The sequence below is a fragment of the Pithys albifrons genome, chromosome Z, assembly GCF_047495875.1.
Source record: "Pithys albifrons albifrons isolate INPA30051 chromosome Z, PitAlb_v1, whole genome shotgun sequence".
In the NCBI taxonomy this organism is placed as follows: domain Eukaryota; kingdom Metazoa; phylum Chordata; class Aves; order Passeriformes; family Thamnophilidae; genus Pithys; species Pithys albifrons.
Window position 1 is genome coordinate 44,103,662 of NC_092497.1, and position 72,089 is coordinate 44,175,750.

The 72,089-nt window shown below is 41.2% G+C and overlaps 1 protein-coding gene across 2 annotated transcripts; it reads right to left on the reverse strand.

The window, feature by feature from the left end:
• Positions 1 to 20,450: 20,450 nt before the first annotated feature.
• Positions 20,451 to 36,292, reverse strand: C9orf72 (C9orf72-SMCR8 complex subunit). Of its 2 annotated transcripts, none has more exons than XM_071580934.1 (11): positions 36,002 to 36,292; positions 34,333 to 34,818; positions 31,378 to 31,437; positions 30,385 to 30,480; positions 29,710 to 29,774; positions 29,053 to 29,125; positions 25,177 to 25,293; positions 24,223 to 24,458; positions 23,655 to 23,712; positions 23,027 to 23,136; positions 20,451 to 22,943 (listed from the first exon to the last, which is right to left on the reverse strand). In XM_071580934.1, exons 2-11 carry the CDS (start codon positions 34,774 to 34,776, stop codon positions 22,757 to 22,759), a joined length of 1,446 nt encoding a protein of 481 aa, XP_071437035.1. In that variant the 5' UTR covers positions 34,777 to 34,818; positions 36,002 to 36,292; the 3' UTR covers positions 20,451 to 22,756. The 2 variants fall into 2 exon arrangements, with proteins under 2 accessions (XP_071437035.1, XP_071437037.1); XM_071580936.1 differs by lacking the exon at positions 36,002 to 36,292 and having other exon boundaries at positions 34,333 to 34,511; positions 34,624 to 34,674.
• Between the last annotated feature and the right edge of the window lie 35,797 nt (positions 36,293 to 72,089).

Below are 72,089 nucleotides of genomic sequence, written 5' to 3' on the forward strand. Positions count from 1 at the left end.
TGATGTTTGCTAAGCAGTATGAATTATGTTAAAATTAAGAAAGAAAACACAGTACCTAGAGGGAAAAGGCAACATATGACCAAATTATTAGTCTTGCTTTTGCATTAAGAAAACTTTTCTAGAATTCTCCAAAGCAAAATACAACCCCTCTGCTGGTAATAAGTATTGGCTTCCCAATTTTATCTTGAAGTGCAAGGAAACAAGCTTTACCCAATATTTGCAGCATAAATCAAGAAAATCTTTTCCTTCTAGCAATGAAAAGATTATATGTTTATATGAAGATGACCAAGAATAGAACTTGGTATCCTTTGTCCCTCTGAGATTAGAGTCTTATTTGCCATTCCTATGTAGCAAACAGTAAACAGCAAATCCAATAACTGTTTCCTCTAACTCAAACACTGCTCAAGGCTTCTCTCAGGACAATGGTTATATTCCAGGTGCTCTCTGAACCTACTTCTGCATTTATACTGGCAATATCTCTTTAGGATTTTTTTCCCCCCCAGAAATATGTGGATCAGAAATTGCTATAATCTTACTGCATTTTGACAAACAGAAGTCCCCTCCTTTGCTTTTCTGGAACTAGTGACAAAATCATATCTCCTCCTGGGAAGGCTGTAACATTAATGTAACATGAAGGGACTCAAGACTCTGTCAGGTCCACAAAGCACACACTGGATCACTTTCTGTCTCCACTAAGAGCTATTTAATGGATGATTTTGTTTTGAACCACTCAAGTTGCATTACAGAAAAGGCACAGCCAAACCCAACTTTTCTCAATGGTCCCACATAGTTGAAGAATGACTCTTCAACAAGTGAAAACTCTTAAGATCACCAGACAGAACTGCCTGGATGCTTGGTTAACCTGAGGACATCAGCTGAACTGATGAGCCCTGTTCAGTGGAGCCCTTCTCCTTCAGCCCTTGATGCCAATGTTTTGCAAGAGGACACTGCCAAACAACCTTGTCATGGGAGGAAGAAAAGAGATCTCCAGGTCTTATCAACCAACAGACAAGATTATATTCTCAGTTGGGCGCAACCTACCTATTAGCATTTGCTACGGTAGGAAATGAGAAATGCCTGCAACTTATGGGGAAAATATCTTAGGAAAGGAAGAAAAATATGGGAATGGTGCATAATATCACTACTCTTTAAATATTCCAACCACATTTTGAAGGGAGACCCACCATGAACCAATGTCTGCCATGTTTGTCCCTAAATCCTTGACAACATATATGGGAACAGAAAAGTTTATGGTGTCTCTTGGATACCATGTGTTAGAAATGACACATCAGAACAATTTGGGTATAAACACACACTTTTAAAGATTCCCATAAACACAGTGTTAAACATTTTTGCTTAGTACTTAGCCTTACCTCATGAGACTTGACATGGCATTTTGACACTTTTCAGAAACATGTATATGCAACTGGAAAAGCTGTGGATTATTGTTGTTTCAGATACAGGCTGGCCTATTCCCTACCTAGACCTAATCTTTCCTTCTATTTAACAACATCATTTGAACATCCAAAACTAATTTGGATCCTGGCAGCTCACTTAGGACTTTATGAAAGGAGAGCATTACACTGTTGCTCAGACAGCTGCACTGTTTGCCTAGAAGTCCCCCGGGAAAATTCAAAGCTTTCAAGGCCCTAATTGTTTTGGATATGTTTATTTTATCATCAGAAGAGGCACTCAACCTTGAGAAGCCTTGATATAAAAAAGAAGTGGATGGCAAGGGCACTTGGATATTCAGGTCTGTTCATACCCAGATTGAACTCCCACATGCATAATTCAAGCCTATTTTCCAGTCTGACAACTGGGAGAGGGAAGGCTTGGAGAAGCTTTTTGCAGCATATAATTAGTTTAGGAGCTCAGTGCAATAGCACCAGCTGGTGAATGATGAAATTCTGTAATTTTGAACATTATTATTAATTAGGAAGACTATACAGTCCTTGAAAAGGCACTTCGTGTTTATGTCTTGTAAAACATACCCAAATAAAATATACTCTTAGAAATTAGTCTTTGAAGTCTCAACAAATCCAGAATGCTACATAACTTGAATTTGAATTCAAACTAGTATGACAAGACAGGCCATGGAGCCCAGTGTCATGTATTTCCCTTAAAAAAAAGTTATATACCCTTGATTCACTCTCTTATCTAAAGATAACCCTGCTGTTTTCCATACAAGGAAGGTTGCCTTACAGGCATGGACAAAGTATCAATTCAGTGAAAGAGATGCACTTGCTTGCACTTGAGGTGCAAATATCAAGATGAGTGGACTGATACCCCCGAGGGCTCAGACTCATTCATATGCTGCAGTGGGAGCAGAAAATAATGAAATTCTTTACCTGCCAGTGGTTCTTTCTTTCATCCTGAAGGCTGCAGCTACAGTGCATTTCAGTTTTCAGCAGAGGTGTGCTGACTAACCTTAAATGCACTGGCTAATAGGGAAGAGTAATTTTTCTCTCTCTGCACTCTGTTTCACTGAGTGGATTTATAGGAACACCCAGAAGAACACAGTAATTCTTCGTTCACATACAGCAGCATCACCTGGGCCCTACATGCTTTGCAGTGTTATTCCTGCCACAGCAGTTGAAGGAAAAGCAAGGACTCTGTACTGGCTTGAAAATACACAAGATAGTCTTCATAAACTAAAGGAATCAAGCAAATACAATTTCAAAACATAGTTAAACCATAAGGCTTACGTTTTTCAAGGTGACTATCTCTTTCAAACAAGTCACTTGATAATAAAGGCACATTCACAGTCTAAAATCTTATCTTAAAGCACATGACTTCCTTCCTTTTGTTTTAATTAATACACTAGGTTTAATAATAGTCCCATCTCTCAGAGCACCAATTTCATGACCATAGGTAAAATATGATGTACTCATTCATTAAAGAACAGGTATCAGCACATCTTGTCATTTCCCTGAGCCATGGAAATGTGATCTACTTCATCACAATATGATACTCTGTATTATGACTGGTGAAAAAGACTAATGGAAGGGAGTGGGGAATGCATTTCAAAATACAGAGCTAGTCTAAACATCCCTGTGGATTATCTGCAGTGGTACAATTTGCCTAGTAAATGTCATTCTCTAATGAAAAGCAGAGGGTTGAAATAAATGAAATAAAATGCATAAGTGGATGTTGCTACATGCAGAAATCCTCTTGGTATAACTCCAGTGGAATTCTACAGACCTGAGTGTGAAGCTCTGTGCAGACACTTTAATTTCTTTTCAGGGTGACTATGTTAGCAATATTTATGTAAATTCATTCCCAAACTACATGAATAATCATGGTTTGATATCCACATGGCCAGAAAACCTTTTACAACAGTGTAATGGGAAAGACTTCAAATCACACTGAATACAAAAGGAAAGTGAAGAACAAAACAAAAGTTTTGGTTCTCAGTGCCTTTTTGCACCTCAGCTGAGAAACCTCTGTCCACACTTTTCTATCCTTGCAGACAGTGCAAAAGATATACAGGATAGTAGAGATTGCGGTAATGCTTTATTTTCTTTTATCCATAGGTAGATGACACAAAAAGACAGTTCCTTCTGGCACTGGAACTCTCAGTGGCCACTGAATTGGAGACTTTATACTCTAGAAAAAAGATTTGGAACTGAAGAGAGAAAAGATCTGTGTTGGCCCCAAAGTATTCTTTTGTTTAAATTCCCTATGTGTTTTTAATCACAAATACTTGTATTGTCAGTTTTTGCTAAACTAGTGTAAAACATTTCTGTCATCATGGATCACAGTCTTACAGTGTCAGATTCTAGGAAGTCAGCGTGGAGCCACTGATTTTGGTCCCCAGTTTTCACATTTATGTGTGGTCACCTGAGCCTTTCAGAATCCGCTAGATCCAAAAGGATGTGTAATTTTAATCCAATCAAACCATTCATTCAGAGAGGTTCTCATTGATCTATGAAGATTGTGATGTGAGCTAGCTCATGGCAAAACATTCTTTACAAGTATTTCCAAAGTCAAGGGACAGAAGAGATATCTGAGCCAATCTGAAAGTGATATTGATGCCGTGAATGACCCTTCCCCCAAAAAACAGGACTTCGAGCCACGTTAGTGTAGGGTAAGATAAAAAGTAAAGGTCCTTTAATATCACAGGGCCTACAGCCCACAGGAATACAGGATGACATGCATGTGTCTCAGTTCTTGTTTCCATGGCTTTTATAATAAGATCCCTCCAATCATTGCTTTACACATTTCTCAGTCCAGCCCCAGTCCCACCCCTGGTCCAACCTCCTGGAATTGGGTCTGGGGTCGTCAGGACCCTCTGTCTTCATCAGCTCTTCTTCCTCAGGCACACAAAGGTCTCTTGGAGCTCATCCAATTTTGGCTTTTGGGTCACTCTGACCTGTGTTTATGTTTCATTCTGTGGGCCTTCTGATATCCTTCAGCTCTTTACCTTGGAAAGGAGTCTAAACAAGATTAATTAACTAAAGGAATCTGAGCTCCCTGTTCTGGGACAGGGGTAGTGATAGAAAGGCATTAAACTTAAACTGTTAGAAATATTAACCCTCTAAAAATCTACAACTACTGTGTTCCTAAAATCTACAAAATGTGAAAATCAGAACAAAAACCCTTTCGGCATCAAGTCCCCCCTTTAGAAACAGACAAAACTCAAAAATTTTGTCTGGATTCTACTACTTAAACTTAGCATTACACTAAAAAGATAAACAAAAACTATAGTATTAAATCTTACAGCTAGTTATTATGCAAAACACTAATGATAAACATAACTAAAGAGTTGGTTAGGTTCAGTAACCATGAAGTTGGTTTGTGGAAGCTTTCCAAGAGTTACTTGATTTGTACTACCTGAGACAAACTCTGGACTTTTCTGAAGTTGCAATAGCATCTGAGATCTGATTTTGGATAATTTCAATGACAGTGTTTTTTCAATTGACTTACTTTTAGAGATGGAATCTCCAGGTCTTTGGAATTTCATAGGACTTTCCAAAGTTTGTTTCACTCATCAAAATGCCAATTAGGGCTAATTGCTTTCTATCTTCAATTGCTGGTATTTGAATACAAATACAGCAGTCAATTTTTGAAGGATTTTGGATATGTGACAAGGGTCACATGCAAGTTTTGATTTTAAATTTCAGCTAAATTCATAATGCAAATTTAGCAATTTTTTGGTGTTTTGGCTAAAGCCAAATGCAATTACAAATTTTAGTTCTTAACCTAATTCATGGTTAGTAGCAATGCATACAATACATACAAAAAGTAATTTAAAAAAGTAATAGTCTTTGTTGCCCTTGTTCTAGGGGCAGAGGACTTCTGTCCTGCAGTAAGTCCAGGAAACCTGCTATGCAAAGAAAGTAGTCTATTTTGTCTTTTAGGATGACATCAGGTTGTTAATCTTTGAAGTGGTCCTGGAGTCTGTATCACAGGGGTACAGTTCTGTCTTTCACTGTGGTGTAATTAGTTGACAGTACTTGAGATGACTCTAGTCAGCATGCAGATGTCAGTGTCCCATCTTTCAACAGTTCTCAGTCTGGAACAGGAATGTCCAATTTCATGGGCTTCTGGAGTTTCTGCAAAGTAAAAGGAAATCTAGACCATTTAATAATTTTGCAAACTACATTTTCTTATGTGAATATGAAGAATCAATGAAACAGTTGTTTCTCTGCCTTAGCTATAGGCAAGGCTTGGGTATGTAAGATGTCTTATGTCTCTCGTATCTCTTCACAAATTTTGCTAATTTGAGTTTTAGGAGTGTGCAATTTTGCAAATCTCAGGCAATTTTCAAAGGAATCTCGAATTTCAGAATTCTCGCATTTTGACAATACAAAAAGCAGATTCAGCTTTTATAACAAGAAGGGGTTGACTGCTAGCCACAAATGCATGGGCCCATCAGGAGCTTTCCACCAGCAAGGTGTGTCTGGAGTTTCTGCAACACCAAACATCATCTTGGCACTACTAATTGCTCCTCACAGCGTGCTTGCATTCTCTGAGTGTATTTCAGGCCCTATCGAGGTCAGACCATCCTGCCACAGCCTGCCTTGACCACGGTCAGTCCTCCACTTCACGGAGTAGCTGTGCAGGAGCTTCTTGCCTCTGTGTATAAAAGCATTTTCACTGCTAAATTGTATATGTTTATGTTAGCATGTTAAATAACAATGGCATCTTCACATATTGTGAGCCATAATGCAGGTTTCTAAAAGATCATTTTGCTGAAAGAAATCCAAGAGACATAAGAGCATGAAAAAGTTTTCAGGACAAGACTGAAATTCACTTAATTAGGCTAAAATAGGGTACAAGCATCACTTAGATGGCTTAAACAAGCTATTCAGCTAGGATGTTACCAGTTCATTTCAAAAATTGCAGGCTTAGATGTAACTCAATGTTCATGAGACAGTCTACTAAATCAGTTCTTTTAATCTTTCAGCTGCACCGTTGTGACTAGCTGCTTGCTTTCTTGTCTTGTAACACAGGACACACAGAACTTGTTTCGCTTTTCTTTTGCGAGGCTCAGTGCTTCACACACTGTAACAGACACTAGATGATAAGACGTTAGAGACAAACTCAAAATAAACAAATTTGAAGTTACAATCATACAACTCTTGTGTAGAACTTTCAAATCAGGTTTAGAGAAATTTTTCTTACATGTAACAGCAATTAAAGAGAAGACACAGTTGTTCTACACAAAGCTTGCACAATGATGTTTTCATCAACTTTGCTCTCAGATGGATTCTTGAGAGGCATGTCCTTCAGGTCTGGTGGTGACAGACTTTGGTTGTCTGCAAATAATGATATTCTCACAGCAGATGGTTAGTTCATATTAAAGGCAAAAATACATAGGTGGCAACTATTGATTGATTTTGCACCAGTGTGATACTGGTCCTAGTTTTCAGCAGCCTCAGAGCTATGCTGAGACAGACATGCTACAAGCTGGAGCAGCTCAGAGCAAACTTAGAACACAGAGACTACCACAGAAAGCTTTGGTTTTGCTTTGCCAATCTGTCTCGGTGTATCAGGTGTTGAGGCTTCTCTAAAACTGGAAATGAGAAAATTGCAAACACAGACAGAATCTTTAAGCTTAAGATAGAGATTCCTTAAACTTAAATTGGTGCTTTAACATTGATCTCAGTTGGAAAGAACTGAGTTTATTCAGGCAGCTTGTAACACAGTGACACTATCACTCTTTTGCTCCCCCCTTTTCGGTCTTGGTGGCAGGGGTAGAGAGAAAATGCTGGAAATGCTCTCGGGGGTAGAGGAACTCGCCCCCCCCTTTTCCTGCAATTAGAAATTTTGCACACTTGGGCAAGGCAGTTGAGATGATCAGGCTGCTTGCCTGCTTGCTGGGGAGTCCTGTATTCCAGGACAAGGTGTTTAAATTCTCTGCTTGCTCGCCGAGGCAGGTAGGGATTGTTAGCGACAGGGATAGAAAGGAAAGGGTCGCCCACGGCCCTCCCGCTGTCGGTCTGGGCAAGGTCTCAGCTGTAGGTATTGACCCTGGGTCTTTGCTGGCCTCTGCTATTGCTGTAGCACTGGCTTTGAGCACAGCTTCTTTGGTCCTTTTTGTCGGGGCCATGCTGGCTCTTAAGGGAACGGTCCCGTCCCTGATGGCCCTTGGGCTGGCCTCTGTTGCTTTAGAAACCATGGCGTCCGGAGCCGCTGCCGGTGTTGCCCCTGGCTCTGGGCCTGCCGTGCAGTGCCGCCCACCCGGCTCTTTGCCGGCTTCACTCGCTGCTCCAAGGGAAGCAACGCTGACAGGAGTTAGTTCTACGGTCCCAGGGGTGGAACTCCCCGGGATCGGGGGTCCTGGACAGTGTTCTAGTCCTTTTCTTCTCCAAAAGCTACTCATGCTTTGTTTACAAGGAGTTTCAATAGCAACATTCTCTGCTCTATCTCTAGTGAGGGAGCACAAGGAAAACTTTCCTTTCCTTGCTTTCCCAGGAGGAGGCAAAGATGAAGATGCCTTCCTCCCTCTGGGTCTACTTTGGCCCAGCTTTGCTCTTAACTCTCCATTATAAAGATGACACAAAGCCTCCTTTCCAACCACAGACAAAAGGCAAACTAGCACTGATTTTTCTCTCTCTCCACCACGAACAAGGGAAGGGAAAGCAGGAAGGAGACCATGTCTCTCTGCTCCTGTGCCTTTTGCAATCTTGGTGTCAGAAGCGGCTCTCTCCACCCTGCCTCTCTGCACAGCACACACTGGCTGCCGGGCAGGGGCAGAGCTGGGCAAGTCGCCTGTCCCTGCCTTTGCATGGTCACGAACGGCATCGGCAAGAGGTGGAGGAAGGGACGGTGCTGGCTCCCCCTTCCCGCTTTTCCCTGCGGTCTCTGCTAAAGCCCCCTTCGCCCTCCTTTCTGCCACCGCAGCTGCTGAAGGGTCAGCAAAGCCAGTGCCCGCTCTGTTCTCAGCAGCGGGAGAGCCCAGCACGTAGTTGCAGCCAATGGCCGAGCGAGACTGATCCTGCTCTTGCTGCAGCTGACTCTCAGTTACAAGCACCTTTTTTCCGCTGGTACCCTCAGGACCTTTTGCTGCTCTAGCTGCCCAAGGAAAGGCTGCGTTTGCCTGGCCAGCAAGCCCTGCTTGTTCATCTCCCGGTCCCGGGAATGTGTGTGCTGCCTCCCCCGCACTCGCTCTATCTGCGTGCTTGGCTACTGCCCTTCTGCAGGCACTCTCACAGCTGCTGGCTCTGCTCGCCACTCCAGGTGGAGCGATGCTGGCAGAGGTCAATTTCACGGCTCTGGTGGAACCTGCTCCTGGCTGTCCTGGGACAGCTATTATGCCAAGCTTTGCTTCTCCAGCGGGTTCTGCTTGCGCTGCATGTGCGCTTGTCTCAGCGTCCCCGGGAGCAGACTCAGTGTATCCCCGCACCTGCGGGACAACCTCAGTGCATCCCTGTATCCGCCGGGACAGCCTCCTGGGGGGGGGGCTCTGGGGGTCCCGGCCCGTTTCCGGAGTTTTCTCCTTCCCAGGAGGTGCTGGGCTTCTGGTTACTCATTTGTTTACAGGAGGTCTCTATGGCAACTTTCCCTGCTCCCTCTCCGTTAGGGGAACCCAGAGAAAACACCTTCCTCTTTGCCTCCTCAGGAGGTGGCAAAGGTACTTTCTTTCTCAAGGGAACGGAAACACTCCTTCTCTCTCCCTTTGGGAACACAGACCTTTCATGGTCTTTAAAAGAAAAGTAAGTTAGAAAGTTGAGATTATTGTTTTTGTTAATCTCCCAGGCTAAGACTAGCCTTGAATCCATGCAGCTGTGCTACAGCCACGCTTGTCTTGGCTTCTCCCAGCCCAGCTCCCTGAGCTCAGAGACAGCCACTCCATCCCAGAAACTCAGCTTTGCCTTAGCCTTTTCACCAGGCTGGCTCCAGCTTATCTTTGCTTTTCTTTCTTCACTACAGAGGTGCTGATACAAATTCTCTTTTTCAACAACAGACAAGATGCAAACCACTGCTTCATTAAAATACGAAACTGACTGCTCTCCCACACAGCTATGAATGGGGGAAGGAAAGGCAGGAAGGAGACTGTTCTCTACAATCCTGGTGTTATCCACTGCTTTGGTCTCCCTGTTATTCTGTACTGGACAAGCTGGCTGCGGAGCAACGGCAGTGCCTGCCGCTCTTCCCTCGCTTGTCTCTGCCTCTGCATAGCTGGAAACGCCAGAGGTGGGGAAAAGGGGAAGGGAGGGTGCTGCCTCCCTTTGTACAGCTCGGGCCGACTGATGGGAAGAGGGAAATGAGCCTGCTGCTTCCCGCCTCACGCTTCTCTCTGCAGTCCCTGCAACATTCCTTTTGGCCACCCTTTCCAGGGCTGCCTTATCAGTGACTGTGCTTGCCAGAGCAACCCCGGGAAAGCCACCGGTGCCTCCCTGCTCTGTATATTTGATCTTTTCCCACTGTTTCTCTTTTCGTAACACTTGCCTTCTCAAAGATGTTTCAGGGCTTGTTAGATGCTTCCATTTCTGCAAAACCAAAGCTAGAGGGGACTCCACTGGAGTCTCCTCTTCCATAGATTGCGTACAACCCATGCTGACAAGTTACAGGCAAGGGAAAAAACTTTTCAGCACCCAGATTTGAACTGCTGGCCTAAGGAATACCAAGCAAGCTCACTCCTCCAAGTGCTATGTTACCGCTTCAGGCTAAGACAGAGTGATGTAATCCCAGAGAGATATTCCTCTCCTTTCCAGCTGCATTCAGCCAACATGAAACCCCTGAGCACTCTGCTTTGCCCTTCCCGAAGCAACAAGGGACCAAACCGTCCCTCACCCAGGCAAAACACCCTTTTGCCCACCAGGCTGAGAAACTGACTGGCCAGATCAGCTATACCTCCCAGCCCAACGTATTCCCAGTTCCAGGGAAAAACCTTCCCTTAGTTTGCTAGCAAAAATACCCAAAGGAACTGCTCCTTTTATCTTACCAGGTTGTTAGGAGTTTCAAAGGTCACTGAAGGAACCCTCCAAAATGTGCCGGCAGTAGAGAATTCCGGCAGGATGAAACTTCTTGCTCTGGAGTCCCTCGTGGTTCCAGGGTGCTGGATTCTCTGATTCCACCTTTCGCTCACCAAACTGATGCCGTGAATGACCCTTCCCCCAAAAAACAGGACTTCGAGCCACGTTAGTGTAGGGTAAGATAAAAAGTAAAGGTCCTTTAATATCACAGGGCCTACAGCCCACAGGAATACAGGATGACATGCATGTGTCTCAGTTCTTGTTTCTATGGCTTTTATAATAAGATCCCTCCAATCATTGCTTTACACATTTCTCAGTCCAGCCCCAGTCCCACCCCTGGTCCAACCCCCTGGAATTGGGTCTGGGGTCGTCAGGACCCTCTGTCTTCATCAGCTCTTCTTCCTCAGGCACACAAAGGTCTCTTGGAGCTCATCCAATTTTGGCTTTTGGGTCACTCTGACCTGTGTTTATGTTTCATTCTGTGGGCCTTCTGATATCCTTCAGCTCTTTACCTTGGAAAGGAGTCTAAACAAGATTAATTAACTAAAGGAATCTGAGCTCCCTGTTCTGGGACAGGGGTAGTGATAGAAAGGCATTAAACTTAAACTGTTAGAAATATTAACCCTCTAAAAATCTACAACTACTGTGTTCCTAAAATCTACAAAATGTGAAAATCAGAACAAAAACCCTTTCGGCATCAATATCCATTCACAAACCAATCCCAATTCCAACTCTTACAGAGAATGAGGAACCACCCAAAAGGCTGAATCCTTGCCTGAAAATATTTGAATTACTCTTGTATTACATGAGAGAGAATGTTTTTGTGGTATACTTTTGCAGGTGTATGTAGTTAGAGATGTTTCCTATTTTTAAGTCAATTCATGGCTTCTATGAATTACTTGAACTGGAAAATGGTTTCATCAGGACTGCTCCAGTCCAACTAGTTCTGTGATAATTTTTTCCTAATGGAATCTAAGGGTATAGTAAACTGCATGCAGAAACATAAAGTACTCAGAATGCCTGAGATTAAAGAACTGAGAAATTTTAGTTTGTTGGTTTGGCTCTTTAGCAGGTGAGACTGCCATTTCTGTGGGACATAAAACTTATTTATAAAGCAAATAATAGAGTGTGAAAAATGTCCTTGCAAGTTTTGAAGTGCAAGAGTAAAAAGCCTAAGAGAAGTTAATTCTGTTATAATTTTCACAGTTCAGCAGTTTATACACAGTGAGGGGCAAACAAAATATTCTCAACTAAACTAGCATTTATGCAACTGAATCACACAAAAAAAATCAGAATTCTGTTCTATAATCTCAACTAAACCAGCATTTATGCAACTGAATCACTCAATTTCAGAATTCTGTCATATTTGGATTGTGGTTTGGGTTTTTTGTTTGTTCTCATGATGATTTTTTCTTCCTTATGATTCTTATACAAACACTGTTACAATGATTTACAGTCCTCATCTCACTAAGTGCCTTAATGAAACCTAGTCATATGGCAGATTTCCAGGAAGATAATTACTAAGAGCCCTTCTTACTTTCTCCTTTACCTTCTGCTTATACTTCTGCTTCCATTTCCCTTTCAATTCTTCCTGAAAACCACTGTGTCCTGAAAAGGGAACAGAGAAGCTAGTCATCATAAATATACATGTCACCTCCCATCAGGAAGTGTGAACTCTTGTGCTCCACAGCCAGCAGGGAAGACTCTGTGCTCAACAGAGAGACTTAACTGCAAGGACAGGGGAAGATTTAAGCTTGTCTGTTTTGCCTTCACTAACTGAATGACCACCACATTTCATTGTTGGTTTTGGCTGTCCAAATGAGCAATCCTGTCAGATGCTGATCGTGAGTGACATGTCTGCTGTGGGATACCATGCTGCAGATACACATTATAGAGAAAGCCTAGTGTTCTTACTGACAAGAAGTGAGTTGGCTCAAAATAACTTTGGGACATGTCTGTGCTTGGGGCAAACCCAAGCTGTTTGGTTAAGTAAAATTTTCTACTTCCATGAGTTTTTTCTGCCACCTTTTAACCCAGAACAGCTATCATATAGTCCCAAGAAAACAGCAAATCAAACGTCTCCTTCAGAGAAATCACTTAATAAAGCAAACTGGTACTAAAACCTAACAGACCTTGAATAATTCCTGTTCTGGACCATTTTTAGCTGGTTACAAGTGACTCACCACAATCACTTAGCACTGATTAATGAGGTATAAACCTCATCACCTTTAATTTCTGCATCCACCTGCCTGTAGAGCCATTTATACTCATCAGAGCGCTCTCTTTACAAGAAAAGTAAGGCTAACAATCCAGAGCATCAAAAAGCTGTCTAAGCTCCATACTATCTAGATGACTTCAGTCACTGGAGCTGTTTTTTCCAGATATGTTCAGCAGACCAAGCTGAAACCCTGAGATGCTGCCATGATACATCCTTCCAGCTTGTTGTGGTGGATGGCATTTAGCTTTCTTCTGCCTTAGAAATCACAGAAACACATAGATCTTGCCCTCAGTTCTCTTTCCTTACCTCACCTGCATCTGCTTGGAGCTGAGCAGATTTCAAACAAGGAACACTAAAAACATGCTGGTTCTGAAATCTGTCCTTAAGTCATCAAAATCTGCATTGCTTAATAGGGTTTCAAACAGTATAAGAACCAGATGGGTCTTGGATTTTTTTGGAAAAAAATAACAAAGCTGTTTTAAATAATGGCCTTATTTTTCTCTAGCCATTGGCAAGATCTGACATGCAGAACAGTCAGCATTCCACAATTTCTGCCCACAAGCAAGTGTGAGATGGCTCCAAGATGCCTGGCTTCTTTATACTGTAGGAGTTTTAATGAGAAGCCAAACTTCTAATAATTGGAGGTGCTGCAGCACAAAAAGCCTTTAGAGAGGAATCCCATGAAATTAAGTAGAAGGGAAATTAAATCTAGCTACATTGGAAACACAGGAACCTTAAGCAATTAACATAGTAATAATTTTTGTTCTGTATAATGTTTCAAACAAATAGTGAAAAACTTAAACAGCAAATTTTTCCACAACCTCATTCTATGGCTGAGAAAAAAGATGTATTTCAGTCCACATCAATTGCCTCTGAACAAGTTATATGTCTTTACAAGCATTTAGATATAGTATAATAGTTTTTAAAAATCATCTTATAATAAAGAAATAGTGAAATATTTGCTGAGGCAAGTTCCTGCCTTCTCTTTCTGATGCATGCTGCATGATTTTTCTTCTAGAAATAAAAATGTTGCCTACATTCAGTGATTAGCTGGAAGAGAGGAGAAACAAGGAAGGAATTGGATCCTTGCATTTCAACAGACTTCTACAACAAGAAAGAAAAATCAAATGAGCAACTAAGACCAAATGTGGTGAAAAAATTAGAAGTACATAAATATGATCATTCTAATATCTATTTATTTACCACCATTGAGATATTTTTAAATGCACTTATGATAAAAACAGAGCATTTTTCTAACTGAGACATAGACCTCAAAGCAGATTAATTTCTGCCCCCATGCCATGCTACCTTTGAAGATAAAAATGGATTGGTAGTCCTTTTTCCTCTTCTTTTGGAACTTCCTGGATAATTAACCCTTTCACATTTCCCTTTTCCTTTACCCCTTGTCTCCTTTCTGTTATCCTTCTTCCCTCTAGTTTCATTTGTGCACTCATACCCATTATTTGTTATCAGTCACCTGGTCAGAGGGTACATGTGTAGCAGTGTTTCAGTAATACTTTTCTAAAATCATTCACCTGACCATCATTTTTAATTCACTGTTGTTTGCCTCACCTAATGGTATAAAATGGATTGGATTCCACTAAACAGGATGGGAAAAGGTACTCCAGCTAGCTAGCAGTCAGGATATGGGATGAAACTAAAGCTTGTCTGAAGTACCATACTGCTGAAACCTGCATTGTGGGGACTGCTGGTCCTCAACATCAATTATTTTGCTTGTATAAGCACTCCCACAGCATTTTACCAAGTTCTAACATGAAGTAGCAAACCAAAAGGTACGTGCTTGAGTAATTATACAGGTACCGAGTAAATCACAGGCTATTCTGTGTCCTTGGAATTCATATATGGGTTTTTGTCTCAGTGCTATGGTTGTCACACACAACTTTGACATTCTTAGTCTCCCTTTGCAGCCCTGTGGGCTTCCCAGCACGCTACTGATGGTCTCTCATTGCTCTGCCCTCTCCAGCATCCTTCAATTCCCCTTTCTTACCTTTCAAGAAGATTTTGTCTCAGTTTTCCTGACCTCCATGGATGGATTTTTTTTTTCTCCTGACTTGGGAAAAATTTCATGTCTAACCAGTCCCAGCCCTCCTCCTTCCACCCAAACCCTTTGTTTGTACTGAAGTAAATGCTACCCTTTCAGCATAGTCATAACCAGACAGTTTGTTATTGTCATGTCATTGTGCTGTTCTTCTCAGCTTCTTCCTCAAAATATTCTGAGAAATCTCATTGCAAACAGAGAGCATTTGAAATCCCACTGGCTGCTCCTTGATTGGTTCAGTCACAGGCTCTGCCAACTGCAGCAAAACTGTTTCCAGCAGCTGCCTGCAAACAGACAGGAGGTCTCTGTGCACTGAGCAGGGCCGGGGATGGTTTTGTGACCTCTGTCACCCAAGTTATCTAAAAGCCTCCTTTTCACAAACCCAAATAATTGATCTTTCATTGCACAGCAGAATAACACTGGATTGTTTTGAAGAAAAGTAGTAGCCCTGTTTGCATTTAAAAGCAAAAATATTTTCAATCTCTGCACAATCAGACTCTTCGGAATTCAGACAAATGGACTCAAGGGAAAAATTCTTAATTCTTTCCCATTTAAACTGTTTTAAGGCCATTGAGATACTTCTCCCTTGATAGTAAAACCCCTCTGTCCCTCTCTGAGCTGTGAAGGCAAAAGGCAGAATTTGAATAACAGAGCCTCATGGGAGGTGATTTAGGTGCCTATTCTGCAACTCTTCCTTGGATAAGTCATCCTCAGTCTTGGATTCCTCCTTCAGTCTTTGGCAAAATAACTTTTGTCTCTTCTGTCTGTGCCAGAACCCAGCATTGTTTTTTTTTCTCCTTTAACCTCATTTCATTCTCTGTCATAGTGTGTGAAAACACAAGCAGGTGAGGGAAGCCCAGCAAACAGCTGAGATCACTGGGAGCACCTGTTGTTTCCTTGCACAGACAGGAACTGGCCTGCAGCTTTCAGAAACAGGGCTGAAGCTCTGTTTCAAAACTTGCTCTAAGGTTTCTCTGTGATTGCAGCCTGTGGTTTCAGCATCATCCTGATAGCTTTTAGCTGTCCTAGGTTTACCTCAAAATGTCTGCAGTTTCCAAACATTCTATCCTTTGTAGAAGGGTTATGCTTAATCTAAAACACATATGTTTGGACTTTTATCCCAATGCATTGATTTAGTAGTATGTCACATTACTAGCCATCAGAAAATTAACAATTAACAAAATAATTAACAAAACCCAGTGATAAAAAAATAATAGAAAATGTTTTTAGCAAGATGAAAGGCATCTCTATATTCAGTTTGTGAATTTGCAGTCTCAGATAAAAATTCTAGCAGAAAAACTCACATAAAAAACCCTGGTACATTTAAGGCAGCCTTCACCAACATAATGATACACTCAAGCACTGTAAAATTTTTTTATGTGTACACACTCTCCATTAACAAAATGCCATAATTAGAAAACTAGATATACTCTGATGTGTAAAGCTACAGATTTAGCTACCTTTTTTTAGTAATAAACACATTTACAAGCTGACACTTCCATGGAACTAATTAAAAAGATCATGTTACCACCACATCCCGGAGACCAGTCAAACAGACAGACTTTTTTTTCACATGTGACAGAAAATTTGTGCTCACAAATGGACAAAGAAATCTACTGAAATATGAACAGATGTGAATGAGAACTCTGTGATTAATTTGAAAAGAGACATACTCAAAGTTAATGGAGTCTATTAGCTACAAACCTTTTTTTTAGTTATTTTTTGTCTTAAATGCATTGTGAGAAAGGTGACTGGAATGCCTTATTAAATTTTTTTCACATCTTCAGAGTTTACATTTTGTATTTTTTATATATATGTGAAAACTTTGCCTGAAATAAAGATAGCTGTAAATATAGGTCAATGAGATGCTACAGTCATGTGGGTCACAATTATCCTAAAAAAAAAACAGATAAGAAGCCTTGATAGTGACTTTACTTCCCCATACTGCATTTCCTGGGACTGAAAGCTTGGTTTCCTGGATGCTATGGAGCTGACAACCCTCTTGGCCTTAGCATATTGGAGATCCCGTGGGGTGTGCCTACATCAGGCATGGTGCTATAGGGTACCTGTGACAGACTGCAGCAGATGTGTGAAAAATGAATTACTCTGTTGCTCTGGTGTGTAAACTGTTGGTTCATAGAGTGAAAATCTGCTCATGCTCTATAAGAATGAGGGAGGGGGATGAAGGCTAAAGTAAAGCAATTATATCTAGAAGTCCAATTAGGATGAAAGGAACGATGGTAGGGGAGCTTTGAGTGCAAAGCCACTCAGACTGAGCTTTACTCTTGGTAGAGTTACATATGGCCAGTGTTGCCTGAGTGACAGTATCAGAAATACCAAATTTCAATGACAGAAAACAATCAGGTGTGGAGTGCTGAGAGGAACTTGGTGGAGTAAGGAAGATGCAAGGATGTAAAAAATGTCAGCTAATAAAAGAAAACATGAGGAGTAAAATATGAAGTCAGGTAGAGAAAAAAGGCGGACCCTCTAGCAATAGGAGTACGAATGTCTCCAGACAGCAGTGATGCTGACCTGCATGCCCGAGATCATTGGGATGCCAAAGGGACCCTCCCTGGACAACCTATCATCAGGACTGTGTCCATTAGATTTAATGGGTGAGGATATTGACTTGCACCTCCACACTAACAAAAACGTAATTTGATTGCAGTTGCATGTTTATGTGCTTCACAGGACTACAACCTATAATTAACAGTTTCACAGTCAAGTCTAATACTCTGCGTTGTTATTTAATTACAAGCTGGTATATCTGAGTGCCTAGACCACTGAGAATATTGCCATCCTACACATTTTCTTCTAGTGTGATCATTAATCAAAAGCATGTTTATCAGTTTGCATTGGCTACCTATCAAGTCTCAAACCTGAAGGGAAAAATGTCAGATGCTAAAAGCACGTTGAATCCAGAATTTTCTTCAGCCTGCCAGTGTTCAGTTCTCTGCCAAAAACTCGTATGAAGTTAATTAGTCATTACTTATTGTCCAGGTCCTTTGTGCTTTTTGTGTTGTCTGTGCAGTGGTCCTTGGCTACTAAAAAAAACCCCTAATGACAGAAGGTCTTTCCTTCAGATTCGAGGTTGTCAGAAATTGTTTTCAAATATTGCTTTCACAGAGACAGAGCAGAGAATGCCAGGAGAAGATGGATGTGATCCTGGATTCATCTCCAGTGAAGAGGCAGCCTGAGACAGACAGAAAGCTCAGCAAGGGCAAACTGCTTTGCATCCCTATGGTTAAATGCAGGCCAAAACTGCAGTTTTGTCAGACAGCTACACCACTGAACATTTTGGCAGAAATAAAGAATTACTGTATGGATAGGTGGCAGTAGTAAATATCAGTATTCCTCGACCTGTAATTTCTTATGTTGCTGCTTCTCCTGAAAACAAAAAGTCTGGCTGTTTAACTACATTGGAAAGGACAATCTCTTGTACTACAAGACCATTTTCTAAATCGAAGATAAACTGGCATTGAACTCAAAGTTTCATCCATTAGCTTTTGGTTGTTGTACAATTTAAAACATTTTGCCTTTTTATTAGATAAAGATTAGGGATGGAACTTCAGGTGTTTGCCTTTGAGCATCACGCTTTTACTTGGAATTCCAAAATAGCCAAAAATATCTTAACTGATTTTACTTATCCTTGCTTAAATGTCTACATTCCTCTACCTAAACTCTTTTTTCTGTTATACAGAGATGATTTTACAAAAAGTCTTGATTAGCCTCCATGTTCCAATTAAAGGCTCATGCTCACTGCTCAGCTGTCCTCATGAGGAATAAGCTTTCCTTACCTCCAGTCCCTCTGATTCTGCTCAGTTTGCTGCCTACCAGGACTGAGGGCCTTCTCTGCAGAGCTGCCCCTGGTCTCACAGGCATGGCTGCCAGGACTGTACCTGCCCAGGACAGGGCTGCTCTTTTTCCTGACCCAAGTACTTTGGGAATGTGTCCTTTCCTCTCACCAGTCCCAGTCATGCTGCACAGCTGCCCTGCCCTTATGCACATTGAACAGTGGTCCCTGACTTGGCACCACCTGCAAACCTGACAGGGTGGACTTGGTCACCCTCCCAGGTCATGGATAGAGATGTTAAACAGGACAAACCCCAGGTCAGACACCATGAGACCTCACAGGGCACCAGATATGATCCAGTGACCATCACTTCTGAGCCCAACCACCTACCCAGATATGCCTTTGGTGGGCCACCCACCCACATCCTAACATCCAGCTTGGCTACAGGGACATTGTGGTAGGGTGCTTGGAAGCCTTGCTGAAGCCAGCCTAAATTATATTCCATTTTCTGCATGTCTGCAAATCCAGTCATTTTATCACAAAAAGTAATTAGCTGGGTGAAGCATTATTCACTTTGTCAAGCTGTGCTGACAGTTCCCAATCACCTTCTCCTTCCTCATGTGGTAAAACATGAGCTCTGAGAGGGCACATGCCATGACTTTTTTCAGGTACCTGAGTAAAACTGGTCAAGCTACAGTTCCCCAGATTGTCTTTTGGCCCTTTTCTAGGTGTCAAGGCCTCATCCATCTATATGACAATAGAGACAGAAATATCTAAGAGAAGAAAACAATTACCAATTTCCAGTTCTGTGTTGTTGAAGTAAAAATTTCTCTTTCCTCTGGTCTTTCACTTTGAAAAGCTGCCTGCCCTGTGTTAAGCGAGAGATAGAAGTTTCTGCATGGTAGCTCTATTATTTTATTTAGAAGTCACACTTACTAGGCAGACATTGTCAGGCTTGTGTCCTTTTTCATACTTCTCAGTTTTAACTGAACGCCTTCTGTGTTTGAAATCTCTGGACATGCATACTTCCTTTAACAAAAGTATCACATGAACAACCTTGTAAATAAGGACAAGCTGCCATGGAGTTTCCCTGGTGTTTTGCCCAAGAAAGAGGTGTAACAGGAGCTCTACCTCAGGACAGGGGTAAACAGCATAACTGTGTTCTACTCATGTGCAAATAACCTTCTCTGCATTCTCACGCATATAGTTTGTCACTCCTTGCTGTTGAAGAGGACAAAGTACATGCTCTGTAAGCTCTGATGAGACAAGAGGTGAGCAACATGCCTGTGTGGGATAGTCCTCATGCTTTGGACCACGCTCCTTTATCGTCACTAAACTGAGACTAGGAAGAGAAAGCTTTTTAACACCTCTTCCCTGAGGTGAGTGGAATGTCAAAGTTCTGGCACTCTATATTGGCATATCGTACTGCTAGCTTAGAGATACAACACCATCACACTGCCTGTTCTGCTTTGGAATAAAACTGACATTACAGCAAATTGCTACATAGATCTGGAATATCCTCTGTGGTCCTCACAAATAAGACAGTCCAGTGGATATCTTTCTATGCTGCCTTTACAGATATGCAAACACCACGAATAATGGGCTACTAAAAATGATCTAAAACACTACTTTGCTTTCAAATCCAACTGGAGGAAATAAATAAGCCATTTTATTTTAAATATAAGGAAATAAAACCCTGAAGAAAGGTTTCCACTACTTCTAGATACAACATATGGGATTAAAGTTTTTTTAAAAGAGGCTAAATTCATATTGGAGCACATCAGAACCATAGCAAGTCCCACCAGTCTCAGCCTGAAAAGAGAAAATCCTTAACAGAAACGGTGGAACTAAATAACATATGACTTTCAACAAGGAAATCAACATCCAGCATAACTTTAACAAGAAGGAAGAAAGGTTTCATCTTTAATTAAAAGGATAAAAGATAATGATGATGCATCCATCAGAGATGGGAAATTCTATGAAAAAAATCAGCAACAGTTAAAGACAAAAATAGTGCATGAATTTTATTTGAGTAGTTTGTTTCCTGAGCAAAACGTACAACACAACATGCAGATATGTTTAACAATGTACTTTGCCATACATACTGCACTTGTAACAGTGCACTTGTGGCAGCTGTGCAACAAAAGTAGCATTTGAGAGTTTCTAGTTTTTAGTAATTTCAAAAAGTGACAGGATCTTCAGTAAGCCAGTATCTTGACTGTTAGTAGTGTCAGTGCTAAGTTTCCAATGCCTATCAAGCTGAAAGGGTTAATTTCAGCAGCAGATTTAAAGCTCCTTATATTTTTGGCACAACTTCTACATTAGGTTCCGGCACTGTTTATTAAATTTCTTTCACTATCTTACAGATGATAGTAAAGACTTAAGCAAAATCAGGCTCTTTGCTAACACCTCTATAGAAAACACAGAAGGGAACAGTAATGGTAGACAAACAGCATCTCAGCATAACTAAACTTATGTCAGCATAATTCTGACAAGTTCTTTTCATGAATCGTCAAGCTCATTCCAAGAGTCCTCCATGCATGTACAGCAAAAAGATGGCTCCACAAAATGTTATTACTTGGGAAACCAGGTAATGCTGATGACGCTTATTCACAAAAATGGTGTGCAGCGGAGACTAAATTCTACGTCTTTCAGAAGCTCTAAACATTTAATTGTAAATCTTTGTCTTTCAGGAAACACGAGTGAATTGTGGACAACTAAATAAGAGACAGTATTCCTTTTAAAATCCGAGTAATAGACATTTCAGGAAAAGTTGTGAATCTAACTTTTTTTAACTTTTATGCCTCACTGCATGAAAGTAACACTAAAAAAGATACATTGAAACCAGAAACATGTTCAGCAGGGAGTGTTACAAGCAATGTAAGGAATAAAGCAACTGTGGCTTCTCCAATCACAAGTGCAGCTCTTTCATATTCAATATTGAGTTATGACTTTACACTGAAGCATGACACAAATAAATTCCTGTGTTTGTCCAGAAAGAGAAAAGATACAACAACATGCAGTACAGTTGTACCCCTGATTGTAGTGTAACACACACCACCATAAAAAAAAGTCTAGATTCATCTGATATCACTCTACTTGCTACTGAGAAAGAAAGGTTGTGGCACACAAATAGCAGCTGTGTTTTTACTTTGAAGTCAAGCTGGGAGATGTGCTAAGCTGAACTAATAAGGGAGTCAAGCTTAATGACCAGAATTAACTTAGCAAAATGCTCATCACAATAGCTGTGCTCATATCCGAATTAAGGATTGCCAAATATATTAATGGTGATGCAAAAGGAAAAAACCCAACTGTTTTAGTTTGTCTGCCACCTTGGTGTTCTCTTAGAAGGTCTAATGCATTCATTTGAAGGACTGGAACACAGTCCTCAGGGAACTGGTGGCATCACCATTCCAATCTAAATGATTCTATGAACCTTACGGGACTGACATTGGAACTACAGTCGCAGTTCATGGACAGAAATACTGACAACGGCTATGGAATCACACCAAGTTTTCTGTTTTGTGTTTTGAAAGAGCTCAGTTATGCGAAGGATGGCCCAACGATGTCTTGACAGAGTATCCTGGTTGTCACTTACATGTACAAAGCTGCTTGAATAATGACCTAGGTTCCCATGTGGAGTGTGCTGCTGTTTAGGTTGCTAATAATCAACAGTTTGCACAGAATAGTACCTTGTAGTATATTAAAAATCCCAAGCATGCTTAAACACTCTAAAAGAAGGAGTCAGTAGTGTTAAAAAGGGAGATAAAGGAAATCACATTTCAGATTTGTACCACATATATATGAACAAACACTTTTAAAACCTCTTTGAAATTCTTGGAAAGCAACTATTTTGCAACCTCCATGACTGGAGAGGACGTATGTATTGTTTTCTGTGGAAACACTGAAAATACTGACAGAGCAGAACAGGGAAAAAGTGACATACACCTGAATGAAGTCTCTGGGGAATGAAAATTAGAATGCTTCTCTTTATTATACACCACAACATGTTCAAACTTATCTACTAAGCCAATATGGCTAAGGAACCTCTGGTAACTCTTACAATTAAGAAAAACAGCAGAAGAGAAGAATTCATTAAAATCATCCTTGTCTAGAAAGCTGTTATTCCCTCTAACAAGACCCTTCCTGCTTTGGACACACAGTGTTACTGAGCTCCAGATGCTTCATCCCCAGTTGTCAATGATTGTCACCAGTGGTGTAACACTGACAGATTTTGTGCAGTATCAGACAAATGGAGAACTTCAAAATGTCATGAGCATATCACGTTCTTGGACGCTGGTGTAAAATGGCCTTCCAAAGATGAAGCAATGTAGACCTGGTTTAATCTTCTCAGCCAAGGCCATTATTATGTTAAGATCGCCCTCTGCTGTTAAGTCAAGATCCACCTTTAAGCTACGGAGAGACTTAAAAGGCTTTTTTCCTTTTTGGCTGCAAGAAAATAAAACATGTGTGTTGTAAAGTAGAACAGAAAAAGTTTCTCAAAACATTCTTTCCATTATCAGTTCACTTACGTGTCATCCTCTATGTATTTTATTAAAGTTAAGGCTTTTCTGTGAAGGACTAGCAGAAACTGTGCAAGGAAAGTACTCCTGAGAGACAAGCCAGGCTTCAGATGAAAGATCTGTTAAAAATTATATCAGAATATTAGACATGGAAATTTGAGAACCATTTTAAGAATGTGAAAAACAAAGAAACATTGCATACATGTGTAACATATCCTTAATTATAGCAAAGCAGGCAAGTAACAACAGATTTGTAGACATAGTCAACATGCCTTCTCAGTTTTCTATCTGCTCAGGTGCAATAAATTAAGCTGTTCTACAATTCTGTTTGGATACAGTATTATTTTTCTTTTAAATGAAAATTACCTGAAATTATTCCCTGTAAGAAAGATAGCTTTCTCAATGCTGTAATTGTTGACATTGTTTCACAGCAATAGAAAATGTTCATTGTTTTTCATACCTAAGGAGGAGTTTCACTATTATATTTTTCTTTCTACATACGTAGAGAAGAATCATAGCAGTAGAATGAAGAAGAGCTACCAAACCAACAAATTATCTATTCATGTTATGTTATCTGTTACTAGGGCTCAAAGTACCAAACTTTACCTCTTGTTCTTTCTGAGAAAGCAACAATTACCTGATCCAGAAAGGCTTTTACTAAAGTATCTCGATGCATGATATCTTGAAACACATTTCTATAGAAAAGAAAGGAAACAAACATATGAGGTAATGCTATTAAGGGACACTAATGTTCCAGCAGCAGAGCACAGCAATACCATTACTGTTTACAGTCTGGTTGAAATTAGAAGTCAATTTAAAATTTTAATGGTTTCTAGTATTTTCAAAGCTAATGCAGAATTTTAAAGCTAATGCAGAATTTTAAAGCAAATGTTTCAGACAAAATGAAATAAACCCAGGAAAGCCTTTGGTCCCTGCTATTAGCTCTGTTATAACCCTAATTAAACAGGCACTAAAATTAACATAACACAGTTAGAATCAGTACTGAAAATTCATTTCAGTAATATTTAATGAAACAAAATTACTGAAGGACGTGTTAAATTCCTCCAAAACAAATGTATCTACCTGAGCTGAAAGAGCTTCCCAAAAGCTAAAAAACTTCATATACTTTATTAGCAAGTAGGCTTTGTACTCCTTCACTCTCTCATCCTAAATCAAGTTGCTTTGTGAGATGTGAGAGTACGTACAAATCAGGTGTGAAACTCTCATCAGTGTGGATAATATGATCTTGAGACATTTCTTCATCTGAATTAGCTCTCCAAAATGCTGTCAGCTCAGATCTCATGTATCGTCGTTGGTTATAGATGTGCTCATGACAAGGGGGCATCTGCTTCACTGTGTTGACATCCACATCTATATGTGTAGTGGGATATGGGGCATACATTACTTGTCGGAAGGGCAACACAAAGCTTCCTGTTGCATCCTGGTTTAGTGAAAAGAAATATTATTCTAGTTAAAAATGCAAAGCTGTACTGGAGCAAAACAGTGTTAAAGCATCATGCCTAAATTTTATACCCCATGTGTTTAAACGTATTTTGTTTGAGAGAACCGGTGGTTGTATCGTAGCAATATGTCCTTTATTAATAGAGGATGATTCCCTTAATGTAATAGTGAAAACAGATACTAAAGTGACTGCTGTATTTCAGTATTGCATCACCTGACTTCGTGAGCCCACTAGCATTACAGTACTATATTTCCCTGGTAAGTTCTGAATGTTCACTAGAGCAAGAAGCATTATTTTTCTATTCATCTTCACCCTTTGCTACAGCCTGCTTAAAATACTTGGAAACTGCAGGATTGATGCAACTGTTCCTTCTTCAGTTTTGGTGCAACACAAAAACTTAATGCCTTTTGGGATTCCAGCCCCAAGCAGAAAAAAAGACTATTATTATTGTAACTCAAAGTATAGGAACAATTCTGAGTAATCCACAAGAAACAGGTGTATCATGGAAAAGACTGGCTTGGAATTTTAAGATACAAATAGTTACATGGAAAGCCACAGCACCAGAAAAGAATCAAGGGAAGATGAAATATTTCTTTATACATGAAAGTGTGTATGAGTATGCATATCATATGCACAAATATACACTGAAGGATGTTGTTGCACTACAGCAGAATAGAACTTTCCTCAGTATACTTACTTTGAGTAAGCCTTGAACAAAAAGTCCTGACTCATATTTGAAAGAAGATTCATTTCTACAAAGCCTGGAACACTTCCGTTCAGATGGTGTAAGAAACAGACACAATGTTCTCACAATCTGCATTAAAAAGAATAATTTTGAAAAGCATTAAAATGTCAGGAAGTCGGTCTGACTAGACTCTATTAGGCATTTCAGATGATGAGCTGTCCAAAGTTCAAACAAAGAAAAGGGTTCCTTCAGGGAATTTCTCTCACCCTACCAACACAAAGGTTTTGGGAGTTGAAGTACCAGGACTGAGAACAAAGGAGTGGTTGATGGCTAGATTCCAACTTAATGGGGGGCAGAGGTAAGGAGCAGACCCCCAGCACCTGGGAGGGGGAGAGGCTTTTTCCTGGGTGCTGGCTTCACTTTGTTTTGGGGCAGCTGCTGGGGAGAAGCCACTGTTTGCTGAGCTCCTTCTGGCTCTGCTCTTCACCTTCCCCCCTCCATCTCTGGCCACCCTGAGCATCAGAGAGAGAGGAGACAAGAGAGGAGGGTTATAGCTGCTTCAGGACTCACTGCAGACCTTTTTCCTGGGAAAAACTTTGACTGCAAGGAGATTTCTGGGAACTATCACCACTCCTCAACTTCCAGCGTTTCCTTCTTTGAACAAAGGACAAAGAGAGTCTGCTCTTCCCCATGGAAAAGGCTCCATCCTGCCCCAAGATGAGTCATACACCCTTCCCTTGTCTCTGTCTTGCTGGGAAAAGACTGAGAATTCACTTTGCAGCCAGCCAAGGTGCGACACTGCCACTGTCCATAAATATAATTGCACCAGGAGGATCCTACAGTTTTTAGGGGTTGGGGTTTTTTGGTGCTGGGGGTGCAGTTTGCTCTAGTCTGTTTATAGTTATATCTATCTATATCTGTATCTTTCTATATCTATAAAGTAGTTAAGAACAGTTATCCTTCTTATATACATTTTCTAATTAAAGTTGGGGGTTTTTTTTAAATGTAATAAGGGGTGATGTCGTTATTGAGGAGGAATCCTCTCCTCTGGTCTTGGTAAACACTTTGGTTTTCCCTTAAACTAGGACATGAGTAAAACAGTTGATCATGCTTACTAGAAAAGTCAAAACTTTATGAAGGCAACAGAACAGTGACATGCTTACCTTATTAAGCTGTAAGCCATTCTATTCCAACTTCTTGTCAAATGATGAAAAAATCTAACACTTTTTTGCGAAGTTTGTTTTTTATCCAATTATGTAGAATAAATCACTCTTGCTTCTTTCTACCTCTACTACATAAACATGAGCCACTGTGATTACTTTCCCAGGCTTTTAAGCCTCTTATTTTATTCATTCCATGTTGAAATAGCAGTTATTGTCTCAAATCAGCCACAGTCAATTTCCTAAATAAGTATCCATGCTTATTTCCTCAGTAATTTCCTTAAACTCTCAATTAAAACGAATACAGGTACTTCATTATCCATTTTCAAAGTCCTGTTCTGAAACTGCTACCAGTAATCATTCCAAATACAACATGTATTCCATTCTGCTAATCTTCCAGTTTTAACCCATGGTGTCTGAAGTATTTGAAAAGTTTCTATCCTTGCACAGTGTCTTTCTGCAGCATCTAAAGCAATGACAACACAGCTTCTGACTGATGCTTTTTGCTACAAGATGCCACAGGTGTTTTTTTACAAGGAAAACTAAACTATCCCATTAAGAAAGCAATTACTTCTTAACAGTTGTACCGTGACACAAGAAACATGCTGCTGATAAGAACATGTGTAGAATTAATTTATGAAATTTATCTAGGATGTATCTTGAAATTCACATTCTTTTACACAGTTTTTTTCCTATAGTGTTTAGCTTATTGATATATTATTTTATATATTCATAACATTTAGACCTTAAATCCTTCTCCTTAACTATTTCACGATGTATAAGCATTTTATAATTAAGCCTTTAATATTTCCTCTTATATGATATATAGTAGATGTGTGTGTTTATATATATATAACATTCTCTTAAATATATAATATTTCCAATAACTTTAATGTGTGTAAATCTTACATGTCTGAAAACCTACATATTAGCTGTGGTTAGCTGATTTCAGCTAGATCTGAGAATTTTCTTTGATCTGGTTTCCCTGTAGCTTGTATCAGCAGTTAGTGGTGATTTAACCAGAGGTGCTTTACCATTGCTGCTAATACACATGGAACAATCCATCCTTCCTGTCCCAATTTTTACAAAGGATAAAAAACTGTTTATATCAACACACAGGTTTACTAAAAGTGCCCCAAATATTTTAAAAAAACCTGCTATATTTCATTATGGCAAGGAGCACAACATACTGTAAAATACATAATACGCAACATGTATACTTTACAAGTAATATATAATAAATTCAGCTGGCCCAATGTTCATAAATCTACTTTGCATTAAAGAAATATATACAGGTTCCATGAAACAAGAAGGACAGGATGCAAAAGTATGTTTATTGCCCAGTGCAAGAGAAATTATGCAGATATTAATTGCTTAAGAGTATACAGGCAATAGCCATTAGTATAGGTATTGTCTGTATACTCACTACTAGCAGTGTTCCCAAGGACTCAGTTTTGGGGCCGGTTCGTTTTATCATCTTTACAGATGATCTGGAGTGGGGATCGAGTGCACTCTCAGTAAGTTTGCAGCCCATCAAGTTGGCTCGGGGTGTTGATCTGCTTAAGGGCAGGAAAGCTCTGCTGAGGCACCTGGATAGACTCAATCAGGAGACTAAGGACAACTGCATGCACAGTGAAGTGTCAGGTCTTGCACCTGAGTCAAAACAATCCCTGCAGTGCTACAAGTTGGAGAGGAACGGCTGGAATGCTGTTCAGCAGAAAGGGACCTGGGGTTGCTGGTCAACAGCCAGCTCAGTAAAGAGCCAACAGTCTGCTCAGAGGGCCAGTAAGGCCAATGGCATCTTGGTCTATGTCAGAAATAGTGTGGCCAGCAGAACTCAGGCAAGGGATCATCCCCTCTACTTGGCACTGGTGAGGCCTCACCTCTAGTAATGTGTCCAGTTCTGGGCCCCTCACTTTAAAAAGAACATGGAGGTGCTGAAATGTGTCCAACAAAGGGCAACAAGGCTTGTGAAGGGCCTAGGAAAAATGTCTTATGAGAAACAGCTGAGGGAGCTGGGTTTATTTAGACTCAAGGAGACTCAGGAGGCAGCTCCTCACTTAACAACTACCTGAAACAAGGTTTTAGCAAGGTGGGGGCTGGTCTCTTCTACCATGCTTGCAGGGAGACTACTAGAAGAAATGGCCTTAAGATGAGATGGGATATTCAGATCAGCTATTAGGAAAAAATTTTCGACTGTTAGGGTGTTCAGCCATTGGAACAGGTTGCTCAGGAAGATGGTGGAGTCCCTGTCCCTGCAGGTGTTTAAGAGGCATCTGGATCTAGCACTAGGTGATGCGGTTTAGTGGTTCAGTGGTTACACTGGCAGTGCTGGGTGGATGGCTGGTCTGGATGATCTTAAAGGTTTCCTCCACCCTTGATTTCATGATTCTCTGACACAGCTGAAATGGGCAAGTTAGTTACATCACTTCAATTTGTGTGTTTTAGCTAACAAACCTAATTTTAAAAGCTCAGGCTTATTTACTACTCATTTATACACTGTATCAATTAAATATAGTGGTTTTCTTACAGTTGTCAGAATACAATTGGTAAGAAAATTTTCAGGCAGAATTATCATTGGCTAGACCAGTCAGCTGAAGATAGCCAGACAACAGTATTCCTTCCTTCTTTAAGCTCAAGTATGTTTATAAATAAATTTTATTCCAAGTAACGCACTAGCACGCCTCATAATCAGCATTTAAGTTCAGTTCATTAGAAAGTACATTACCTTATTAATTTTTTCTGCACTGCTTCCTACGACTACAGAACAACCACAGGTTTGCAGGTGTGAACTAATTGCACTGCAAGTGAAAATAAACATGTGTTAATACATTTAATCAGACTTCTGAAATTGAACCATTATCATCTTGAGATGAAGAATAAAATACTCCTAGTATAAATACAGCCTATAGGCCCATAACCATAGGACTTTTCAACAGCTGTGTAGGTAACTGCTGAAATCTAGAAGTTCAACAGTTTCTGCACTATTGAAAGCATATGTAATGCTGTATCAGAAGATGACACTAAGGACTAAAAAAATGAATGCAGTTACCCAGGAGCTGTTATAAAAGGTAAAAGAACCTAAGTTAAAACCTGTGAAACATGCTTTCCCACAGGCAGAGATTAAGTTACTCTCAAGTTCAACTGCTTCCACTTAAACATGAAGAACAGGGGCAAAAAAGAGAAATACACAATTCAATAATATGCACCCTATATACTACATTGATGCATAATGCAGGTTTTCTGCTATTTCATAATAAATTGTGTCTCCTATAAATAAAACCATTCCAATATATGTTCACAGGCACATACAAATAGATGTATTTAGATGCACACACAAGTTTAACCATTTAACCACAGCTTAAATCAAAAGAGAATTTCATACTTGAGGAGAAATTCTTCATGGCAACTATCCCCAATGTCATCATCATTTAGCACTGTGTCACCTATCTGAAATGCAAGAAAATATAAAAAAAAGTCAGACAAGGATCTGAAACATCTTCCAATTAATTGATTTTTTGCCTTTATTGATAGGTGGCAACTTTTTGGGAATTATTTAAGTTTCAAGACAACCCCAAAAAGCACAATTTAAAAAGAACTTCTGACTTCAGACAAAGCATTTTGAAAATGGGAAAGTGACTTGACTATTAAACATTCTTCACTAGTCACAAAGTCAGGTTCCTCCTAGTGTTTTTTCTTCTGTAACCTTGTCCAGAATACTTTAAATTAGTAAATGTCAGATCACTCCTATTTCTTCTGTAAGAACACTGAACAGGTGTCAAGATCAACTGCTCATTTTGGTTTGCATCAAATACTCTTTGCACTCTTAAAATGGTATCTTCCTAAGCAGTCCATTTTGCCAAGTGCTGCCCATAAGAAATACTGCCATTTCCTACACCACTTAGGAGAACTGGATGTGAAACCAAGTTACAAGAATTCAGGAAAACGGGCATTTTCTCCACCAAAGTGAGAATCAAAACAGAGGGAAAAATTTACTTTTTTTATCCAGAGAGCCAAAGCCACTTTTTTAATTCAGAATACAAATAAAACAAAGACTTACATCTATTTCTTCTGGAACACTATGTGATTTCATAGATGAAAGGAGTTCCATTACAGGAATGACTTCTCCTGTCAGCATTGGAATGATGCTCTGACCCTGAACAATAAATAAAATGCTTGCAGTAAAAACACATTGGGTAGCATTAAAAGTTACTAACATGAACTTGCTACATTACATGCAAAACATCCGTAATGTGCTATTGTGGAAGGATGGTATGAGCAGAAACTGATGCACAGAGAACCTGGGCTTTGCTCATAAATTATTATGAACTGGAAACATAATATTTGGCTTCTCAACATCATGTCTAAAATGTATTTTCAGAGTCTTATGCTAATTTTCACAATCACCTTTGACTGGCCTAGACAAGAAGTATTCGGAGTGAGAGAATTTGAACATCCTACATTACATCCAATCACTATTAAGCATTTTACATCCAAGTGTGATGCTTTAACAGTAAGAGAAAACCAAAACCAGGCATATTAGTTATTGACATACAAAAATACTTCTCTGATTTATCTATCAAAAGAAACTGTTTACCCAAAATTTCACATTCAACGTTTCAGAAAACAAAATCTTTTTGTAGTCTTATCTGTTAGGTCTCCAACCCCATTCCGACATGACAGACTCTGTACATCTCTGGAACTCAGATGAACTAACCTAGTGAAAAAACCTTGACAGGAAGCCAGCATGACTCTATGGAAGCTCCTGCCTTTACAGAGCTTCAAGTTCAAGCAAATTACTTTCCTTTTCTTAAAGGTAATATTCTTCACAGATTTCCCTAAAGTGAAGAAATATATTTTTCTTCTACTCAACCACAGCTTCCATCATCCTGTCTTCAAAAACTTTGAATCCTGTGCATGGCAAATCACCAGCCAGTCCACAGTATCTTCCTGGATCCCCAAAATAAGCAGTTGTACCAACTTCTACAGTGACCAGATGCAGCCAAATAGTTTTTCAATGGTGTGCCATATGCATCAACCAGATGGCCCTTACCTGATCCTCCATTCTTTCTGTGCCTTCCAAGACAATCTTCTGGAAATGTTCTTGCCTCTCCTGAGCAAGAGAAGCAGTTAAATATGAACACTCTGTTATGAGTTTAGGTATGTATGCACACAACATACAGTTTCTTCCCTGTGGAGTCACATTTCTTAGATTCAAATTTTGATGTACAAATCTCTTTTCTTTTATAGAGCTGACTTTAGCAGGAAGTGATGTCGTCTAACACATCAATGTTCCCTGTTCTGCCCCCATCAAACCTCTCTCATGCTTGGGTAGGTGTAGCAGGAAAGGGAGAGTGTGATGACAATGACAAAACATGAAGCTTCTTCATCGCAGATCAAGAAAATGCCAAATGATCACATTATGGAGAGGAATTCCACTTTATGTATGGATTTTTATTTTCAAATGAATACAGTACAGATTGAGGGTTCCTGATGCAGCAAGGGAAAAATATAATCTTCAGAAAGAGAAAAATTATTTGACTGAGGAAGGTAGGAAAAATATGACTTTTTTTTCCCACCTCTTGAGACACTGACAAGTCTTCAAAACATTGTCTTATAACAATCAAGTACAGGAGACATGAAACTCAAAATACACAAAACACTATGTACAAGGGACTGAACTAAGGTCTGAAAACAGATTCATCAGCAGCCGAGTCACAAACTCCATTTAAAATAAACTTACAATGAAATCAAGTTATTATTCACAAGGAGAATTCAGCATTAATCACTGGAGCATACAATACAACACACAAAAAATAGCAGATGATGAGTAAACTACTGATATATTTTCCTAAAAATTCACAGGTTATTGCATTTTTATTGGTTACTCATTAGTTTCCTGTGACTGATCTACTCAAATTTCATCAACTTCAAGTGGAAAAAGAGTTTACGAGATTGTTTTTCCATGCAGATGAATAGGGATAAACTAGAGCAACTTGCCCTAAAACAGTAATACAACTTTCCTAACCATCTAAGAGATGCATCTGTGAACCAAGCCAGACTCCATCGTGTCACCTCTACCTTTCAGTAATTGTCAGAGAAGTAAGACATCCTTGACAATGATTTTAAACAAGTCAGTCTTCATGAAGATAAGGCTGAACAAATGGTGTAAGCCCCTTCTTTTTAGAAATGTAACTGCTTGAAAATCATTAAAGAAACATCTGGAATATAAGTTGAACTAGATGAAAGGGGTTACTAATCCTATGTTGACGACTTGCTTGCCTTTCTTTGCCACTCTGAACATTGCTCCATGTTTCTCCTACTCCTCAAGTTCAGAAGGCTTCTTCTCATCTCAAGTTTAGCTGGAACTGCTGTCTGGCTCTACACAGAACTAGTGAGACCTCATAACCACAACTATTACAACTTCCAGAACAGATAAGACAGATCCTTTCAGAGCTGCTCTATTTTTTTCTGTTGTATGTAACCATAGTTGTCGAACTGCCTCAAAATGCAGACTATAGAATGAATTTGTTTTAATTCGTTATTATCATTCTACAACTCATGCCTAAATTTTAATCTACATTTTCAAAGCAGTTTTCTCTCTTCTAGGTAAAGCTGAAGAACTGCAGATATATGCACGGATCTTTGATCCTCCTCCAAAAACCAAAAAGACCCTAAATGTCTATTTCAGAATGTATCACTGGCTCAGCTAACCCAGTTGACTTATCTCCTTCAAGAACATCTGAAAAAGAATGAAGAACTTAATTTCTGAGGAAACTAGTAGAAAACATTTTTTTGTGATTTTGATGCCACTTGAAGGCTACTTCTACTGGCCAAAAACTGAGAATTATGGATAATTCTTACCTGACTACCCTCATCAGAAGTCAGTATAGAGGATAATAAATGGCAGAAGTAATGTAATCAGGAACACCAGATGACATTCGCTTATGTCAAAAGCACTAACATTCAGCAGACTTCTAGAAGACCATAGTAGGAATGAAATATTTGTCTTTCTACTATATTGAAAATGAACTTTACGTATCACCCTTCCCCTGAAAATTAAGCCCCAGAGAGTACAAAGAGCCAATGTGATGGAAAGCACTTCCAGCCATCGTCAGGCAATACAGTAAAAAGGAGACACCACCACAAAAATTAACACTGTCTTGTTATTTCTGCCATCTCAATTAGTGCAGATAAGAGTGCTCAAAAAGGAAGTTTACAGTATGTTGACTGCAGGTGTCAGAATAGAAGAGGTATGAAAACTTTATCAGACAAATGTGCATTGCCATACACACTACAGCTGACATGCAATCTGCTGCTCTAAGACAACCTGGAGACCATGAAGATGACAGAGATTTTAATTTTTATTATTAGACTGTTATTCTAAAGAAAAAGACATAACAATTTTCACTTACTAAGAAAATATCCATAATGTACCCAAAGGTAAGAGTTCCAATCCTTCAGGAAAGTTTCACATGTTTTCCTTTTTTAGTTTCAGGAGTAGAAATAGTTGGACTAAAGTAAATGTACTTTTGTGGCTCTCCCTTTAGTTCTACACAGTTTAATTTCTGCCATTTGTTCATTAATACCCTTTTTTCAAAAAGTAAAACTGTAACAGCAATGACAACATTAATTGCATTGGTTGCCTTTTCTGGACCTCAACAGTGAAAACAATTATTTGAAACAGACCTTTACATTTCTACCTAGTTTAAATACACAAATTGACACAATTAAAATCAACAATTCATATGAAATTCAGAGATGAAAAACCGTACAAGACACCTATTTCACTGAGACTGCCTCAAGTGGCTAAAAAACCCAGCCCTGAATTTGCTGACATAGTATTTTGATAACATTTAACTTTCAAAACTACACTTGTAGGGGGGGTTAGCCTCCTAGAGTTTTTGTGATTTTTGGACTGCTACATTACAGTTGTCACAGAATCCCAATTCTTGGTTTTGCACAAGACAATCTCAGACTTGATTTTAGTAATGAAAAATTAACCTACCTTATGCATCCATATTCTTCCTTTCCTTATAATATGTGTTAATCTATCCACGCACACTCTATGAAGTGGTAAGTAGAAGCCAAGTTCACTTTGTGGAAGTATAATTGATAGTCCATATGTGCTTCTGTCCCCATTCCAGTTTCCATCAAAGATTAATGACACAATGATTACCCTTTTTTCTGCCAAAACAAAGAACTTGACATCTATTGCACCGCTTTCTGCATTCCGGAGTATTTCTCCATTCAGGGTGTGGTTAGCAAGGAAAGTTATTTCACCATCACTGAGCAGTACCTGTTGCGTCTTTGGAGCCCAGATATGCCGCACTCGAGGGCCAAGAATATTGTCCCAGTAAGCAAAAGTGGCAGCTAATAAAGGTGACTCGCCATTCAAAGAGATCTCTGTTTTAGCAACAGCAGGAGACGGTGGTGGACAAAGAGCTGACATGCCTGCTTGCTCACTCGTGTGTAACTGGAATGCTTACATTACCTAAAAAAAAATTTTCGTAGAAGAAAAAATACACAAAAAACCCAAATTAGAGCAGCCCTCATTACCATCTCATCTTATTTTTACCTGGCCAGATAATGATAGGACAAGGTGGAGATATTTTAAACCAAGAGAGGGGTTATTTAGATTAGATGTTAGAAGAAATTCTTTACTGTGACAGTGGTGAAGCACTGGAACAAGTTGCTCAGAGAAGTGGATGCTTAGTCCCTGAGAGTGTTTAAGGCCAGGCTGAATGAGGCCTTCAGGAACCTGATCTAGTGGGTGGCACCCTTGCCCAGAGCAGGGTGGGTTGGAATTAAATGATTTTTGAAGGTCTTTTCCAAACCCAAACCTTTCTAAAATTCTTTCATTTCCACGTAAGTTTTTCAACCTGACTTCTACACCTGAGACTTCATTGTAGATTTCATTAACTCAGAGAGATACATATATATATATATATATACACACACCACATAGTGAAGAGGTATGCTTTGCAAAGTTAGTCAGAAATTAAATACCCTTTACTCACTACAGAAGTATGATGAGCCTGAACAAAATAACAACTTGTGTAAGGACACTCACAGCATACATAAATCTTTCACATTATGGTGATGTGCAGGGTGTTGTGATATAAGGCAAAGGCTCAGAACTTTACAGAATGTATAAATGAATACTCTTTATCTTGGGCAGACACAATCCTTAAACATTTTTTTGGAAGATCCAAAAACTCTACAGTTTCCCCATTCTGATGAGGCTGCAGGAAATAACAGGAAGTTCCATCTTCCCTAAAAGTTATGGTACAGTCATAGGAAGGCATTAAATAAAAAAGTTGTACAAATTCAACCCGTGACGGAAAGCTGTAGCAGATCAAACCCATACATCTGGAGGAAAGCCTCCATGACCATAACGTAGCTTTCCTTTCCCGTTTGCCTGCAGCACTCCATAGGACAGCAGACCGAACCGTCCCCCTGGTGCCAGAGGACCAGGAACACCCACCTCTCTATCAAAGCTCTAACTCGCCAGACCTCTGTCTCTGAACCCTTTTTGCCCTGTGAGTGTCCCGAATAAGATCACTCAGGTACACTTCCTCACACCAGGGGCGTAAAGCCCCTTCCTCTCCCGCTCGTTCTCAGGAGCCGCTGGCGCCCCCCGCCCGAGCGGCAGCGGGGAAACCACGGTCACCCACCTGGGCCGTCTGACACGGTGCTGCGGTTTCCAGGGCAGGCACAGGGCGTTCTGCCTGCCCCACTCACCCGGGGCTCGCTCTCAGCACGGCCTCTCCAGACGGGCCGGCTGCGGCCACCTGCGGTACCTCCGCGCTCCCGGCTCCAATCAGGCCTGTGCCGCACTCTCCGGGTCTGTTCTGAGACTCCCGGGGAGGCGACTGGCAGGCCACTGCGAGGAGACCCCGCTCCTTCACTCCGCACACCGGCGGGGCCGCTTACACACCCCGGCCACAACACTCGCCCGGCCCCGCGCCTGCGCCTGCGCCTGCGCCGACCCGCCCGTGCCCGACAGTGCGGGCTCCGCAGGCGCGGCCCCGCCCCCGGCCGGGGAAAGCAGGGAGGGATCCTCTCTCTGGCCGGGGACAGCTGTGCCGGGGTGCCCTCCGTACCCTCCCCGAGCGGGCACAGCCGTGCCGGGGTGCCCTCCGTGCCCTCCCCGAGCGGGGACAGGGTGCCCTCCCCGAGTGGCCGCAGATGGTGCGCGGCGTGTCAGGCGGGTCACTGTGGGACAGGACAGCCCCAGCTCAGTGCAGCTTGTGGAGGAAGCCAGAAGACGAAACTTATGTGCCAGGTGCATGCAGTTGTGGAGGGACTTTCAAGCTTAGAAGAGGAAGTCGGTAATGACGAAACCGTGTTAGTGTCCAAGCGGAACAGCAAAGGTGCTCGCGGGGTGAGCTTCGTTCGGTTTTGCAGGTGTGTGGTGAGGACCTTTCCATCCTCCTCCCGTACGCAGCCCTGCTTGGGGGCCTGCAGAGAAGCTGGAGAGGGACTGACTGTTCGTTAGGAATTGTAGGAATAGGACATGGAGTAACTGGTACAAATTAAAAGAGGGAAATTTAGATTAGATATTAGAAAGAATTTTTTTTCCTGTGAGGGTGATGAGGCATGAGAACAGGTTGCCCAGGGAAGTTGTGGAAGTCTCATCCCTGAGAGTATTCAAGGCCAGGTTGGACAAGACCCTAAGCAACATAGTTCAAGTGGAGGTGTCCCCATTTGTCAAAGCGGAGTTGGGACTAGATGATCTTTAAGGTCCACTGCAACACTTAACATTCTGTGATTAAACTCACCGTAGTCACCTATATGTAAGAGGCGTTTGTTTATTTACTGCCTAGAAAGGAAACCTGAGGAGTACCCTGAGGTATCCTGAAAAGTTGTGTCTTGAACAGCTTGAACAGGTCCGTATAGAAAGCCTTAATAGGGTGCAAGAGGCCTGAAATGTGCTTTTTTTGAGTCATACGCTCCCAATTTAACCATAAAAATCACTCCTCTCAAAATTCACAAAATCACAGAATTGTTAGGTTGGAAGGAGCCTCTGGAGATGATATAGTACAACAACCACGAAGACAGGGTCACCTAGAGCTGGTTGCACAGAAATTTGTCCAGGTGGGTTTTAATGTCTCCAGAGGAGACTTCCCAACCTCCCTAGGCAGCTTGTGTAAAAATTTCTTTACTAACAGGCAGTTGAATAGCATCACATTGAAAAACTTAAATCTTCAACCGGTTAAAATTTGCCTTTTATGATAATTTATGATTTTAAATATAAACATAGAACATAAAGTTACTTAGGTCCCTGTGTTGGATTTATATTTTAGCTTCTGAGAAGCAGAGCTCCAATAAAAGTAAATGACCAGTCAAAATTTATGCAACCATTGCACAAAAGCTTGGAGGAATAGTGAAGTTAAACTAGTTTTAAAAGTTATTGCTATTTATTTTGTTGAATTCAAAGAGAAGGCATCAAACTGTGAATTTCATTACTTGTCTCTTGTCGAAATGTTAATGTATACAGTTTATTAAAAAAGATTTTGTGTCTTTAGTAAGATAGCATAAACTGATTATCATGTAGTTGTAGACACCAAGGTCTGTAGTAAGGAAAGTTCAGTTGATACTAGATCAGTAATGATGTAGAATAAGTGAGTCTCTGTCAGTGCTGCAGGGGCAGTGTTGGCAAAGTGAAATTTCTGCTGGTCTTAGCAATAATGCTCATTGTCTGTTTGTTTTCCTTCACTTTTGTGTACTACTTCTCACAGAGAAGAGAGTAACAATCCCATTGCATTCTGAAGAAACAAACAATATTTCTGCAGGTGCATTTTGTGGACACATCAGAGAAGGGTTGAACAGTTGGGAGGCTGCTGTGTGCCACACTACGTAAGGAGTTAAAATGGAGAACAAAGACTGTTCCTTCTTGTCGCATGGACAAAGATGAAAGCAAAACTACCTCAACAGAAGTGACCAGCAGTGCATGCTCACTGGACGAACTGGGGGCTGATTGGTGGGGAAGGGACATGTGATTTATGCTAATATAACTGGAACTGAACAAGGGTATAAATACACCTGTATCTCGGCTAACAAACTAATTTCTCGTCTATCCGTGACAGAGGGGTCTGTGTCTCACCGTTACAGTGACAGGCTGCAGTGCAAGCAGATATTTTTCCCCTGTGTCCTGGGATAAGCTGGCAAAACACCAACTGTCCAGGACAGAGTGAAAGGGTTCCTCCTCCCCCCAACCAGCTATGGGAAAAAGAAGAGGGAGAGAAAAAAAACCCCTCAGAACCAAGTTTATGCTGAAACTAACTACATGTATTTATACAGAGAAGAGAAAACTAAGAGAGAACTACAATATAACACACACTTACACAAGTTACATATATATAACAAGGAATAACTCCCCACTCCCCAATTAATACAAAGCTCATTACTCTAAATTCATAAGCACTCCAAAAGACACTCAGCAAGAAAGAGAAAGTATAACAACAAAATATTTCTATTTCCCTGAATGCAAACAAAATGCAAGCAGAGGCAACAGGAGCAGGGCCTAGCATAGTAGAGGAGCTGCTAGATGTCCTCCTCTTAGTGCAGCCATGATGGAACTAACTAAGCCACTCCCACATACTGGATTTTACACCCTTTGAGATGATGTAGTATGGTATGGAATACAATACTATTGGCTGGAAGAAGTCAGCTGTTAGCTAGCTCAGCCCAGCTTAAATCAGCTGACAATCCTAGGCCTAGCTGAACTTTAAAACCTAAGTTTAGGCCCACCTGGCTAAACCCATAACATATTCCACCCCTTATTCCATACCATATTACATCACTCATATCTTAGATCTATCTATTCCCGCGCTTAAACAGTCTTTGTTCTTTCCAGGGCTGTCTTCCACCCCTCCATATTGTAGGCAATAGTCCATTAGGATGGGGTAGGTACTTCAGGCAGGAAAAACAGTTCATCATTGGACACCAACACCAGTGTTTCTCAGGTCTTCTTCATCTGATGGTCTATGTCCTGCAACACAGAACTCAAAATGCAAGTTACCTATTTTTCTCAAGGTTAAATGACCTTGAGGCACACATTGGGATTATCCCGTCCCCTTTCCAGGGGTCACTATACCCTCCTTAGGGTCTCCATCCCCACACTGGGGCAGTATCCCCTTTTCAGGGGTCACTATCCCCACACTGGAGTCTCCATCCCCTTCTTAGGGGTTTCTATCCCCACACTGGGGTCTCCATCCCCTTCTTAGGGGTTTCTATCCCCACACTGGGGTCTCCATCCCCTTCTCAGGGGTTTCACAATAGCGGATAACCTGGGAAATAATGTCCATGGTTAAATCCACCCCTCGGCCTTATCCACCTGCAGGTGGCCTGAGGCATCCTGGGCCCATTGAGCCAGGAACAACTCTCCCTTATGCTAGTCCAGGTGTGATGTTCCTTCATTAGCTCGGCCTTTGGGCACATGAGCATCCACATGATAAATCTTTACAGATTCTACTCAAGCAGCAGTGTCCTGCCACACACCAACAGCCCACATGGGCCTCTCTGTGATTCAATTAATCTTCTTTTATCGGTCCAGCCACCCTCAGAGGGGCACTGGCTGTCATCTACAAGTCAGTGTAGAGGTACAGTCTTGGCTAGTTTTCTGGTTCAGCAATGTCCAGTAGACTTGGTCGTTCTTCTCCTTCTCTCAGCTGGAGGCAGGGCAGCTTAATTGCTGTTCTTGCCTCTGTTCTGGGATCTCTGCTTCAACATATGGACAGCTTTTTACCGGCTTTCTTACGTTCTGATTTCCATACCTGGACTTCAAGCACAGAAGTAGATGCACTGTCCCACCTCCTCATGCCTTTCCCCTGGTCACACAGGAAGGACGACAGTTCACCATGTGACTCACACTTGGGGTTTGCTCTCTGTTGAGGTGAGGCAGGAGAGAAAGACAGCTTGCTTTGGTTGTAAGGCTTCTCCTTGCAGTGGCTACATTCACAGCAGGTATATCTGGCTATGGAACCTTGTGCTGCATGTCTGCAAAGAAATTAGAGTATGCAACGTAGATAAGATGAAAATGAGGTCAGGCACTGAGCTCAAGCAAAAACACATTGCCACTTCTAAAATTTATTTGTGTTTTTGTATAATATCCTGAATCATCATTGTGACTCATATCGTTCTTTAAAATAAGGGAGTACATAGGCAAAAATGGAAAGAAAACAGGATATAGTGGAATTGAGGTGCTCAAGATGCTGGAGAAAGGCCATGAAAACATAAGGTGTTACCTTACTGCTTTGCTGCAGTGAAACCATGCAGGCACTCAGACCAACACAAGTTTGCGTGACTGCATAAAACTGACTTTGAAAAAAACTAATTTCACAGTAATAAAATGAATATTTTTTGGCCAACTCAGATTTCCACAAAATTAATACCCAGCGTAAAAGACAAGGGAAGGATTGGTTGAGGTTAGAAGAAGCAGAAATGCTCAGTGCTAGTGTGCAAGTCAGTGCTGAGGTTGGCATTTATTGCAGATACAAGCAACATGAGGGCACGTTTAGAGGAAACACTCCCCTATCCATAGCTATTCAGTCCTGTAAGAGGTGAATGATAGGACTTTCCTCTACTTCTGGCTGATAGTTTAAGGCTGTAGTTGGACATTCACATTAAAAAGTGTGAAATATCCTTGCATTTTCACTGTGTGTTTATTAAGTCTCTTGCTACTAGTTTTAACTTGTTCTTAGAGTCACTAGCTTTAGTAAATACTAGAGGCCATGCAGATTTGAGCTTGACCTGTGAATATAAATTGATTTCACACAACTTCTATTATTGATTCTAGCTGCATCCCACCAGATGCTTGTGTCTGAGTGGTGCTATCCCTGACTGCTGTCCTGGTGTTACTGCTTCTCAGATCTCAGAACCATGGAATTGGTCAGGTTGGAAGGGACTGCACTGTGTCATCTGGCCTAACCTTCTTGCCCAAGTAGGGTCATTGCAGAACCCATTGCACAGGATTCTGACCAGGGGGTTCTTAAATATCTCTAGAGATACACTGTTGTTATCCAGTTATTAAAATTACTAGCAATGTTTCTGCCCAAATTAAGGTACAAATGAGACCAGATGCTGAAGTCAATAGTGTAGATTTTATTTAATAGAAAATGTGAGGCAAAGAGAGAGAGATAGAAGTAGGAAAAAGGAGGATCGGGGAAGAAAAGGAGTGACACAGAGAGATTAAATAGAAAAGGTATCACCACTCTGTGTAACCTGTGGCATCCCTTGGGTCCTCTTCTGGTGTTCTTGGTGGTAAGAGTCCCAAAAAACAGAGTCCAGTGAATTAAAACATATTCAGGAGATGGCAGACACCTCCCCTGGTAGTAGGGGAAGCTTTGCAGTCTCTTGCAACAGGATCTGGATTTGCTGCATCCCCTGCAGTCCTCTGGTGATGGAAAGCCTCAGGAATCAGTTGGGGGGTCCTTTGGAGATCTTTGGTGGTTTATGACCCTTCTCAGCTGCCTCTTACATGAAGGACCCATGTGTATGTGGCCTTTCTGGAACAGAGGGCTTACTCCTTCATTTTCGTGTGGAGAGATTTTGCCATCACACACCTAAACCCCCTCTTCTCTACCACCCCCTGGGCCTTGTTTACCTCTCATCAGACCTGAGATGGTTAGACAATAGTCCTATCTCAAGTTCTCTGTTACAGTCCAAATTCCAGTCAGAAGACGTATTGAGGGGTAGGTGCTTGAGTGGCGGCAGACAGGCAGTTGCTTCCTTGGAGTTTGACAAAATATCTTTCTGTGATTTTGACAATAGTTAAGACATTGACAACACTTCACTCCATCACACAGACTCTACAACCTCTCTGGGTAATTTGTTTCAGTGCAATCACTAAATGCACATGAGAGTGTAGGGACCCATTAATTGCTGTGACAGAAAGTAGCTTGCAATTCTAGAGCCATTCAGTGGAAGTTAACAATTTTCAAATGAAATTTAGGAATCCAGAATTTAGAAGTGGTGAGGTATTTTATCTTAAGGGGAATCCCTCTTTTTTTTTTTTTTAATGAAGCTTTTACACATGGAAAAGGTAATGGTAAAATTACTACAAAAGATCTATGTAGATGGATGGTAGAAGGAAGAATATATGTGACAAAAGAGTTTTCAGTTTGGAGCTCAGGGAATGCTGGGCTTCCTCTGTCTGGAGAGATGCCACTTCCTCTGCCTGGATAAATGAACAGCAGCTCAGCTCTTTGCAGGTTGGATATACAGACTATGGATTTTGGCAGTAAAGATAATTAACTCTTGCTTGGCTGCTGAAATCACAAGGGGGGCTCCTCTTCAGCTGCCACAAATTTAAAAAATGGAAAATCAAATTCAGTGTCTGAAAAGATACCTAGCATTGATTAGAAGTACTTAATATAACTTGCAAAGGTGATGCTGTTTTATTTATGTTGGAGCAGCGGCCATGTGACTTCTGTGTACGGAAAAATTTGAACTTAGAAGTTTATGTGCACAACCCAGCCCATGGAAGGGAAATGGGGCCCCTGCATCTTTAAGCCTGCCTCAAGAAGAGCAGTAAACAATAGAAAGAATGCAGCAGCTATTAGGAGAAGCAGGTAAACACATTGATACAGAAGGGCATAGCTTTGAGAAAAGTACCAATCCCGTTGCATGGTAAAGCAAGCACACCCTAGCCACTGACTAATAATATTCCTGTACTATCCGTGGACTCAGAAAGTATGCGATATGTGTGTGTGTAGTATAAACAATAAATCAGAGCACTGACTATACTTCTATGAAGGACATGTCTTTGACTCTCGTGCCCAAACCCTCGGGAGCTCAAAAATATCAACATTTTTTACTTCTGAGGGTTTTGTTGATTTCAGACCTATTTTCAAAACACAGCAAGACAGGATCTGCTATAATAAGCACCAGGCTAGTTTTGACTTGGCAAAATGTTAGGAATATGGAGTCCACAGTATATTGCTACTTCATCAATTGGAAACAAATAAATTATAAAACTCAAAAAAAGGAGAAAGGCATTTCACTTTCCATAAGAGCATATAATATCCTGTGATGTCTGTATGTATGTATGTATGTATCTATCTGTCTATCTATCTATCTGTCCGTCCGTCCATCCATCCATCCATCCATCCATCCATCCATCCATCCATCCATCCATCCATCCATCCATCTCAGAGGTACTTTGTAAAACCAAATTTCTCATAGCAATAAGAATTAACCAAGAGTAGTTTCTATTAGCCAGTTTTGTGTGCTAGGCATATTTGTCAAATAAAGGCATTGTTCAGGTGCAGTTACATCTTAAATTCACACAGCTGAAAACAACTCTGACCTGACCTCTTCCAGCCCCAGGTGAGGGTTCACACTCTCCTTTTTCTGCTTCTATTAATGTTTGTGTGATGATACAACCAAGATGTATCACAGATCAGTCTTACCTGTCTGAAAACCAATTTCTGCTTTATTTGGGCAGGTAGGCAGAAAAACCTAACTTTGGGAATAATGTTCTACAGAAGCAAGCATGTATCAATATGTCATATTGATCTAACAATGAAACAAAATTGGTCATAACCTGAGACCATATTTTAAAATGGGGAGATGAATATTTTGGGAAATTTTCAAGTCTGAAAAATGCTGGAAAAGCAACTTCAACAGAAGGCTTCTTCAATACATGTTACAAATGAAAAAGAAACTATAGCAGCACTGCTTGTTAGTCTAGTTCCTCCTAATTTCCAATTCTTCTATTGAGTTTTACTTCTCTTGTTGGGGAAGGCTCTCAGATGTATTGATGAAAATCTGTGGGAACATCTTGTTTTAAAGTGACAGATAGTCCCTGCAGTTTGCCATGGAAATTCTTGCTGCTGCCAATTAGCAACCACTAGGCATCAGCAAGGGGTTTTAAGCAGAGGAAATCTTGTCCTTTCCTCAAAGGCTTATGAAAATGGTCCAGTACTACCCTATTAGGATAGTCAGATTTGGGAAATGTTTTAAAATCTTTTCTATGAGTTAATTAGCCTTTATCTCTTCATGGACCTTCCACCTGTAGTAAGAGGCAGTCTTGATCTTTGGGTAGCAAAACAGCCCAAGTACTTGCCATCAATGAGCAGACTGTGCTAAAGAATTGTATTCCCTGCGCAATCGGGTAAGTCAGGAAGTGTGATGTTTGGTGGACACTTCTGTCCTCTGCTTGTTCACATACAAGGACTTTTAAGTTGTTGAAGAAGTGAAATCAGGAAAGCCAGAAAAGACAATTTGTAATAATTTTTTTGAAGTCCAAAGATTTTCATAGTAAAACTGAAAGTGGAGACTTTAGTTTGTTCATGTTTTGAATGTAAAATCACATATTTTGCAGTATTTTGTCTACCTATTTTTATGGATCCACAGCATTGTTATAAAAACTTCTGAGACATGAAGGTCTTTCTTCCACTTTCAACAGAATATTAAAGTACACATTTTTTTAAAACATTGATTTTCTAATTCATTATTTCCAGTGTCATTTCCATTTGAAAAGAGGGCATTGATTTCAAAGGCATGTGCCTTATTGCTGTCAGGGATGTTACTATACCATGCTAGATACAAGGAATGTTTATAGTTTCTAAAGGAAGTATGTAATGTATTACAAAATTACTGTCATATTCTCTCAAGATATATTAATGTACACTCTTAAATAGCATGGCAAGATCCCAGTTCTACTTTATCTTTGGAATGGGTCAGAGACTTTCTGCAGAGTCAGCAGAAGCTGGTTAGTATCTGGGTAACAAGCCCAGCTTGGGAAAATATTTTCTCATGTTTTATCTGAGATCAATACTCAGAGGTTTGGTGAGAAAAAGGTAGGAGCTTTCTGAAGTCAAAGTCTCTGCTGAGGGAAAGCAGCAGAGTTGTTCTGATAGCACTGCTGCTTTTAGTCCAGCCTTACCAGGTCTACTTGGTGTTACTAAAGTGCATTGCTTCATAATCAGAAGCAGTTTCCATAAGACTTTGTGTAAACTAAAGGTCACTAAAAGACAAGCACTTTTCCTTGGGGATCATTTTAAGTCAGTCCCTAACTGGAAAGCAGCCAGATTGCAACTGTCAGCAAAAGCAGACTTGTCTTCTGCTGAATTCTCTGTATTTGCAATTTTCTGTAGTCAGTCAGCTTGATTAAGTCACCAAGTGTTACACGTCTGCTTTTCAGTATTTTGCAATAAGAAGCCATTTACTTTTCACCTGTTACCTTGGCTACATCTATAAAGCAATGTACGAAGCTGACATGACAACCTTTGTAGCATGATACGTGCTTCACACGAGATGACTACACATGAAATAATGAACTCTAGGGTGCAGTTTGACTCAAAATGTAGCAAACTGGGCTGCAAATAATGAGATGGGGTCAGCTGTATCACAACTGCTCTTGACAGATTTTTCACCAACCTGATCAGCCATGTTTCTTGTTCATCATTACAAAGGATTACTGTGAGGGACTACAGGGGATTTGGAGGCTTGGGGATGTGGCAGAAGGCAAGTGTCTATGCAGAAGTTGTAAGAACATGCTCACACAGATGAGTCTCATCCTTACTACAAGAATCATTTGATGTTTCAGGTATTTCACAATGCTGTTGTAAGCATGGTGTTGTTGACTTTTACAATGATCCCCAGCTCCAGAACTGTAGAAATACTCAAATCCCCATTGTCAAAACAGGATTGAAGTGTTCCATTACATTTAGTAGCCTGAAATTAATTAGCAGTGAACTATGCATTCAGGATCAGTGTCAGCAATATAATAGATAAACTGATACTAAATGCTTTCAAAACATGTATAGCCATTTACAAATTTTTATAGGCCCATCTATAATCCCCAAAAGTTACAATGACATCCAGGTGCCTCCCCCCGCTTAAATGGATGGTGTTATATGAAGGTCACAAGCTCATGTCCCTCTCCTGAGTATCACCGTATGTGAGAGTATGTTCAAACTGTACCTGCACCAGTTCCACCCCTGCAGCCCAGACCTACATGGCAATGAAGAAGCCTTCTGCAAGCACATGCCAACAAGGGTTCCCTCCACTGTGTCCTTCACAGAGATGAGGTGCATGTAGCCAGCTGTGAACTGCAGCGAAGTTGCTCTGAACCAGCAGGTGTCAGGGTGTCCCAGGGCTGTTCTGGCTCTGTTGTCTTCCCCACTGCTGCAAATGTTTCTGCTGCTTTTATACTGATTTTCAGGATGACTCTTTTTTTTTCCCAAAGTCTCTGTTAATTGCCTGATTACTGTTTAATACATCTGATAGTTATCTTTATCTTTTGTGGGAGAATGCTCAGGAGAACATTCAGCATATGCAGAATGGAAGGACTACTACAGAAGATGGATCTATGAGGATGATGGCTCAATAGAGAAACCTGGATCGAACATATTTGATTTACGCCCTGCAATGGACATTACTGAAAGCATAGTTTGAGACTATTGCAGTGTTGGTTATACGGGTTTTTGTGGATTTTTGAGTTTTGATGTTATGATGTAATTCCTCTGAATCTTTCAAAATGGGTTCTCTATTGTCCTTTTGCTTAGTCATTCCCTTCAAGTTGTCTTCTCCCCCTCAGACTTTTTCCTGCCTTCACCCAGAATCCAGTTTCCCTATTGGCTCTTTGAGTCGCCATTACCCATTGGTTCCCTGGTTTCCCCGGTTGCATACTCCACCTCTGTTCCTGTCCAGTTAAGTTGTTGTCCTCTCCCAGTTCTGGAACCTTCCCCACCGAACCCTATAAAAGTTAATGTTCCACTTAATAAAGTGCCTTTTACATCCCCATCACCTTGTTGTGTGGAGTGTGTTCAAAGCTGAGGCATCTTGGTCAGCAGCCGTTAATCTTTGGCATTATCAGTCTTGGACAAACACCCCCTGAAACAGTTTCAGTTGTCCCATTCACATTCACCATTATACTGATGCCCCTATCTGATCATTTCTTGTTGTTTGATTGTTTGAAACAGAGGGGCCTTGCAGGCATCCCAGCAATCATTCCCATACTCTAGCTCTCTGAAATCTGAACAGGGAATTAACCATAGAATGATGGTTTTGTAACTGAACAGATGAGGATCTGGAAGAGTCAAATTCTGTCCTGTATGATAGAATATTTTTAACTTGGCCATACATTTTAAATGTATTTAAATTTATAATGCACAAGACATTATAAAAGTTGAAGCATAGAGCCTTAGAAGCAGGACAGGCTTACACTTTGGATAAAACACACTGTCACTTTGATTTCCAGGTGGAAACCACTTCCACACATACTTTGAGTGCTGGGCACTCCTTCCTTTTATGTGCATGACATAGCATTCTGTATTAAACCTCCAACAAGTAATTGGGGATGGCTTTCATGTTACTGTGTCTCACCTAAAAAATCCACTGCACAGGCTTGAAAGATACACCTAACAGGAGTAGAGCCCTTCCCCAAATCTTTGTTCATGAAGCCTAGCCATGATGATGACCTTTAGTTAAAATACTTCAACAGAGTCTCAATGACATGGGTGTGTTCTGTACCTGAAATGGTGAAGGGTGATCACAAGTTTATGAAGCTGTAAATATTGAGCTAGTCTACCATTCTGTTTATTTGGCTTCATTGGCTCACTGCCAGCTCACTTGAATCTCCACATTACAATTTTTTTGCCATTATTGAGACATTTCCAGGTGTTGAAGAATCTGATTCTGAATTCCTACAAAAATAGTATGGTACCCTAAACTCTTGAGTTGCTAGAGCAATGTCTGCCTCTTCCCTGCTTTTCCATTTGTTTGTGATAGAAGACTCTTCAGCTGGATTTAATGCAGAGCATTCTTATGAATTCTTTGGTAGGTAAACTTATTTTTGCCTTCTCTTGACCTACACAGAATTACTACAGCTAGCTCCAAGGCCAGAGAGTTATATTCTATCCTACTTAGCCAAACTAAAAGTGCGTATCCTAGATCCACAAGACACTAGCACCTATCTCCAAGCAGAGGCTCTAGGGGTAATTTGCAAGCAGAAAATGGCAGTAATTCTTTATTGAGGAATAGCTGAATATTCAGCTAGACAGCAAAGTAGTGAAGAACTGCCACCTTTGGCGTTTCCTGCTCTCACAGTTAGACCCTTGATCATCCGACAACCCTGTCCTCCTGTCACATTGCTGCCATCACTAGCTGCAACTCCCCCGCACAAGTCTTGCATTTGAATTTCCCAGAGCTGCATGTGACCAGTCCTACACTGAACTGAGCTGTGAAATATCACTTAAGTTTCTTAGGTTCATGGTGGTTGCCAAATCGCATAGCCTTTCCATATGGGAAAGTACCTAAAATCCATATACAGTTCAGCATTTCATTAGAATCAGCTAGAAGGATCCACATGTGAATCTGTCTTTCCAAATGGGTGGGTGCAAGCCAAGTATGAAACCACACAATGAAGTGTCCACAGGCTGCATAAATTTTAAGACTGTTGAAGGTGACTAGGGGTCTCAGTTTAGAAGAAAACTAAGATGTCTATCTGGACTAGGCAGGGGGCATGTTTCCAAAAAACCACCAAAACCTTTGAAATTAATATACTTTAATCAGAAAAAGTATAGAAAAGAATAACAGTTCTTAACTACGATATGTGTACATATATAACAAAAAACCCCAGCACAGAACAAACAGCAACACCATAACCAAAACCTTTAAACAAGTTAAGTTCTGTCTCTGCTCCTTTTGGTGTAGTTTTATTCACGGAATTGGGAGGCCGCAGCCACGAGGGTCACTCCCTGGTTTCTGGTGAAGCGAAGAAAAAGGGCAGGGAGAGACGCTGGCTCCTCGGCTAACTCACGTGGGAATGATGGCCAGAAGGGACAGAATGGAACCTTTCCCATGGGCAGAGTAGAGACTTCCTCCTCATCCTTTGTTTGAAGAAAAGCGCTGGGGTGGGAAGTGGTGGTGGTGGTTTTTATCCACTCTTCTGCAGGTGAAATTGGCCCTCAGGAAAGTCTGTGGCAAATCCAAGGTAGCAGTGACTCTCTCTCTCTGTCCGAAGGACAGCACCAGTCATGCGGAGTGAAGCCCCAACCAAAGGGTGCTCCAAGTGCCTCCACCTGCCCAGCAAACTGGGCTCTCACCCACACCGCAGCTGGAGCAGCGAAGTGTGGCAAAAAGCCTAGAAAAACCTCTTTTTTTCCCCACCCCACCTCCCCAGTGTTCAAGTTGGAATGCAAAACAATTGACCACCCTTTTGTCAGCTGGTAGTGGAGAGGTTGGGCGTTAGCTCCCAAACTTCTGTGATGGTAGGAGAGAATAATTCCATGAAAAGTTTTTGAAACTCTAACACTAGGTTTCTTCAAGCTGGCTAACAATCACATCAAATGAATTTAGCAAGCCCTCCGAGTTACACATAAAGAATTCTGAACAGTGTGTGGTGCCAGTGTAGAAATACAAATAGGATTTTATGATACTTAGAATGGTAACAGTTACTCAATAATCTCTTACAGTTAAGCCAGACAGTGACACAATAGGCAGGCAAACCTTTGATAAGAATGAGAACTGAAGAAATAAATCTGTGTTGGAGATGCTTTTATTTTGCTGTGTATTTTGTCATTCTCTGCATTTGCTTTTACTTCCACTGGGATTAGTGGCAAGTCTCCTTTAGATTTGTAGGAGAGGAGAACCTTGCCTTGAGGCAGTGCAGAGTGTTGACTGCAGCTGTCAATGACAGCTTTATCTTAGAAAAACAATGTGGGTACAATTCAACACTGCCTCATAATATATATGATTATTTTCACTGCAGAAAAGATTTGGTAGCTTTCTGCACCTTCTTTAATTGATCCTGCTCTGAAACATTGCAAGCAAATCTTGGCAACAGACTTGCAATTCACATCTGTGGAATTCTGTCTTAACTCTAACAGGTTTTTTTCTCTTTCTATATTTTAGGCTCGATCATCTTGTTTGGTTTGTTCAAATATTAGAGAGCCTTTCTAAGTGATACTGAAAAAATTGTGCTGTGATTCATCAAATATTTGTTTTAGTGCTTTGTCAACTGGCAAAACTTGCAGTTATTTATGGTAGGTTTATATCTTACAGAAGCTTCTGTTACATAAGCTAGTAATGCACTTTTACTAGATGTTTTATTTCTACTTTATTTTCATGCATCACTGTCACAATCATGGTGAAGAAAATATAGTGTGTTTGGACACTGGGGTTTTAAAAACAGGTGATGTTGGCATTGTTTTCTTCCTTGACAATTTCACGCACATGCTCATTCCCGAAGTCATACTCACTTATGCCTGACTTCCTTCTCATTGGGGAGATTGCTGTTGGTCCTGGAAAGTCGAGAGGAAAGTGTTGATTTTGCTTTTCTGGTGCTTGCAGTTACAGATCCTGGGTGTCATTAGCCAAGTCCCCAGGCATCCCTGGGCTTTTGGTGCATTTCCAAGGAATTTCCCTCATTTTTAGGGACTTTTTCAATTTTACAAACTCTCTTTTCTTCATCTAAATATTATATATGTAGAAACAGATGTGATCTGCCTCTAAATTGAGAGATTTGTCTCATATTATGACGTGTCTTTCCTCATTGCAGGATCTAGTCATGTCACTTCTGTTTATTCCAGGTGTTACTACATTTTACAACAAACACATACAGGTTGTAGCTAGAAAATAGCAGACTTGTGCATAAGAATTCAGATGTTTAGTTTTGGACATTCACCCTTCACCCCTATGGTTATGTCGTGCCTGCTGATATTAACTGTCTAAGGTATGGTCCATGACAGTTAAAAATACCAACATTTAAAAGGTCTAAAAAACTAATTATTCCATGGTCTGCTTTCTATATTTCTTATCTTGTCACTTAAGAATCTTACTTTCTTACCCATTTCTTATGAAAACATGTAATTAATTTTCCATTTGGAATTAAACTCTTAACAGGCATTTTAAAGCTATTCTGCTATGTGACTTGTTGGAAGGGCTTGTGTCATTGCCTCAATTGCAAAAAGTAGTTTCAGACTAAGTTCTGAATTGTTAAGGACAGGCTATAGCAGTGAGATACCACATAAAGTATAACAAATGTTTGCATTTAGGAAATATAAGAAAATAATCAGAAACAACAAAGAATATATAGTATTGCTTCCTCTTCGAAAACAAAGACAAACATAACTCCAAAACAGGATCTCTCTTCATTCTTTCTGCTTTGGCAAATGGTGAACTTCAAGAGTGAGTTTTGCCTGAGAAAGTAGCTTGGATTAAGAACTTAAAATAGTAATGCATCCATGGAGCAATAAAATTTGTGGGTTAGAAATATAACTCTAAGAGGCACTCTTTTTTGACACTTTGTAACAAAATTTGTCCTTTCTGCAACACTTAACTCCATAGGAATTTGTCCCATATGTCTTTTATATTTTCAATCAAAGTGTTAGGATCTGCACACTCTCACTGATAGGGTTAATTGTTTTCTTTCCAAAATGCAGGACAAAGTAGCCAGTATCTTGGGCAGAAATGGGTAATAGAAATAAGAGATATTTAGAACTAAAGTTCAGGTGGTGAAGAATAATAAACTCCAGACAAGTAGTGAGTGAAAACAGAGTAATTTTTATTCCCATAATGTAACATCTAAAAAATACTAAAAGAAGGATTGAATTTGTTGAAGGAAACACATTTTCCTCACTACTGGTTCATTTTTTTTTTCCAGGATCTATTAATGGGAGAGGTATTAAACTCAGATGTTCGAAGCAAGGATTAAAAGGCTATAGTTTATATGTTTTTAATTAAAATCAGTCAGCATGTAAGGTCAGAATTTTTGGTTAGAAATAAATTAGAGACCTCAAAAGTCATTTCCCTGTTCACAGGCAGAATGTAAGTAATCTATCAATCATCATGGCTACTGAAGTAAGACAGGAAAATTGCCCTGTGTTTTTTGCCCTGTTCTAATAGTGCACTTTGCAAGAAACTTAACGCTCTGGAATGCTGAATCTGCAATCCTTGTGCTAGTCTAATACTTGCGAAAACAATTCTTCATATGTTTACTGTATTCTATCATGTAATATAACCAAAGTGGCAAGGAACAAGCTTGCCTCTTACTAAAATCAATATCTGAGATCAGAATGTGTAGCAGGAATTAACAGTCTTTGCAAATAACATGCATCTCACTAATGAATTCAAAGCAGCCCTGCTGCTAAGTGAATGTAAGGGAGACAGGTAAGTGCCAGCTCTTTAAGCAGTTTATATTGAGTTTGCATAGCAAGGTTTTGGTAGCAGGTGGCTACAGGGGTGGTGGTTTGTCTGAGAAGATTCCCTTGCAGCCTGTAGCAAAGACCGTGGTCTCAGCCTGTCATCCTGCAGCCCATGGAGGTCCACAGTGGAGGAGTTATCCTCCTGCAGCCTGTGGAGGACTCCATGCTGGAGCACGTGAAAGAGGCTGTGACCGTGTGGGAAGCCCATGCTGGAACAGGATCCTGCCAGGACCTGTGGTCCCAAGGAGAGAGGGGCCCATGCTGGAGCAGCTTTCCTGGCAGGACTTGTGACCTCATGGGGGCGCAGGCTGGAACAATGTATTCCTAAGGGACTGCATGGAAGGGGTGCATTGTGAGGGCTGAAACTCAGTTTACAACAGTGAAGAGCTTAAAAGACTTTAGCAGAAAACCTTGGTCAACAGGACCTGAGAGAAATCCCATCACTTGAAAAAACGGACGTTTCCTCACAAGACTTGTTGATGTTCAACCTTGTTCATTAGCCGTCTCCTGCAGCAGGATAAGGAAAGACCCTTGAGATGATGTCATCAGACCATGTTGAAATTTTTGTTCTCTTCCCTGCCATGGAAATCCTTGTTATAGAAAATATTAACCAGTTGTGCAACTGTAGCAGAACCTTGTGTAAGCCCCTAGTTAACAGAAGTTATCATAACCCATCCTCCTTATGTGTTCAATAAAATATTACAATTTCTACCCCTAATTGGGATTGGATAGGTTTTTAACCTTTACAATCCACAATAGAGTTAATGAAGAACTGCAGTTCATGGGAATGAATCACATTGGAGAAGTCTATGGAGGGCTGTCTCCAATGCGAGGGACCCTATGCTGGAGCAGGGAAACAGCATGAGGAGTCCTCCCCCTGGGGAGGAAGGAACAGCAGAGACATGAGATGAACACACCGCAGCTCCTGTTTCCATTCTCCCTGTGCTTCTGATGAGGCAGTAGTAGAGAAAAAGGAATGTAAATTAGAGCCAGGGAAGAAGGGAGGTGGGAGGAAAGTAGTTTTAAGGTTTAGGTTTACTGCTCATTAACCTAGTCTGATTTGATTGCCAAAAAATTCAATTAATTGCCCCAAGTCAAGTCTGTTTTGCCTGTGATGGTAACTGGTGAGGGGTCCCTCCCTGTTCTTATCTCAACCGACAAGCCTTCTGTTTATTTTCTTCTCTGTCCAGCTGAGGAGGGCAGTGATAGAGCAGCTTGGGTGGACACTTGGTGTCCAGCCACAGACAACTCACCACACAGTTACTACCTGACACTCAAGGTCTTGTTTCAAGTAGTGGTTTTTGAAGATTTTCAATTTGAATGCACTCTCTCTTGTGCTTCAGGGCAGCTAAAGAAACAGGGAACAGTATGTTGTGACCTGTTGGATGGAGTGTGCTTTTCACCTAGAAAAGAACAATAAACCATCCTTTTGCCTTCCTTTTCTTTTTCTAGCAAGGTGCAGAGCAGTCCCAAGACTCACATATTTCCTTGCTTCTCAAATTCCCTTACAATAAACAGACCTTTTTAGGCCTTTTAAGGCCTTTTTTGAAGACACGGAAGTGAAGGTACTCATCTGGTCACAGGGAAGTTCGATCCCATTGCCACTGTCAGATTTTTAAATCTATCTTTGTAATTACAGTTTAGATACCATGGGAACTTATACACAGCAGCATAAATGACTTCAGAGAGCTAGCAACTCTGCCAGAGAAGTTCATATGTGAGCCAAACACATGGCATGCACTGATGTCATTATATGAGGTGCACTTGCACTTTAACAGCTCTCATACTTGAAATGTCTGTAGCAAAAAGGTAATTTAGAAGAAACACTGGGGTTTCATTTGATATCTCTCTTACAGAAGGATCACCATAATTTGATGTGCAAAGGTTTCTAGCATCTGGTGGAGTATGTGGAGTACTGCTGACCTTCAGGGCTATCAGCAAAAAGACTGTGAATGTTCCATTTCCTCTTATCTCCTCCAATTGCTCTGTCTGGAGAGTGGTTTTGATGGCCTAGCATATGACCTGGAAATATGTTCCAACATCTAGGTGTCAAGCATCCCAGCATCCATGGCCACTGGGGGAACACTGCTGACAGACCTAAAGATGTATGACTATGGCCAAGTTATGCTTTCACTCTGAGGTGCCATTTTAAACAATGTTGAGACATACTTATTGCTAAACATGTTCTGAAGACAAAAGTTCAGTTTCCAGAGAATCTTTCAGGAAGTGTATAAAGACAAAGAAGAAAAATCCCCCACTGTATTAACTCAGTTCCGCTCTTCTGACAGGGAATAGACAAATAGTTATATCAGTTCATTCAAAAAAATCTAAGAATTTCTGTGACATAATGTCATTTATAAAGTTGTTAAGTGAGGTATGTCCTTCTTGGCCTGTTTCCCAGTGTGTTACAGCTAAAGTCTGTTGAGATATCTTTGAGAATAGTGTGAATTCACCAGTTCTTTGATTGCCACTTAGAATTTCAAATGTAAATTATTGTCCTGAATGGGGGCTCCTTACCTGAAGTACAGCACTAACTCACATACTGAGGAGAGGTATTTCTATTTTTTATTCTGGTTTATGCAAAGTAGCTGGGTAGTAACTCACAAAATCCCAGCTCAAAACTTTACACTATTTACACGTTTAAATGAACAAAGACATAAGCATTCATTGGCTAAAGCTTTCATAACTGTTTAATTATTAGTACTCAAACCCCTATTTTCTTGTTATATTTCTCACTCTTCATGCCAATTAGTCCACAATCACAGTTCTTCCTGACATTTGATACATCTGGGCTCCAGTTTTGAGCAGGTGGCCAATGCGTCTGTGGTCACAGTATCCCACTGCCAAAATTGCCTTTCCCCCAATTACCACTCAGTCATGCTAACAACACTCCTGGTGGCTTTTGTCCAGACAATTTTTCCTTAAAAAATTAGCCAAGAATATAATGTTCACAACACAATTGTTTGATCATAACTGTCTAGCTGTAGCTACTGATTAACCACTGAAAAATAATAAATTGCAAAGTTTGATTCAAATCTTGAGGTCTCAGTTCCAGAGGGGCTCAATATCAAATGAGTTTTGTGTGATATAGATCTAAAGATCACTCTTGCTCCCTTAGTTCTACAGCCATAGTAATGAGTGGCTCTCCAAGAATTTTCATGTAAAGCATAAATCCAATTTCCATAAGCATATCTGAGTAAACTACCTTGTACAAAGAGGACACATGTAAAAGCCCCTTAAGATATTTTGGTGATAGAAGAAACAATATAACAGTGCTAATGGTGCAGAATGCAAGTGAGTGAGACAGGAAGACACACTATGCTGCTATCTGCGTTATGTAATTGTTATGCTCTCTCCAAGACTGTGGAGGAGGTCAGCCACATGAAGTGCAATGTCGTCTTGCAGTGATTAATTACGGTCATGTCTAATCTCAGTCAAGAGCCTGTAATGAGCCACTTCCATTTTCCCATTCAAATATTTCTGTTGAGAGTTTTGTCAGTGTGCAAATTACTTTAAATATTTTGCTCAACAGGTGAAGGTACTTCACTTTTCAAAAGCAGCACCCTTAGTCACTCAGGTGGGAGGAAGAAATTTTATGTGATGTCAAGGAGTCAGTAAGTTGCTTAGGCAGACAGAGTGGAGGTGTTAGACACTAGATCAGTTATTATGGAGTCAAAACCACCTTGTGGTGGGTGTATGTGGGGAGTTGTGTGGAGAGGAAGCGGATGGGTCAAACCTCATGGAGCTGAGGTGGTGTCCTATCCCTCATGGAAGGATCCTGGAACACATACAGGGAAGCCCCAGAGCAGCTTCCAGTCACAAACAGTCCAGGAAAACTGTAACACCTCATAGCTCTTGGAGCCCCTGACTCAGGTCAGTTTGGCAGAGACAGTGGGAACATAGCCCCCCACCCTGGCCTGGAATCCCAGAGTGGCCGGGGAGTCAGAGGCCCCGCCTGGGGGGTTTCACTGTAGAGATCAAAGCAGATAAAGCCAGAGGTTTTGGAATGCCACATGTCATGGCCTTGTCACATGGATGTGTGAGAGCTGGTCTTCCACAGAGTTTCAGTGGTAACCATCTCTCTCTTTTCTTCTGGATCCCTCTGCTTCTTTTTCTTTACTCCTTTCTTGATGCTTTGGGTGGCTTGGAACTGGAGGGATTGGATTTGACTTAAGTGTGGTGAATTGATTGAATACTGACTTGGGTGTTGAAGACCAATATGTGCTGAGTTGGTATTGTGGTGACATATTTTGTCTAGCTTGTGTAGTCCTTTTTGAACTTTTACCAAATTCCCTTATTTTCTTCCCTAAAATAATAAATAAACTCCTTGGGAACAAGTCCATGGCTTATTCTCTTGATGTTTTCTTAAGAACCTTACATATATAAATGTTAAAGTAAAACTCTAAGCATAGGCTGTGAGCCCACAGCTCTGGGGCTGGAGTGCTACAGAAGATCATGTGGTCCAATCACGTAACATTTCCCTGCCTAAAGAAACTAACAGACCTGGCAGAAAGCTCTTCCATCAGGAGGTTATATGTAATGCCTACAGCCTCAAACATAAGGAATCTAAGGATGATTATCATACAAGTGTGTTGAGTATCCAGTCTAACCAGCCCCTGCCCCAATGCCAGCTGCTTACTTTATTAAGAACATTTGTAATTATGGTATGTTAGAAGTTATGATGCTACTTTGTCTTTCACTGCAAGCTGACTTTTTTTATGGAAGATTTTAAATGAGCTATTAAACATGAGCAGCATTTCTTATATAGGGGAGTGGTGTGGTAAATCTGTAAACTGAGGAAATGAGCCATCTTAGCAATGTGTACAAGCCCTAGAAAATGTAGTAGGTAGCAGAGCATGCTGGTCTGAGACCTGTTATTCCCAGGATCAGTGAAGCAAATGCTACTCCAAGTCTCAGTTGACTACCCTGGCATGCAATGAGATATGGAAGAACATAGGTGAATCCCCAGGGATTTAAATCATGTATTGTTATTGCCTAGGTTTTCTCTTGTACATTGTGTTGTGCAGAATTGCAGAAAAGAGCAGAGGAAGCTTTAACAAGCCCAAAGGGAGGAATCCTACTCAGCCCGTAACTCCCACTGAGACCAAGGATGAGACAAAATGTCCTGTATCTCACAAGGTCATAAGTTTTAGATCCACAAACACCTACCAAGTCTCACAGAAATTATGATTAATCCATGATAAGAGATGTTAAGTGTGTTCCTAGTGGCATTACATATACTAATATGCATTTTAGGAATTGAAAATTGACTGCACTATCAGTGGAGTTTGAAATGGGACAACCGCAATGCTTTAGTCTGAGCAAGGGAGTGGCATAATCAGCTTGCAAATTCAAACAAACCCTCTTCTGCCTCATATTGAGTAACTGGTTCTAATCTCCACCAAAACCTTATTTGGGCATCTTTTATAACGTCATTCTATTTCAGCCTACTTTTAATTGACTTTTGAGTGCATAATTAAATATTTTAAGATATTGTCAACTTCCTAATACCTAATGGAGTATAATTTTAATTTTTATATTTTTAAAAATGAAAGTTACAAAAACTATCAACTGTATGCAGTGTTAGAGGCATGCTCGAGCAATTTTTCAGGTAAATACACAAATGTAAGCCCAACATTCAGGTAGACTAGTCTTTCTCTTAGACCATTGTCTCACAAATGTAATAACAATGGCATTTGATGCAAACTACCAGGGCTATACCCTTCTGGTATCACACTGAAGAAGATGTAGCTTCTAACTAAAGCATATACAAATCAAATGCTTTGGGCAAATAGGCAGCACTGCTGAATAAACATAAGGCTGCTGTAATCAGTCACTACTATTTCCACTTGAAGTTTATGAATAGAAGTTAAAAGAAAAAAGTCTTCAGACAAATCGCAGTGGAATGGGAAGAGTAGGTTGTTATCAAGAGGATTTGGAGGATACTGAGGCAAAACAATGACACCATTTAAGTCAAGGAAAACAGCGTTTATTGCAAATGAGGGAGGAAAAAATGAGAAAAAGAAAAAAACCCCAAACCTCAAGACAGTTCCTGCTCACTCATGTGTTACACAGTTACTATATATACCAACCCTAATGTGCCCAAGATCCCCAGTATGACCAGCTGCTGCATCCTTGGGCTTTGGTAGGCTTAATACACTTAGCGGGCATCCCCGCGGAGGCAACTTTGTCCTTGGTGCCAGTACACACCTCCAGCTGGAGCAGGAACTGTCTGTTTTTTATGAACTCAGTCTTGACCTCTATCTGGCCATATGTGGCCAGCACATGCTCAGATGGAGGCCTTCAGTTCCTTCCCTGGTTATGTAACTGGAAATCCACATGCACTTGCACAGTGCATATTGAGGGTCTCCCTTTTTTGGGTTGATGGTCATTACTTCATTGGCCTCCTCTTTGTTTTCTCCTTGACTTGTCCTTGACTGGTTGGTGGCAAGTAGTCAGGCCGGAAAACAGTTTCAGTGTACACAAGATTTTTGTCCTTCAAGGACAAAGTCTCACTTACCAGTTCTTGTTTTTCATAAATTGGCAACAAAAGAACAGGTGGCAAGGCTGGACATAGATTAAAATAACAGCATCTCATCATACATGACTACATGCTTGTCTGGACCTTGCCACAGTTGAACAACCCGAACAGCATACTGGTGAAATGTTATCTCTAAGACTTTTTTGTGCTGAGGTTAAAAAGCAAGGAAAACAACAAAAAATGCTTACAAAAATGTGCAATAACAATAGTCCAAACAATAACAATTTTTGTAGCCATGGCCATCCCCAGTGGAGAGATTCAAATGGGTTCCAGCTGTCATCTACCTGGAGTTGTTGTGTCAGGTGCTGTAAGTCGGCAATGTGGGTGTGAACTGACTTGGAGCGGTCACTTCAGTTCATACAATACAGCCCATCAAAATCCTCGCAGCCATGGCCATGGACTAAAACAAAAAATCTACAGTTGCTCACTTCTGAAATGTTGCTTGCTGAACTGAATCTACATCTAATGGCCAACTGCCTAAGGCTGCACTAATGTCATTTCTATATTTTGCTAGCCAGCAGCCTAATTTTTTCACTGTTGCTAAAGCCTGTGCAGCTGCTATGCCAGGCACTAATAAGGAAGCAAAAATTATTTTATCTGCATGCCAAAACTCAACATTGCTATTACACTCGGGCGAAAAAGCTATAGTACGTTTCTTTCTTTTCCTGCTGACAATCCCTGAAATATTACACATTAATAAGGTTAGTTTTCCTAATGTGCAAGGTCCACCGTGTAAAATGGCAAATTAAAAACCATCCGGGGGTAGAGCCCTGTGCGTGTTAAAGAATAAGATTGATTTACCGGATGTGACATTGCACCATGATGTAGCATTTCTGCAGAGTTCTTTAGTTGCATCTACTGACCAGGCAGTGTGGGTTTTGCTACCTGTAGAATTGAAATAGGTACAGACAGCACCTGGTACTGTACCAAAGATGATGAGTTCTTGAGGGGCAAGACGAGTTTCTTGTCTGCCTGAGAAAGAGCCACATATCCCAATTCGCCATGCCATTCCACAGGTCCAATGCTCTGCTAACGGCTGCATTGTTGCAACCAGCTTTTATGTCCTTTTTAGTTGCTGGCACTCCCACCAAACATGTGGAGAAGGGGTTTCTTGGAGTTGCTGTGCTAAGACAAAGTGTGTCCTGACCTGTCACGTGAGCCAGGGTCACCCACACATTTTGCTGTGGTTGTGGGGACATCCCTGTGTGTCCTCCTGGGCATCTGCAGAAGGAAACAAGAAAAAAAAGTGTGGGGGGAAATAGGTTAGCAGCGCACTCCCACTCAGTTTATTCTTATCCTCTCAGATGTTGGGTCAGGACTGACCACTCCACTTGTCCTTCAATTGTAATTGTAACTGTTTTTCAAATCATCAGCTATAATTTCAGCAGTGACAGTGCTCTTGTCCCCCGAGGCTTGATACCATACCTGACCACCTGCAAACCACTTTGGGACTATGGGTATCTCAGGCAAACCGCATACATGGTAAATGTCCACCTGTTCTATCGGGGGTACTGTGATTGTATACCCTGTGGTATTTTTCAACCCTATCAATAATGACTTTGCTGTATCCACCTGCATAGGATATAGTAGGGTTAAGCCTCAACTAGTAAGTCCCAGTCATAAATTAATATAGAAGAGAATGTTCTCTTTCTGACCTGCATAGGACAGTATGATGTCCATCCGGACTCACTGATCCTGGTTTGCCCCCAGTGACTGTGTTTGCATACTCCTTAACACATATCGTCCTTTTATAGATTTGATCATAAAAAGTGTGCCACTCATTGCTGAAATAGAATCTTGTGCTATTTGTACCAAATTTACTTGAGTTCCTTTCATTAAGACCAACGGAGTTAGGGTTGGTAACATCATATGGTTGTTTAGTACTCGAACAGCTTCACTGAGATTATCTACCCATTTTTTATATGAACAGTCTCCTAGTCTGTCACGTTGCAGTTTCAAAAGTCCATTCATTTGCTCTACTAGTCCTGTCCCCTGTGGATGATATGGCAGGTGCCACATCCACGTTATTCTCCAACCCTTGGCCCATTTTGCAACTGTCTGTTTTTTACAATTATCTGACTGCATTTCCAGGGGTGTCCCATAGTAGAGTACAATTGTGCTCAAGCACCTTATGGTGGTGTGACTGTTAGCATACTGACTGGGCATAGCAACCACTAGACTAGAACTGGTATCTGTAGCCATGCAGATATAGCATTGTCTGCCATGCTCAAATAGAGGACCAATGAAATCAAATTGCCATATTTCCTCACCATGGAAGTATTGTTTAAGATGCCCTAACAGTTGTGAGAGTACTTTGCACTCCGATGAGAGTTGACACACCGTACAATCATTAAGAACTTGCTGGACCATTTCTTGGGGTAGGTGTACCCCATGGACTTCCACCCAAGCAAGTATTGCATCCCACCCTGCATGCCCCAACTTACATGCCCACAGACCTAAAGTGTAATCCTCAAGACTGGCTACTAAAACTTTCTCCAGTTCCTATTTGGGCTACACTATGAACCTGGTCTCCCCTCCCTCCAGTTTGTACCATTTTTGTAGCATACCCAGGGGCTGGACATCAATATTGGTTTTTTAAATCTCCTGTTGGAGCAAAAGATTAAACAAATGGGTGCATTCTCCTGACTCCCCCTTGTCCCCTGCTGGTACTTCTCTCTGGGGTTTAAGGTTCCCCAGAGAGCACCTTTATAAGTAAAGAGAAGTGCTCCTGCCATGAGACCAGCATGTTCTAGCTGTGGTACCTTCTTAGTTTGTGGGGTTTCAACAAACTGCCCCCAATACTTCAACAATACCATTGGACTATCAGTAGTCCATGGTTCAGGATTGACCCTGGTTCAGGTTTCTAAACAATCTCAGAGTGTACTCCAAAGCTCCTCTGTCCACCCGGTACGCTCACTGGGAGGGGCACCTCCTGGACTCTTATCCCATGGTTTCAAAATTTTTGTTAACAAACTCATGCTTATCTCTTAACCCACAGTATCCAGTGTGCTCACACACAATAATACTCGGGGAGAATCTCATAGAATGGTGACCCATCAACACTGCACACATCAGTACTGTAGGGTCCAAGAAAATCCTTGTTCAACAGGTAAAATGTTATGGTGGCACCAACAACACATCAAGCACACAGTTGACAAGTACAGCACATTGGGCAAACAGCACAACCAGCATGAGAACAGAAACACAGGGTAGCAGATATGTTGTCTAGCCTGCCACCTCCTACATGCAGTGGCACAGCCCCACAAGCTATGTGCTACACTTGTGGGTCCCACATTCCCTGGCAACAGTATATTTCATGCTCAGAATCCCATCCTTGTTGCCAAAAAATGTTATTGGAAGGATTTGGGAGGATTTTGAGGAGAAATAATGACACCATTTAAAAGTTAAGAAAAATAGCATTTATTGCAAAGAAATAGCAAATGAGGTGAGAAATCAAAAATAAATCCCAAACCTCAAGACAATTCCCACTCACTCATGTGTGACTCACGCAGTTATTGTACTGTCTTAATTTAGAAGAAAACTGAAATTTTTATATGGAAAAGAAAGAAAAGAAAGGCCTCCCCCTCAAATCACCACAACTTTGAAATTTAGGACTTTTAATGAGAAAAATGTATAGAAACAAATGATAACAGTTCTTAACTACAAATATATATAAATATATATACATATATATGTGTATATATATATACACATATATATACATACTTCTCCGGGGACACCCCCTTGTTGCGGGGGGAGAAGCTTGCGTGCCCTCATGAGGTTGAGAGTTATGCTGGAGGTGGTTTGTGCCGCCGGTAGGGTCTCCCATGCCAGACAGGTCTCAGTTGAAAGGTCAGATAAAGTGTGTCCATGGGCAGGATGGGCTCACTAGCCATCTGGCAACCATCCTAGGAGAAGGACAACTCCAACCCCAAACCTGGGCATATGGAGCTTGTTTAGCCCTGTAAGGCCATCCATCTAAGAGAAGGATACTCTAACCAAAGCTATGTCCTGAGGTATTCGCTGTCACTGTCCAAGCTCACTAGGCGGTGGCAGATGAATCTTAGGAATAAAGGGTGGGGCCAGTTCTGCGCACGCTGAGCCTCACCTAAAAAACCCATTGTGCAGGCTCAAAGGGTTCACCCACATTGCAAAGCCCTGTAGCGACAGGTGAGGGTCGAAAACAGCAGGTGATAGGAAGCAGCTGGAAGCCACAGACCCAACCCTGCATGCAGGCGGTTCAGGATATGGGTCATTAGAGACTTGACCCCGGAGATGACAGTCTCTTGCGGCAGCATCCTGAATGACCAAGCAGCCTTTTCTAGGGACAGCACTGCTTGCTCCACGTGGGAGAGGGGCCTAGCAAAGGTGGCCTAAACAAAGCTCATCTCCACACCCGGTTGGATAACCACGGCCAACCGGCATCTTCCATGCGGTCAAACAAAAACAAAGAGATTTCAAAGGCATACACCTGCCCCCAAAGGTGTGCTTAAACTAACACTCGCATGTTGGAACATCAGAACCATGCTTGATACTGGGGATAGTGGATGTCCTGAGCGTCGTTCTGCTCTAATTGCCCACGAACTGTCACGGCTCAACACTGACATTGCTGCTCTCAGTGAAGTTCGTCTTCATGAGGAAGGCAGCCTTAAAGAACATGGTGCTGGCTACACACTCTACTGGTCAGGCAAACCCAAAACTGAAAGACACCTTTCAGGAGTTGGCTTCATGATTAAAAACTCCATTGCCTCCAAACTTGAAAATCTGCCGACAGGTCATTCCGATCGCAATATATCCTTACGCCTCCCTCTACACAACAAGCAACAGGTTGTTCTTTTTAGCGTATATGCCCCAACTCTCCAAGCTGACCTAGCGTAAAAAGACAAATTCTACACCGGCCTGCGCCGCCTCACCCAAAATGTTGCTGCAGATGATAAGATCATAATCCTTGGTGACTTCAACGCCAGAGTAGGTAAGAATTCTGAAGCCTGGAAAAGAGTCCTGGGCAAGCATAGCGTTGGAAACTGCAACGACAACAGACGCCTCCTGCTAGAGTTTTCTGCAGAACGGCAGCTCACCATCACCAACACTATCTTTCAACAGAAAGACAGCCTGAAGACAACCTGGATGCATCCTCGATCCAAGCACTGGCACCTCACTGACTGTATCTTAGTACAACAGAGAAATGTCAGCGATGTCCGTCATACTCAAGTGGTGCCTAGTGCGGAATGTCAAACAGACCATCGCCTTGGGCACTGCAAACTTAACCTCCACTTCAAGCCCAAACCTAAGAGAGGTGGCATTCCAAGAAGGAGGCTCCAAGTCAGCAATCTTCAAACAGCCACAGTGAGAGACAGCTTCCAGGGAAACCTTCAAACTAGACTTAAAGATAATCCCATAGATCCCTCTCCTGAAGCGCTTTGGCAGCATATTAAAAGTTGCATCCTGCGGTCCTCTGAAGAGTCCCTAGGGTTCTCCTCCAAGAAAAACAAAGACTGGTTTGATGAGAACAATCAAGAGATCCAGGAATTGTTGAAGAAGAAGAGAACTGCTCACCAAGGACACCTTGGTCAGCCATCTTGCCATATAAAAAAAGCCGCCTTTCATCTTGCATGCAGCAAGCTCCAACAGAAACTTCGAGACATCCAGAACAAATGGTGGCTCGACCTAGCAGAAAAGACATAACTATGCGCAGATTTGGGTGACCAAAGAGGATTCTATGAGGCTCTGAAAGCAGTGTACGGACCCACACACCAGGTTCAAAGCCCCCTACTCAGTGCAGATGGTCAACTGCTTCTAACAGATAAAACCTCCATCCTGAACCAATGGTCTGAGCACTTTCAGACTCTCTTCACTGCCAACCATGTAGTCCAAGACTGAGCAACTCAGCACATTACACAACAACCGGTGAAACATGAATTGGGTGCAGCCCCTACTATGGGAGAGATACTCAAGGCCATACAACAGGTGAAAACTGGCAAGGCAGCTGGGGTTGATGGAATTCGACCTGAAATCTGGAAGCATGGAGGTCAAGCACTCCATGCCAAATTCCACGAGCTTGTTGTGCGTTGCTGGGAACAAGGGGAACTACTACCAGATCTCCGTGATGCAGTCATTATCACCCTGTACAAGAAGAAAGAAGAAAAATCAGACTGCTCAAATTACCGTGGTATTACTTTGCTCTCCATTGCTGGTAAAATCCTTGCAAGAATACTTCTGAACAGATTAGTACCCACTATTGCAGAAGAACTTCTACCTGAAAGCCAGTGTGGTTTCAGAGCCAATAGGAGCACCACAGACATGGTGTTTGTTCTCAGACAACTTCAAGAGAAGTGTAGGGAACAGAACAAAGGTCTCTATGTAACCTTCGCTGACCTCACCAAAGCTTTTGACACTGTGAGCAGAAAAGGCCTGTGGCAGATCTTGGAACATTTAGGATGTCCCCCAAGTTCTTCAAAATGATCATCCTGCTACATGAGGATCAGCGTGGACAAGTCAGATATGGTGATGCACTCTCTGAGCCCTTTCCAATAACCAATGGTGTGAAACAAGGTTGTGTTCTTGCACCAACTCTATTCACAATCTTCTTCAGCATGATGCTCCAAAGAGCCACAGCAGACCTCGATGAAGAAAACGGCATCTACATCCGATATCGTACTGATGGAAGCCTATTCAACCTAAGGCGACTGAAGGCCCACACCAAGACTCTGAATCACCTTGTCCGTGAGCTGCTTTTTGCTGATGATGCCGCCCTCGTTTGTCGCAAGCCTGCTCTAGCGGAGACTGCATACACCAATGTGATGTAAAGCAAATCCCAAGTTTATTCAAAAACACAGGTATATATGACCTCAAGTGACCCCGCCCCAGATGCGGTGGTCTGACTCCAATTGGTTGAGGCTGGAAACATGTCCTTTTAAGGTGAAAACGAAACCTGTAAGGTGGTCACTCAGGCCCACCTGAATCGGGCTGCAACAGCTCCCCCTTTTGTTTCAAAGAACAAAGCAAAAATGCAAACAACATAATACACATCATGCATATTGCAACTTGAACAGAAAGGCTGAAAATTTTGAAAATTGAGAAATAACATTTTGAAAATCTCAAATTTTGCTAATTCAAGACTTAACAGGGTATTTGCAGGTTACACATCCCTACCTCCCCCTCTCTTTTCAAAATAGAACTTTTGGAAGGAGGTACAGTAACCTTTGTAAACTCACACAAACTAATACATGACTAAGACATGTATGTTTGGAATTTGCAAACTTACAACTAGTGCAAAACAAGAAACTTTTCTTTCACGCGTGAAATTGTGGTCTTTTTGTGCAGTCGTCACTGCACAAACCACTGTAAACAAACTACAAATTTTATTAAATTTTGTGCATAGTATTCAAGAGTGCAGAGTGACTTAACTTAGCAAAGAAGCAAGTTCAGTCCAGCTGAACTAAATCTCTTTATGTTCAAGGTCCATTCTTAGAACTTCTGTGTGGCCAACACAGAAGTTTGAGAATGAAGCTTTGATTTTTAGTCCTTATACACTCTTGTTGAAGCAGTAAACAAGTGTGAATTCACAGAGAAAATTCACAAAGGCTAAACATTACTACTTACATTCGGCAAAAAATGGTCAGCAGCTTAGGGGACAGGTATCCTTACCCCTGCAGCCTGCTGGGCAACTTGGCAGTGCAATAAGCTCAAAACTGCACTTTAACTGAAAGTTAACAGAATTTCAAAATATAGGCTAAACAACGTGCTAACTTGAACTGGACTGTTCTTGTTTGATTGGACAGTTAATGAGTAGTCCTGCAAATAAGAACAATTAAACAAATCATAATAACAACTAGGATCAATACTCCTTGAATCAGTGCTGCTTCTTGCCAGGTTATTAGGCTTAGGGAATGGACCCATTTCTTTAAAGGAGAAATATTAACTGTTAGCTTGTCAGAATTATTTTTCACTGCTTGTACTTCTTTGGAGTGTTTGCTTAGTTCTGTGGAACATAGTCCTTTAAACTCATCACATTGGTAACCATGAATCATCAACAAGAATCTCAGGGCTTCTCTGTTTTGTAATACTGCTTGTTCTATCCTATCAGCATCTGTTGAGAAATCATTAAGCATTTTGGCAATGATGTTTAGTTGCTCCTGCACCCAGTAGTTAAGCATTTGCACTAAACGTAATGCTCTGTCTACACTAACTGGGGAAAAAACTGCTGCTAGCAAATTTCCTGTATCACTCCAATGTTCTATGGTGTTTTCCTCAGCTTGAGGACTAGACCACTTAACATGCTTTTGTATTGATTATGTAAATTTGGTCAGCTGGCCTAAGTAACAAGGTCCACTTTTTACCTGGGCAGGTATTCCAGGCCATGCTCTATTACCACAAATTAAGAAATATCCAGGAGGCAGCGCTCTTCTCTGGTTACCTTTTGTGTGAACCCATTTTGTTTTGGGGTAACTTGTATTTTGTGAACCAATAACATTCCAACACCAACTGCTATTGGTGTAACTCTTATTATGAGGAGTGACATCTGTGCTTCCCACAGGAAAATATTGCTGTGACCAGTGTTTGCTTGACCATCCAGATACACTGGAATGTACAGGGTGAAATTCAACACATGACTCATTTCCAGGGAGAGCTCCTACTAACCTTAGCTCTGTGGATCTCTCTCTAAAGAAGTATTCAATTGCCATATGATATCTGCTATGGTTTCTCCAGTACCACTGCAGGACACCTTTGCTTCCTCAATACCAAAAGGAATGAAATCTTTGATGTTATGATAAGGTATTCCTATAAGGCACACTTTGTTTGGTTCTCCTGCTTTAACTATGTTATCTGAGCAGAATTTTTTTAGATTTTCCTGTTGAGAAAGCATTATGCATACATTTTGATTAGTAACAGCAACAAGACAAGTTACAAATGCAAGAGATACACTTAGATACTCTCTGGATTTAACTACTTTTTGAATTATGGTGGCCAGATGCTTTTCATCTGGCTTCACCATAGCTGTGAAGGCTTCTGAAATGGTCTTTTGAGTTACCAGAGGCTTCCCTATTTTAGGAAGGTTAGAAAAGACAGCTAAAGCAGCATTTTTGGATCTTTCAAATCCCTTTTTTACTACATCGTGATTCCCAGCTCCTCCCAGCATGTCCCAACAGAGGCTTCTTTGTGTGTTGCTCTCCATTCTGGGATACAGCTGGTGTGTGTGGCTGTCGATGATGAAGGCTGCAGGTACCAGGTTGCCGGCGCAGGGGCAGTCTCTACCGGCGCGGGGGGTTCCAGTGCCGGTGCTGGCAGCTGCGGGTAGCGCACGGCTATCGGGGAGGGAGTCCCCGCTGGTGCTGCAGAGCTTGTGTCCTGCGCGACTGACGCTGTGGGAACTCGCTCTCGGGACCCTTGCTCTGTGGGTGGCACGCAGTGAAGGGAACTTTCAGGGGGAGCTCCGGTGGCTCCGCTCCACTGGGGAGGAGTCTCTCCCCTCTCCATGATGCGGTCGATCCACGCTGAAGGTGGTGGGGGTGGCGCAGGAACTGATCTGCCCCCGGAGCGGGCGAATTCGGAGCTGACCCCGGCCCCTGTGGGCTGCGGGGGACTCCCAAATTCTACGTTGGTAGGGAGAGAGAATTTCATTAGGATCCAAAAGTGCAACACATACATACCAACCGCAATGTGCCCAAGATCCCCAGCATGACCAGCTGCTGCATCCTTGGGCTTTGGTAGGCTTAACACACTTAGCAGGCATCCCTGTGAAGGCAACTTTGTCATTGGTGCGAGCATACACTTCCACCTGGAGCAAGAACTGTTTTTTATGCACTCAGTCTGTGATTTCTATCTGGCCATATGTGGCCAGCACATGCTCAGATAAAGGCCTCCAGTCCCTTCTCTGGTTATGTAACTGGAAATCCACATGCACTTGCACAGTGCATATTGAGGGTCTCCCTTTTTGGATCAATAGTGTTACTTCATTGGCCTCCTCTTTGTTTTCTCCTTGACTTGTCCTTGACTGGTTGTTGGCAAGTAGTCAGGCCACAAAACAGTTTCAGTGTACACAAGATTTTTGTCCTTCAAGGACAAAGTCTCACTTACCAGTTCTTGTTTTTCATAACTTTGCAAGAAGAGAACAGACGCTTGCAGGCGGCAAGGCCAGATATGGACCAAAAGAGCAACACCTCATCATACATGAATACAAATATGAAATTCTAATTATCAAAGGGTAGCAAGAGGCACTTATCTCTTGTGAAAATATAGGGTTGCCAAAGAGCATGCTTTTCCAAAGTGAGAGCTCATTAAAAATGACGTAGAGCATATGTTGACAGCAGTAGGAGGTTCTGTACTAGATACATAAGTAGTGACACCTTAAAAATGACACAGGCATTCAGAAGATTAGTTGTTAGAATTTTTGGTATGTTTTTCTAGCAAATATTTGAAAAGCAATCAAATTGCAAAGCATTAACTTTCATGGGTCGGACCAGGTAGGTGTGATGGACTTGGCCACTTACACCAGAGAAGGACATGTCTTGCAAGCAACATTTCAGCAGTCAGATTGCACTGAAAATTTATACATTTGGTAACAGTCAGCTTGCCACTTTCAGATCTTTGCTTGCTCTGCTATATGAATTTACTCTACTCAACAATTTCCACGGAGAAAGGGGCATATCTCCTGATAGAATTTAGGCACAGTACCCTCACAGCAAGGATGAGTTAAATTTCATAACTGAGTACCCTAGCCCCCAGAAAAGATAATTTCTCATATTCTTACTTTGTGATCATTAAAGCCAAAAAGAGCATAATCTTGCAACTAAATACATGTTTACATCTAGGGAATTAGAGACCATTATGATAGGAGTTTTTAGCAGACTGATAAAGCAGGCCAATTTTAAACTCAAAAGTCTTTATTAAATTCATTCATTAAGAACTCATTTCCTGCTAATGGTTAGTACTTAAACAGCATTAAGCATCTTCATTACATATGTAAAAGTGTTTGTCCTTAATTTGGATGTCTCAAATCACCACTGTGTATGTAGTACCTTGATGCTGATGCCATGAAGTCAGGGCTGATGACTGAGTCCTTGGTAGCCTTAGTTATGGAGGTGGAGGTAGTTCTTCAGTAAGGGGAGTCTGGTCATATGTGGACCTGTCTTCTTCTTTGTCTGTCTTTTCTCTCACTGCCTGTCTTGGCCAGCCTCCTGAAACAGGGTTCTCATCTGCTTCTCTTAGTGCTTACCTTGATTCCAGTTTTATGAGTCATTCTTCATTTGTATGCAGCAAGATGTCCTGCTTCCTGCAGCCTTTTGTGTTTGTCATGTCCTTTGGCAACATTTTCTTGGTTGAAAGCTTCCTGTGTGTGTCTCCCTGTGTACTTGTTTCTCCTGTTGGTGGTCACATTACTCAGATACACATGTAAAATGCATGTGCATTTTGTATGTCCATGCTATCACAATGGCACAAAATACTTAAAAGCTGCCATTGGTTACAATTTTCATTACACTTCCATTGGGTGTGCAGTGTTGGCAGGAAGGGAGAGATCTCTGCCTGCCTCTGGATCTGAGGGGGTGCAGAGAAGGGAGACAACGTGACCAGTCCTGAGGGTACAGGCAAAGAGAGGTTTATTGGGAAATACACACATGTTTTATAGGATCTCCGTGGGGGAGGTGCCAGATCTGGGACTGCATTGGGTGAAAACTCAGAAAGGGAAGGGTCTTACCCTGGGTAGCCAGTAGGAGAAACCAAGGGTGATAACCAATAGAAAATCAGGGTTTGGAGATAGACAGAGGCAGTAACCAGTGGAATTGGTACAAGGGCGGGGCTGGCTGCAGCCCCAGTCATGCTTCTCTAGCCATGAGGCATAGGGAATTTTAAACACACGGCTTCTCAGCTTGGAGTGGCAGGGCAAGCCCAGATATGTTTCCCTTGGCTCCTCCTGTGGTGGCGCATAGAGGGGAGGGGGTCTGGGAGCTGTCTGATCCCGAGTGTTTCTGTGTGTATGTGTAGGTTTCCTGGCCTGGGATGAGGCAAACCAGTTTAATGGGGATGGGTAATCCAGAGAACAGAGAGAGCTCCGAGAGATAACAATGGGTGTGTGTGGTGGTTGGAACAACCCAGCAGGGAAGAGGTAACAGACTGAGAGAGGGATACATAAACTTTTCAACTGAAAAATCCTATTACAAATAAAACTACAATTTTAAAACTTCAACAACAAGTCTCGTAGTAGTTCAAGGTGCTTCTCCAGCGCTGTCTTTGACATCCACAATTAAACCCATTCTTTCCACTCTTCATAATTTGGTGTTTCCTACAATTGGGTTCAAGGGAAGCTATACCCTGGCTAGTGTGCACTCAGTTTTGAGGTATCACAAATCTCTGTTTTGGTTACAATGAGCTTAATCTTTCCCTAAGAGAGGAGTAGTGCAACACACCCATCTATTTTGACATAAGAAAATGTACTTTAACTTCTGCTCATCAGCCCGAAGAGGACCAAATAGGCTTTAAGGCAATGCTCTTGAAATGGTACTCTTAAATCTAGAGGGTGCTCCTTGACTGCCTTCAGATCAGATCTGGGTTTTGTTTGTGCTTGGTTTTGTTTGTGCTGAGTTTTGTTGAAGCAAGCTGGGGAGGGCAACCTTGTTCAGGCAAGATCTGCATGCATGATTTATTTTTATATGTTTTGACCAAAGGCATGTCACTCGATACTAGTGTGATTCAGTACCATTCCTATACTGCAGGCTGTTTTTAACGCAGACTGGTATATAGCTACAAAATGTGCATCCTTTCCCTTCAGAAAGCTCTGAAGAAGAACTCAGCACCTGTATATCTGGAAACTTCTAATCATCGAGATTGTGATTCACAGTTCAAATGATTTGCAATGACTTAAGTTTTAATTTTAGCTAGGTTTAAAAAAATGAACATTCCTCTTCTGAAGCCAGTTGAAGGATCTTTAAGTAATAAGACTTCCTGAGCATCTAATTGGACATAAATACTCTGGATTAGCAATATGTGAAACTAAATCTCAAATTAAATATATAACTTTAATCTTCTTATACCTTAGTATAATTGAGAAAAAACATATGGGTGCTTTCC

Excerpts from the sequence above, each read along its gene's own strand:
- C9orf72 (XM_071580934.1), bottom strand. The coding sequence starts at position 34,776 with ATGTCAGCTCTTTGTCCACCACCGTCTCCTGCTGTTGCTAAAACAGAG. Across the intron at positions 25,294-29,052 it reads GTGCAGAAAAAATTAATAAG|ATTGTGAGAACATTGTGTCT; the intron begins GTAATGTACTTT and ends TTTTTAATGCAG. Across the intron at positions 23,713-24,222 it reads GAGAGTTTCACACCTGATTT|AAATGTGTTTCAAGATATCA; the intron begins GTACGTACTCTC and ends TCTTTTCTATAG.